Here is a 72,089-nt window from a genome sequence, read left to right as displayed (position 1 = left end):
ACACAAAAGGAAAAAGAGATTGGGAGGGAGGGGGAGAAGAACAAACTTGGGTGTTATTTCTTAGATACAGCTGGAATGGAATGACTTTAAGCAGAGGACCCAAAAGTTGTGTTTCAGTTCACATATTGTTTTGAAAAAAGTGAATCCAGTAAATTCGGCTTCGAAAGAGACTTGAATACAATCCGACTCTGAATCTGAATGAGACTTGAATCTGAATCTCTCCTTCCTTGGAGGTTTTTAAGCAGAGGTTGGGCAGCCATCTGTCATGGATGCTTTGGCTGAGACTCCTGCATTGCAGGGGGTTGGACTAGATGACCCTAGGTGCCCCTTCCAACTCTGCGATTCTGTGGTTCTATGGTTGTCCTCCATCTTGAGTCCACACGGCCTGGCAGACGCTCTCTCTGACAAGGATTCTCTCTCAGCCCTGTTTGGACATGGCAGAGACTGAACCTTTCACATGCAAAGTGGATGCTCTGTCACTGAGCTATGGCCCATCTTTAGCAAAGAGCAAAGGAGAAGGAGCACAGGAGGGACATGCAGCAAAGTGCAGGCAACTCCACTCCTCCCAGAGTCTTTGGGAAGAGGGTGGGGTGGAGGGGGTGCAACCTGCCATCATGACCAGCGGCAAAATTTCCCCTGTGTGGGATTGGCCCCTAGCGCAGCTCCTGAGGAATGTGCCTTCCAGCAGAGGAGCAGGTGCTTGAAGGAAGGTTACGGTGGTCCAGCCCTCCAAGAAAAACAGCAGTCCTACTTGACGAGGAAACAAAGCAGGGAACAGCCTTTGCACCGTCAGATTTATAGGCCCCGGCAGACGTGGAGGGGGTGTGGATCGAGGGAACCATTGCGGCAAAGGGTTTGGAGAGAGGCGTCGGCAAGCGGCTCTCCACCCTGCCAGGGTTACAACTCCGTCCACCTTGTCGTTCAAATAGACCTGGTGATGACTCAGAGTGCCATCAGGTTTGCGCCTCATGGGTTGAGGGGAAGAAGGAGTGTGTGTGTGTGTGTGTGTGTGTGTGTGTGTGTGTGTCCAAGCTGCAGAGCGCAGCAATCAACACACTTGCGTTCGAGGCTGCTGGGAAAGAACGATTGCACCCCAGAGGTGGCTGCCTTTCAGAGGCGGGTAACGTGAGCCAAGCACGAGGATCATTGGAGAGAATGAGAGAGTGTGAAACAGCTCTTACGAGCCCCGGAGCGCCCCACAGATGGGTCAGCTGCTCAAAAGGAAAGTGGGGGCCGGCGGAATCTGGGGATAAGACTAGTTTATAATCACACGTGCCAGAACTGGCGGTGAGGATGCTGGGGTGTAAGGTAAGGGAGCAGCTCAAGGAGAAACCAGCCTGCTGAGAAGCTGCATTTCATGCAAAGTATTTCACCCCTTAGGGATGTGGGTGGCGCTGTGGGTTAAACCACAAAGCCTAGGACTTGCCGATCAGAAGGTCGGCGGTTCGAATCCCCGCGACGGGGTGAGCTCCCGTTGCTCGGTCCCTGCTCCTTCCAACCTAGCAGTTCAAAAGCACGTCAAAGTGCAAGTAGATAAATAGGTACCACTCCGGCGGGAAGGTAAACGGCGTTTCCGTGCGCTGCTCTGGTTCACCAGAAGCAGCTTAGTCATGCTGGCCACACAACTTGGAAGCTGTTGCTGACTCGCCAGATGCCGCTTAGTCACGCTGGCCACGTGACCTGGAAGTGTCTTTGGACAGCGCCGGCTCCCGGCCTCTTGAGCGAGATGAGCGCGCAACCCTAGAGTCGGTCACGACTGGCCCGTACGGGCAGGGGTACCTTTTTAGTTGAATATTGTCTACACGGACTGGCAGCAACTTTCTAAGGTTTCAGAAAGGAGAGTTCTGATCCCTACCTAGATATGCCAGGAATAGAATTTGTTTAGCGTTGTAGTCAATATTAATTCTACCTAGAGTAAACCTATTGAAATGACAGGCAGTGGCTCTCCATAGTTTCAGACAGGGCTTGAATCTGAGACTGATACATTTGTCACTCTTTTTACCTCTGGGCAAGGCTGGATGGATCTATCTATTTCTCTTCTCTTCATTTCTCATTTTTATGATCTTGAATTCAGTTCTCCACATTTTTGCAGCAATTCACGATTCATTCATTTTTAAAGTGAAAATTCATGAGCATTGTATTGCTAATAATGATCTATAATATAAGTGTAAGGGAAGATAGGAAGTCGTTTGGGGGCGACAGTAGAGACTAAGGGTGGAGGAGAAATTAGATTCAGTACAGTACACATTTAAAGCCAAATCAATCAAATCCACCTTATCCGAATTTTGCACTTATCCGAATGTAGATTTCAAAACAATGCTTCCAAAAATGCGCATATGGGGGAGATATATTGGGGATAAAAAGGAAGCTATTCATGAAAACAGCATATAAAAAGGCATATTCTTAGGAACCAATTATTTCGAAACATTCAGGTTAGTCAAAACTGCTTATAAAATTAAAAGAAAGCCACACTAAGATGCTGGTAAATTTTCATGAGGAAATCTTTCTTAAAAATAAAATAAAAATCACAAATTGCTGCAGCAATGTGGAGAACTGAATTTAAGATTTGAAACATGAGAAACTGGGAGAACTCAAATCCACATATCCTTTTGCCCCCAATAGAGGTGGTTTGGGGGATGGAGAAGTTGAGATGGAAACCCCAGACACCCACCGGCATGAAGCTGTGGGAGAAAGCCACTGGCTACTGGCAAAAGATCTGCATCATACATCTGCAAAAGCGCAGATTTTTCCTTCCTGGGAAAGGGGGCGTCTGCCTGGAGACAGCGCCTAGCCCGGCAGGCTTCTTTCTCAAAGCATAAAGCACAGGCCAAATAAATCAGTCAGCTCCCCGCCCGTGCCTGCCTTGCAGACAATTTATGGACCTGGTGTGAGGCCCAGCTCAGTTCTGTGATAGATTTCTTTGGGGGATTACAGATACCGTGTCGGGCTTTCCTGGGAGAGAGAGGCAGAGCAGCGTGTGGTGATGCCATCACCAGACTCTGCTGGATTTATGGGAAACTCCTGAGTGCAGCCACAAGATAAGTCCTTTGTTTCAGTCCCATTCAACCAAACCAAACCTACCCAAGGGTGGCTCCAGGTTTTGAAAGTCCCTTGGGAAAGATGCTCTCATGGGACAGAGGGAAGCCTCCTTGAATAACCCCACCTTCCTATAAAACATAGGAAGCTGGATTATACTGGGTGAGGCGATTGGTCCATCTAGCTGTCTATACTTACTGGTTCTCCAGGATTTCAGACAGGAAACATTCCCATCCCTTCTTGGAGGAATTGAAAGTGGGGCCAACTGCTCCACAGCTGAGCTACGGCCTTCCTCAAATATTTGGAGCTAACCTGCTTTATACCAAGTCAGATCACTGGTCTATCTAGTTCAGTATTGTCTACATTGACTAGCTGTGGCTCTCTGTAAAGTTTCTGGTGAGGGACGTTTCCAGCCCTGCCTAGAGCATGGGAATTCAATCTGCAACCTTCTGCCTGCTCCGACTGACTTGAGCGATGGTCTTTCCCCTAGATATGAAATATGATTCCAGTTCTCATGCTTCTCAATAAAGCGCTGGTTCAAACAGAGCCTACTTGAATGGCTTTCAGAGATGATCTGACAAATTCACAGAGGAGAAGGCTATCCATTGCTACTAGTCCTTATGAATCTGTTCTTTCTCTGCTTTCTCCCTCTCTCGTGACACCAGAACTCATGGACGTCCAACAAAGCTGAATGTTGGAAGATTCGGGACAAGGAAGTACTTATGTACTCAGTGCGTGGTTGAAGTATGGAACTCACTCCCACAGGAGGTAGTGATGGTCACAAACATCAAAAGAAGATTAAATGAAATCACAAAGGGTAAGGCTATCAGTGGCTACCAGATATGGTTCTCTGTTCTACCTTGGCAACATGCCTTTGAATACCAGATGCTGGGAATCAGAAGTTGTGCTGTTGCACTCAAGTCCTGTTTCTGGGCTTCCAATAGGCCAGTGTGGTGTAGTGGTTCAGAGCGGTAGACTCGTAATCTGGTGAACCGGGTTCACGTCTCCGCTCCTCCACATGCAGCTGCTGGGTGATGTTGGGCTAGTCACACTTCTCTGAAGTCTCTCAGCCTCACTCACCTCACAGAGTGTTTGTTGTGGGGGAGGAAGGGAAAGGAGAATGTTAGCCGCTTTGAGACTCCTTTGGGTAGTGATAAAGCGGGATATCAAATCCAAACTCTTCATCATCATCATCATCATCATCATCATCATCATCATCTAGTTGGCTATTGCAAAAACAGGATGCTGAATTTTGATGGACCATTGGCTTGATCCAGCAGGTCCATCTTATGTTCTTCCTGGGAGGATTTTCACTGTAAATCTCTGCTTGGTTGACAGCTGGCCATCTGTCAAGGATGCTTTAGCTGAAATTCCTGGATTGCAGGGGGTTGGACTAGATGACCCATGGGTCCCTTGCTACTCTGTGATTCTGTGACCTCTCAATTGAAATTTGCAGCCCTAGCTTCAAGTTGGAATCATCCATGTAACAACCGGGTTTCAAGGTTGCAATCTGATGCCAAGTTAGAAACATGCAAGCTAACCGGTTTCCTCAAGCAAATGTTCCCAGTATCTGTTGCCTAGGTTACATCTATAGCCAAGCTGTCATCTTCCATAGAACCTGGGGCAGATTTAAAGAAGTTATGGCTTCTGTTTTTGTTAAGCTCTTTGTCCCACCAGCAGCAGCATCACTCCCTACCTCCCTCTGTAATATGCAAGGATTACAGTATCATATGGAAATGATTAAGTGATTTGTCTGGTTGGCCCTAATGCTGCCACAATAATCTGTCCTGACTGCCTTCATGAGACTCTGCTGGAGCCAAGCCCCTATCTCTGAAAAGGCCACATGTCATTGCCAACTAAGTCCTACTCAGAGTAGACCTATGGAAAATAATGAATCTAAATTTTTGTTGTTTAGTCGTTTAGTCGTGTCCGACTCTTCGTGACCCCATGGACCAGAGCACGCCAGGCACTCCTGTCTTCCACTGCCTCCCACAGTTTGGTCAAACTCATGCTGGTAGCCATGCCCATTAATTTCAATGGGTCTACTCTGAGGATTCGTAACATTAGGTACAGCTTCGGGAACTGACCATCTTCACATTGGATCCCACAAGTTAATTACTGATTGCCGGAGGAAATCCTTTCTGTTTGGATTACTGGTGAGTCAAAATGTCTCCAAAAATTCCCCATTTTTCTGGGGAATTTTCTGGGATCTCTATCTCGTCTGCACCCTGCCCCACTCCCCATTTCCTTAATCCCAAATCAAAAGAAGACAGCAGATGCACCCAATGCCAACGCTAATGGCAGTCCCTACTCTTGAGAAACCATTGGCACATTTCTCTTGCCTTTTTTTAAAAAATTAATGCACTTTTTACAACTTTTATACACACATCATACAATATCCGTCATGTATCCCTTTTCCTAGGACTTCCCAGTCCATTTTCCCATGGCATTCTAAGTGAACCTTGGTCAGCTGCATAGCCTAATGTTCCACCCATATTCCTCTCAAATCTTCCTTTATTTTATATTATCTGCTGCTCATATGTTAACTCCTACATGCAGGTTAAACTGAATATTGTACTCTCTATGATATGCTCCAAAACACTTCCACTCTTCTCTTGCACATGTCAGCAGCAAAGAAGAGATAGTTTGAAAGAATCCTGGTTGTCCCAGCATTCTACCCAGAAGGTGGTAGTTTTGTGAGGTCCCTAGAACAGGCATAGGCAAACTTGGCCCTCCAGATGTTTTGGGACTACAATTCCCATCATCCCTGACCACTGGTCCTATTAGCTAGGGATCATAGGAGTTGTAGTCCCAAAACAACTAGAGGGCCGAGTTTGCCTATGCCTGCCCTAGACGTTCTCTCTCCCTTACTCTCCACCACAGACTGCAGTTCTCATGGCCCTGCTTCCTTGGCTGCTGTTACCATTAAACTGGATTGAAAGTGGTTGAGGAGCCGGTCCTGCCACTGGTAAAGCAAGGAAACCATTTCCATGCACCTGGCTCTCCATGCCATGGGAAAGGAACAGATTTATATTTATTTTATTATTTCTACGGCTTGGGAGAAGGAGCATTGGTTATGGGATTTTCTGCCTCGTGTTCTAAAATAATTTTGATTTGCCGAGGGAGTCTGAAGGCATCATTTGCTCTTCCGCCTCAGGCAGCGAAAGGCCTCGGGTCAGCCCCCTTTCCCGTTCCCTCATCTTACCATTTAATTCTGAGGTCCAAGACCACATCCCAAGCAGCAACCTGTACATTTCTGCCTTCCAAGGCTAGATGGCGCTATGTGCTCGAGACAGTTCCATGAACTTAACCACAATTTCCCAAATATTTCACCTCTATCTCAGTTCCTCCTTCCCACAATCTGACCTCCAAAATGCTTTCAGTACTACCAGAGTCTGTGCCCCTGGGGCCTCCCTCCTGACCACCAAAATTTGAAGAGGGTTTCTGCCGAATCGGCAGACAATGCATAAAATGTTGCCTTGGTCTGCATAAGGCTACCACCCATCTAGAATGTTTACTGGCTGGTCATATTTTTGGAAACTTTATCCCATGTTAACATTTCCCCCCCCAAAAAAAAAGTTGCTATCATTTCAGAGAATAGTGTGAGTGAATAGTCACTTACAACAACAGGGATTGACAACTTTCTTTGGCCCATGGGCATATTTGGATCTTTGAAGAAGTGTCATGGACACCACTTCTTCTTGTCACCTCTCTAGCCCAGATCAGCCCATTCCCCACAAAAGGAGAAAGAGGGAGCATACACATAAACATTTTGTTTTTCCAAGCAATGTAGGTAAAAGTTTGGTCCGCTAGACCAGTGTTTCCCAACCTTGGGCCTCCAGCTGTTTTTGGACTACAACTCCCATCATCCCTAGCTAGCAAGACCAGTGGTCAGGGATGATGGGAATTGTAGTTCAAAAACAGCTGGAGGCCCAAGGTTGGGAAACACTGCGCTAGACCTCATCAGATCCTTGAAAACCATAGAGCTGAAAGAGGAAGTGGGAAAGAGTGTCACACTTCCAACTTCCTCCTTTGGCACTATGGGCATTTCAAGGCAGAAAAACGTAATTACACTCATAGTCAAGGGGTCAATGAGGTGGGAGGGAGTGCTCAGAGGTTTTAGGGTCTCCAAGGAAAGACTTTAGGAGTGCCATTGGTCCCACAGAGGCCACAACCCCTGTCATAAGAAGTAAAATCCCAATGGATAACTTTTCATTAAGTCAAGGATGGGAAACCCATGAACCTTCAGACATTGCCAGACTACAATTCACATCATCCCTAACTATCATCAATCCTGGCCAGGGCTTAGGGAAGCCCAACATCAGCTTGAAGGCAACAAGTTTCCCAACACAATTTTCTTGCTTAATTGATCTTGGACAGTTCCTTGAGTACATTAATGCCCTCCTACAACTAACAAACAAATGCAGGGATACCCTTTGCTATTAAAAGCTGCAGAATATATGCTCCATTCAGTTACAAGCATTATCCGCTAGTTCTGTCCATACAAGTTGTGACTGATTTGATTAATTTTCTCCCCACCCCCCACCCCATAATGAAACCAAACAGGAGCAAATTGGAAGAATGCCCATTTGTGGCATTCCTGGCTTACCTCTCAACAGCACTGAGAGCTGAGGTCTCATGAGCAACAGCAGTGTGATGGAGTGGTTAGGATGCCGGATTAGGACCTGGGATACCATGGTTCAAATCCCCACTCAGCCATCAATACAGTATATAGGGTAGATGCACTCAAAACCCTGAGAAAACAATAGGAGTAGACAGTGCTTGTTTTGAAATCAGAGGCACACCATGCATTAAAACCATTCCTATACCAGGTAGGGTTAGGAACATCCCTGTCTGAAAACCTGGAGAGCACCTATCACACCAGATAAAGGGACACATGTGGCGCTGTGGTCTAAACCACTAAGCCTCTTGGGCTTGCCAATTAGAAGGTTTGAATCCCCTCGATGGGGTAAGCTCCCGTTGCTCAATCCCAGCTCCTGTCAACCTAGCAGTTCAAAAGTACACAGTGCAAGTAAATAAATAGGTACTGCTCCAGCAGGAAGGTAAACGGTGTTTCCATGCACTGCTCTGGTTTCGGTGTTCCGTTGCACCAGAAGAGACTTAGTCATGCTGGCCACATGACCAGGAAAAACTGTCTGTGGACAAACACCAGCTCCCTCGGCCTGTAAAGCGAGATGAGCCCCGCAACCCCAGAGTCGTCTGCGACTGGACTTAACTGTCAGGGGTCCTTTACCTTTACCTTTTTTATACCAGGTAGATATGAAAACCTGGAGAGCCTCTGTCAGTCAGTGTAGACCAATGTTTCAGCTGCTGCTGGACCGCAAATCCCATCACCCCTAGCTAGCAGGACCAGTGGTCAGGGATGATGGGAACTGTAGTTCAAAAACAGCTGGAGACCCGCTGGTGTAGACAATGCTAAGGAATGTGAACCAATTGGTGGACCAATGGGTTTGACTCAGTGTAGGGCATCTTCTTGTGCTCTGATGTTCACCAACACGCTAGCAAGAAAAGCAAATCAGCAAATGTCTGCCACGGTTTCAGAGTGCGATTAATAAGGCAAAGCCCTGGCGATGGTGGCGGTGGTGGGAACGAGCCCTCCGATTCCAGAAATGCCACGTGCCGGGGCCACTGGGGGTTAGTTTGCTTTCAAAATGTCTAATTCTGTTTAGGTTCATGCTCAAACACTCTCAAGTGCTGTCGCATGGTGTGTTTTCGAGAGGGAGGGAAAAAAACACTTATTTTTACAAATGCTCAAACTTTCCTGCCACAAATTATTCTTGGCTGGTTTACAAGCAGAACGGCTGCCTGTAATCCTCTCTCTCTCTCTCTCTCTCTCTCTCTCTCTCCACCCCCCCCCCCTTTTTAAGGAATTAAAAAAAAAAACAGAGAGAGAGGTGGCTTAAGAGGTATTTCATTTGCCTGAGGTTCTCCCTTCCATCATAACGATGCAACAAGAGTTCAAGAGTTCTTGCCTGCCTCCCTCCATATAAGGCAAAATGGCTTCCAGTCACTTGGAGTCAAAAGCAAGGGATGGGCACAGAATTCAAACAAATACGCAAAGCAAATCAAGCCAAGTCATAACAACCTGTAGATAATTTGTAGACCCATGCAATGAACAAGTAGTACCCATTTCTAATCAATAACCAAACGGAGTGGAGTCCTTTTTCTCCACTATTCAAAAGACACCCTGGTCCATTATTTGTCCAGTGGAAAGGAATATTAAGCAGACTCAAAGAAGCCACATGAACGAATGAATGGCAATTATGAATGAGTATTTCTCACATAAAAAGGAGTTTCTGCACTATTCCCCCCATTAGGTAAAGGGAAAGGTACCCCTGACCGTTAGGTCCAATAGCGGACGACTCAGGGGTTGCGCGCTCATCTCACTCTATAGGTCGAGGGGGCCGGCGTTTGTCCACAGACAACTTCTGGGTCATGTGGCCAGCATGACTAAGCCGCTTCTGGCAAACCAGAGCAGCGCACAGAAATGTTGTTTACCTTCCTGCTGGAGTGCTACCTATTTATCTACTTGCACTTTGACATGCTTTCAAACTGCTAGGTGGGTAGGAGCTGGGACCGAGCAACAGGAGCTTACCCCGTCGTGGGGATTCAAACCACCGACCTTCTGTTCGGCAAGCCCTAGGCTCTATGGTTTAGACCACAGCACCAACCGCGTCCCACTAGTCCAATTAAAGAAAACCGAAACAAAAGTTTTAATGAAAATTCCATTGGTATTTTAGTGCACCTTTCTCCGAATAACATACACAGTTTTGCACGTAAACTTGCTTGATCTACACCCCAAACACAATGCGAGCCTGCACATTATATCACTGATCTAGACATTTCCATGCCTACTTTTCTTATGTATACATGCATTTCTTTACATTTTTTAGTTTTGCTGGAATTAATGAGTCACAAAATTCAGAGAAATGCGAATTTCTCAGTATGGTTGCTTTTTGGTGCACTTATTGTTTCAGGAAATGGAAATGAAGCAGAGTCACATCAAAACATTGAATGAACTGAATTTATCCCCCACCTCTATATTTTCTGACTCTTCTCTCTCTTCTGCCTTTCCCCTCTGCTCCTCTCGCCTTTGATTTCTTTGTCTTTTTCATTCAAAAGCCTGGCTTACTTTTTCATTACTAGGAGCCTCCACCCGTGCTGCTCCACTTGCCAACTCCTCACCCCTTTTCCCCCATCCCATTCGTTTATACCTGACCAACCCGCCCATCCCTCACTCACTCGATCTCCCCCAGCTTGTCCCTCACAGTTCACCCCCAAACACCCGCCCTTCACAGCTTGCTACAGGCTTAATGGAGGGGTGAATCATAGAATTGTAGAGTTGGAAGGGACCCAAATAGTCACCTAGTCCAACTCCCTGTATTGCAGGAATCCCTGATAGGTGGCTATCCAACCTCTGCTTCAATGAAAGAGTCCACAACCTTCTGAGGCTGTCCGCTCCATTGCCCAACAGCTCTTATTGTCAGAACATTCTTCCTAAAGTTTAGCTGGTGGAGTTTAGTCACAGTTTCCCAAAATGCTCTCTGAAGGACCTCCCACTCTCCTTTAAATGTCACTTCAGTGTCACTCTATGCTCCTTTGAATGTCACTCCTTCCTCAGCAGCTCACCTGAGCTGCCCACAACCTGCACCGCTTACTCTCTTGCCTGCCAGCTGGCCTGTTATTGCACTGCAATTGGTATAGCCACCTACTGGCAGCCATGCAAACTGCAGCGTGGTGACAATTTTTCTTACTATTATATAGTAGAGATATATTGATGGGAGCCACTTGAAGACATAATATTTGTCTAAAAAACAGGATGGATGTAAGCAGTCATGGATGGACGGCAGCTTCCTACTGTATAGAAAAAGGTGTATTGCAGGGATGGAGAACCATTTTCAGCTTGAGGGCAGCATTACCTTCTAAGTCACTTTCTAGGGGCCATATCCCAGTTGTGTGCATGGCCAGGGGCAAAAGTAAGCCAAGCCATTAATGTAAATTTTACCATTGTACAACTGGCTAGTTTCTACAGACATTCCTCCCTGTTCACCATCCAGGCAAGCAAGGGGCATTATCAGAGTTTAAGGACATGTTCCAGCCAGGCAAAATCACCCAAGGTGGGTACAAAGCACAGGTAGTATGGGGTGTGTGACCTGGGGAGAGTTTCAAGGGCAAGATAGAGAAGCCTCTGTATATCAAATTTCCCCACTTGCAATGCATTGCATAATAAAGATGTGCCAAACCTGCATCAGTTATGTCTTTCCCTTGTGAAGCAGTAAGCCTGAATTTGTGTAGAGGAAGCGGGGAGGGGCAAGTGGAGAGGGAAGACTCTGCAGAATGTGCATAATTTGAGGGACTGGACTTGTAGACCACTGTGGGTGGTTTCACCTGGCCTGGCTTGTTTGGCTAACTTGTGATGGATTGCCTTGTGATGTCGAGAAACAGTGGGAGGCTCTGGAATTGTAACATTTCTTTAAAGAGCAGGTTAAAGCCAGGAGGAACTTCAAAAGAGACACAGGAAACAGACAGAGCCCAGAAGTTCAGCAAGCCCTGAAATAGATCCCATCCTCCCATTGACTTGCCTGGTTATGACGAGGCACTCCCAAAGACAAAGGAGTAATCGAGATCAAAAGAAGATGCTGAGCTATAAATTAGGAAGCTCGCCTTTCCCAGACTCAGGGATCCTCCCCCTCTCAGATACACAAACAGGAGATTTGGATCTCTAGGAGCCAGCTGCATGCCATATTGGAAACGTTGCTTTTTTTCAGCTGTGTCTTATGTAATTGCAACAACTGCACAATCTCTTACATTTAAGGTTCCCAGCTGGCCTCCCATGTAGACACTGACCAGTTATAGCAAGGACGGTCACATCACATGCCTCCCGTTCTTTGTAGGGAAGGGATGTTGCTCAGTGGCAGGGCACTTGCTTTGCATGCAGAAGTTCCTGGATTCAGATCCCGGTGTTTCCAGGTAGGTCAGGGAAAGATCCTTGGAGATGCCCTCCCAGATAACATAGACAATACCACACTAGGTGGACCAATGGTCTTGTTCAATATAAGGCAATTTCCTATGCTCTGATATGGAAAAGGTAGTGCATTTGCTTTGCATGCAGAAGATCCTGGGTTCAATCCCTGCCATCTCAAGAAGAGGCCAAGAAAGGCTTCTGTCTGAAACACTAATTTGCTCAGGGATCACGACTCACTAGGGCTGCTCTTTAGGAAGCTGTCAGCTGTGCATGAATGTGGTCATGTACCCCAAATGAGTGCTTGGACACTCGAGTGCACTACCACATCTGGCACCAGTGCTTGATGTCCTAAGGGCATTGCCAGGGCCACACCATCCTGGCAGGTCCACAGCTGATGCCTGCCTTAACCCCATCCTTAAGGTTTCCCCACCCACTCACCCCTGGTCCAGCACTCTGAACAATCTGGTTTCCAGCAATGCCCCACAATCTAGTGATGCTTTGAAGCACTGAGCTGTATCCAGCTAAGCTCTACTCAAAGTAGATGCATTGGAAGGGGGAGCACTTACATTAACCATATCCACTAATTCCAATGGATCTACTCTGAGTGGGACTGACATTGGCTACAACCCAATGGGTTGCTGAGGCTATTAATATCACCATCATTATATGCATGCTCTTTATAGAATAGTTGAATCCCTGCCATATAATTTTCAGACTCGGTAGATGCAGTTTTCTACACCTTACCTGGCCGAAGAACTGCATTGCAAAATTCAGGGTGGTGTGAATCGCAATGGCTAGCTGCATTTTGGTTTGTGCGGATTAGGTACGTTCATCTTTAAATGTGGTGCGAACCAAATTTCTAGAACGGGGCCTCAGCATGGGGTTACGTTTCCTCTCCCCTCATGCTGCGGTCCTGATCCTTAGCCTAGGCTTCCATGCCTGCTATTTAACAAAGAACAAAACCAAGTATGGCAATTGCTAATTATGTGTCATGTTAATATTAGTTTGGCCCCATGAGGGCCAGAAACATGACTCCATGTACATGTTTTAAATAAAAGTTGAGATGGTCAAAAGAAGCATTTGGTAGTATTACACCGGCTGCCTCTTTTCTGCTGCAACAGAACTACAGATTGCAGACATCTCCGGTGATGGGCTGGGCGCAGTGGCAGGGGATGTGGTATACGAGACAGCCGCAAAGTTATGTAGGCAGAACTCGAGCCTTTTTGACTGGAAATCCCTGCATCAGTTGTATGCAAGGGGGGTGAGCAGGGTTGGACTGACCTCTGCTTGTCTCCACTTGAGGAAGGGGAGGAGGGTTGGGCAGCTGAATTTTGGAGGTGTTTCCTGGGCATTCAGCCACCAAGACCCCCCTGGGGAGCTGTAACTCCAGCTCGGCCTGCGTCCTGCTGTCAGGCCCAGTGCCCGGAGCTTGTTATTACAGGTGCCGCGTCTGCTTTCACCCCCACCCTCTCACTTGTCCCTGTCCCTATGGTGGTGCCCCCTTTCTCTGCTCTCTGGCAGGCCCCTCTGCAAAACCCCACTCGGAGGGGAGGAACGCCCCTACTGCCACCACCATGGTTCTTGCAGCCGGCAACAGAGGCTTTCTCTTTCCCTCCAGGCGATACAGGGTGATGGCAAGGGGATCAAATCTGACCTCCTCTGGGGAGGCTACAAATCCCCCCTCACCATGCACACCAACAGTGACTCATGCAATTATTTTAGCTCTTTGCTCTGCCTTCCAAAGCCTTCAGATGTGACATTTGCCTTTCGTGGGTGCATGCACAACCTATTCCCATGGCGGTATAGATGATGTCAAAACTGACCATCCATATTTTTTTAAAAAACTAATGTTCCCAGGAAAATCCACAAGCTGGTTCAGGGAGCCAACAAGAGTTTTGGGGTCACTTCCTGACAAATTCACATGGACTGGACCACTTTGGGGTCTGTGAGTCACATGTATGCACCCATGGGTTGCACACTCCCATAGATGCACTCTCATAGATGCAAATGTCCAGTTCTTTTCAGGGGGAAAGCTGCAAACTTCTCCAATATGTAAGAATGTAAGTGGAGCCCAGTGGGAAGAAGCCAGTGGCCAACCAGATACATGTGGGAAACCTGAGCACAACCACAGCCTACAGTCTGGTACCCAGCAACTGGTACAGGTAAAACACAGTTATCATGGCTAGTAGCTTTTGGTAGCTGTATCCTCTGTGCATTTGTCAAACCATCTTTCCAAGCCTCTGAAAGAGACTACTGTGAATTAGAACGTAAGAGTTGTCCTGCTGGATTAGACCAATGCCCCAATGGTTAGGATTGTGCTGTTAGTCAATGAGCATTGGAATGAAGGAAGTGTCTCTCTTTGGATTGATAGAACCCACTGTATTGCTCTGAATTCTTGGATCCATCCCTTACACTTCCACCTGAAACAGCCTTGCCTACACCTGTCAATCTCGCTCCAGAAGAAGGAGGGTCACGACAACTTTTCTCTTTCCCCCCACCCAGCTATGCATCATTTGGAACTTGCTCCGTGGGTTTGTTTGGATCCTGTTGCCCGGCTGCAAGCTGCTTTGCTGTGAGCTCCTTCTCCATCACTCTCTGACACCTCCCAGTGAGATGCTTGTACCCAGCCTTCAGAGGGAGGGGAAGAGGCAGAGAGTCATCAGCTGCTTACAGCTTTGCAGAGAGCATCACAAGGCCAGGAAATAAGCAAACTCAGTGACAGCTATCTTTTCTTAAACAAATCAGGCATGGCCAGCTGGAGAGCTGTTGCCAATCATTGCGGACAGTAGTGAGCTAGATGGACCAACATCAGACTCATTGCACCCCTTCTTTTGCTTTATTTCTATATGGTAGAATATGCCATATGGTAGAGAAGGTCCCAGATTCAACTCCCAACATCTCCAGCTAGATGGACCAATGGTCTGACTCATGATGATGATGATTTACTTTTATATACCACCTTTATCTTCCAAGGAGCTCAAAGTGGTGTACATCCCCATTTCATCCTCTCAACAACCCTGTGAGGTAGCTTAGAAGAGTTTGGATTTTATATCCCGCTTTATCACTACCCGAAGGAGTCTCAAAGCGGCTAGCATTCTCCTTTCCCTTCCTCCCCCACGACAAACACTCTGTGAGGTGAGTGAGGCTGAGAGACTTCAAAGAAGTGTGACTAGCCCAAGGTCACCCAGCAGCTGCATGTGGAGGAGCGGGGACGCAAACCCGGTTCACCAGATTACGAGTCTGCCACTCTTAACCACTACACCACACTGACTAAGACATGGTGAGGTCACCCAGTGAGCTTCATGGCTGAGTGGGGATTCAAACCCTGGTCTCCCAGATCCTAGCCCAACACCAACCATTATGCCACACCTAATTCCTAGATTCCTAAGTGCCTTTTCCTTTGTCTTATTAGGAATTTGTGGGTGTAAAACAGGACTGGAGAACCTCAGGCCCAGGAGCCCTCCAGGACTCTTTGTCTGGCCCTCAAGACTTTCCCCAGCCACATCGCCTGCTCCCAGGCTGCACCATTTATGGATCCGTCCAAAGACTCATCTAGTCTAGTACCTGGTTCCCAGAGTGGCCAATCAGAGGAGTTTGTAGAGTTGATCGCCCTGTCCTACTGTTGCTCCCCACTGACATCCTGAATCTAAACATGGAGTTTCCATATAGCTACTATAGTCACAGATAAATAGTGGTGGTGAATTGTGAGGTTCAGGAACTCCACATGGCAGCCTACAAAACCATGCCCCCAAGGTGAATCCAACAATGCAGGCAATGATCCATTATTACACACACACACACATAAACAGTCACAATGGAAAGACAGCTATCCAGTAATCTAACCCCCATTCATAGAATCAAAGAATTGTAGTAATCTACCAACTGAGCTAGATTAATTAACTTTCTTTGGGTGGGGTAGGGGGGTGAATAAAGCAAATGTGATTTAGGCTACAGCCGTAAATAAACACTTACCTGGGAGTAACACCATTGAATTCAGTGAGCCTTGCCTCTGAATAGATGTGACGAGGATTGTGCCAGATAAAGAATAAAATAGAAGCCTTCCTTTGGAAGAGTGAATCATTCTCTCCCTCTCAATCTCCGTTGCAAGGGAGAGGCAAATGCTTATGTAATGTTAATGTCTGATTCCCATGCCCCGACCTTGGCCTTACCAAAGCCCCATGAGATGTGCCAGCATTCCCTCATATGAATCTGCCATTTCCTCTGCAGGGCTCCTGCAACTGAATGGTGTTTTGTCAACATATTCAGGTATTTTTCCCATGCAAAAAAAGAGAGAGAGAGGCTCCAGAGGATTCCCAAAGGCATCAACAACTGTGAGCTGGACCAAAGCATCGAAAAGGAAGAGGAAAAGTGAAGAAGAAAGAGATAGGGTAGCCAGAACTGGTGTGATGGGCCACTTCGTTTATGCCAAAGAGGCTACTGGAGCCACCGTGGAGAAAACCATGCCTCCAGAGGTGACCCCTCCAGAAGAGGGGTGGCCAGCCCAATTGGGAGATATGGATGCTTGAGTGAGACACAGTCAGATCTGTTCTCCTGTGCAGCCCTACGCTTAGTGGCAGAGAGACCCAGCTGTGCATGCAAGATTTGATCCCTGGCATCTCAGCTGCAGGATGGAAAGGACCCATCTGAAACCATGGACAGGAAACACTTTTATTCCAAGACAGAACATTGGTTTATCTGGCTCAATATTGACTAGCAGCAGCTCTCCAGGATTTCAGGGTAGGAGAGGGAGAGAAAGAATATAAAAGGAGAAAGAAAAGAGGGAGGGCGGGAGGGAGGGAGGGAGGGAAGAAGGAAAGAAGGAAGGAAGGAAGGAAGGAATGAAAGAAGGAGAGAGGAAGGAAGGAAGGAAGGAAGGAAGGAAGGAAGGAAGGAAGGAAGGAAGGAAGAAAGAAAGAAAGAAAGAAAGAAAGAAAGAAAGAAAGAAAGAAAGAAAGAAAGAAAGAAAGAAAGAAAGAAAGAAAGAGGCAGACATGAACTGCAGAAAATAGATAGCTTGGTAAATGGTTGCCCAACAAGGTTAGATCTCTGTTTCCACAATTCTGGTCAGTTACTGTCAAGGAATCCCACCACACCCCCTGCAAGATTTGTTATTAATCATTCCACCGCAATCGAGTGAGCATAACGTGGGAGGCAGAGCAGAGGGCCCTTTTGCAGCAGGGCAGTGCCGTTGTTTAGTCCCGAATCTCTTTCACAGATGATAAAGAGAAAGCTTCTTCCCAAACAGGAAGCCTGTTTTATCGCCATGAGCTGATAGCCAGGAGGGAGGCCGCAGCTGCCACAGCACCGCCTGCCTGGGAACTGAGGGAGAGCCCAGGCTACAACATCAGCTGGAAACCCCACCCAGGGAACTGCAGCCTGCGCTGCCTGATCCATCCCTCCCCAACATTTTGCAAGGGCATTACAGAGAACTTGAAGCATCTTTAGTCTCACGCCAAGGATCTTTCCCTGAAGCCCTTGCCACCACCCCTTCCCAAAAACACTGGTTCAAAACTGCTCCAGCTTTTTCCGAGGGAGAAACTGAGTCGGGTGTGTTCCCTCTATTTCCAATGTTCAGAGGTGAGGGACAATGGCTTATGCAGCCAAAATGGTATCACCCACCGCAGTAGGGAAGTAGCAGCATCAGCATCAGGGGAACACCAAGGTTTGCAGGTAGGTAGGTAGAGAGAGAATTGGGAGGATCCTAAGACATGAACACCACAAAAAGCAAGACTCATTGTGTTCAGTGGCCATGAGACAAGGGTGCCAGCTTGAATAAAATATTGTGGGGCAGATAAGCCCCCATTACAAGATGTGACAGACACACCATTTGAATGGCAATGCCTATCAACTTTTGGGGGGCCCAGCCCCCTCAAATAATTTATTGGGGGCAAAGGGATCTCAGCTCCTAGGAATTGGCTCCTAACTTTGGGGGCAAAGGGTTAGGCAAACAGGTCAGGATGGAGATGGAATGGAGTTTTGTGGTGGAAGGCAAGGCTGGCTGGCTGACTGGCTGGCTGGCTGAATCACTGAGCTGCAGCATTTTCCTGCTGGTCCCATTTGCTGGTTTGCTTCAACCTGTATCCTCAGATGACGTTGGTCCCTAGTCTTGTGTAGATGTTAAATGGGGTGGGGGTGGGGGGCTGTGATGGAATCCTCAAACACACCTGCCACCAGGCAGAGCAATAGTCCCCCAGCATCGGCTTCTGGAAATGGCAACCCAGCGAAGAACACAGTCTCTTGTTCCTGCCTCACAAATGAATCCAGAAGGATACAGCAGCTGATGGTATTGGAAAGCTGCTGAGAAATCCAGGAGAATTAACAGGATCACACTCCCACCCCCAGAATAGCGACAGGCTATTCAGGGGGAGGACGCGGGTGGCACTGTGGGTTAAACCACAGAGCCTAGGACTTGCTGATCAGAAGGTGGGCGGTTCGAATCCCCGTGACGGGGTGAGCTCCCGTTGCTCAGTCGCTGCTCCTGCCAACCTAGCAGTTCGAAAGCATGTCAAAGTGCAAGTAGATAAATAGGTACCGCTCCGGCGGGCAGGTAAACGGCGTTTCCGTGCGCTGCTCTGGTTCGCCAGAAAGTGGCTTAGTCATGCTGGCCACATGACCCGAAAGCTGTACACCGGCTCCCTCGGCCAATAAAGCGAGATGAGCGCCGCAACCCCAGAGTCGGTCACGACTAGACCTAATGGTCAGGGGTCCCTTTACCTTTACTAGAGGCACTCTCTTTCTTTCTTTCTTTCTTTCTTTCTTTCTTTCTTTCTTTCTTTCTTTCTTTCTTTCTCTCCCTCCCTCCCTCTCTCTCTCTCCCCACACACACACAAACAGTGGAAGGTGGTCAATTGGGGGAAATGTGGCACTTGCCCATCGACTTCAAACTTCCCCCACCTACTGGCTTACATTCAGACCAGAGGGTGGTACTGGCTGCCAGAGTCCACCTCCTTAGTCTCAGTGAACAACTCAGCAGGGAAATGGATGAGGACAAAAGTAGAATAGTTTGGCCCTACCTGTCATTGGCTCTGTTTCCACCTCCTGTTGGACTCCCTGCCTTCTGACCTACCATTCTCAGTGAGCACCGGCCACCACTGTATCCAGACACACAGCTGATCAACACCTAGACAGAGCTGTCGCCAAAGACTCCTGAGCAAGATGAACAATCATGGAACAAGAGGAGCGGTCCTCTTGCAGTTAAGAAACAAGAAGCAGAAAGCAGGAATGAACGGACTGTTCTCCTAATGGAAGGCTGCAGAAAGTGGAATCTCCTACTGATCACTTTGGGACCTGTGCTTTTTAACATGTTCATAAGAATTAGGGGTGAGCTGCGAGGAAGACATGTTTGCTGATATATATCCAATTCTTCAGGGTGGTTTAAACAAAAATGGGATTGCAAGCTGCTGCAAAAGGATTTCTCCAGTCTGGGGCAGTGGGCAGAAAAAAAATGGCAAATGCAATTCAATGTAAGCAATGTAAACAAGTGTAAAGTGATGCATATTGGAGCAATCTCTCTCTCTCTCTCTCTCTCTCCTCGTAATTTCATGTATACTTTCATGGGGGTCTAAAACATGGGTAGGCAAACTAAGGCCCGGGGGCTGGATCTGGCCCAATCGCCTTCTAAATCCAGCCCGCGGACAGTCCAGGAATCAGCATGTTTTTACATAAGTAGAAAGTGTTCTTTTATTTAAAATGCATCTCTGGGTTATTTGTGGGGCATAGGAATTTGTTCATTATTTTCCCCCCAAAATATAGTCCGGCCGCCCACAAGGTCTGAGAGACAGTGGACCAGCCCCCTGCTGAAAAAGTTTGCTGACCCCTGGTCTAAAACAATGGTGACTGAGCAGGAATGGGTCCTTGGGACCTTAGCCGAGAGCTCAATAAAGTTGTCGACCTGGTGTGTGGCAGCAGCTGTGGAAAAGGTGAACACCATCCTGGGATTCTTAGGAACCCACTGGTATCATAATGCTGTTGTATATTCCTGCATTTCAGGAATGACCCTTGGGGTCCCTTCCAACTTCACAGTTCCATGATTCTAAGATCTCTACAATGCATTCAACTCAGCAAATTATGACTGTGCCAGGGATTTCTCCATATTCTGGGTTGTGTGCTTTAACTGGGTGCCCTGAAAGGTTAGACTAGATAGATAGTAGAGAGCAAGAGAGTCTCCTTTGGAACCTTTTTCTTCCCATCTCATGGTTCCTCAATGTCTTGCTTGATTGCCACACCCTCCTTTGGGCCAGCCTCTGAGCGCAGATGCCCACAGATATACTCTGCTCTTCTTCCTTTCCTCTTCCCTTCCCTTCCCAGCCTCTTAGCACATCCTGCGTGATTAAAGATCCTCCATCCTGGTCCCCCATCTTTTCATTTCCAAGAGCAGTTTATGAAGGCTTTCCACATCAAAGAAAAACAAGCCAAGAAACAATAAAGACAACAGATCGCAGAGTGCCTTTGCCTCCCCCACCCCCCATGTGTGTGTGTCTATAGGGGTGCCCTCCCTGGAAAGGAAAGATACAGACCTCACCCACCCTCCCAGCGACAGGGAGGGTCCGGACAGGCTTTCTATTTTATCCCAAAGAAAACAAGTAGCTGTGTTCCAGATCTATAAATAGGCAGCTCAACAGGGCGAGGCGAGTCTTGGAAGAGCAATCAGGGACTTGTACCAGGATTCCTGATAAGCTTCAGCCCTGTGCATTGTCTGCAACAAAAAGTTGCAGTGTGGAGTGCTTCTGTTTAAAGTTCGAGCCAGCCCTTTTCCAGAATACTCCATTCCGCAATGTCTTCAAATTCACATCCACGCCATCAGGGACAACCCAGGATCTTTTGCCACCTGAGGCAAAACTGATGCCCTCGCAGCTCTCCTTTTCCATAGCCCCCTCCCCCCCCCACCTGAGGTGGCCTAGGGGGTGAAAACGAGGCCAGAGAGGAGCAGGTGGTGGCCAGGCAGGTGGGCATCGTCATCAGAGGCAGCCGACAACCACAAGAGGTGGTGAAGGGTGCGCTTCTCAGAGGCTGGATCCGCCACCCCTCCTAGCTGTTCAGAGCCTGGAGCCACTGTCTCAATGTGCCTCCTTGGCAGGCCAGTCCTGTGCACCATTCATTTAAAACACTCTTCTGTCGCTCTAGCAGTCAAGGCTTCTCTCAAGGAATCATTGGCACCGTCATTTGTGAAGGGTGCTGAGAGTTTGCATCAGAGGAAGGGTGCAAGTAGAACAGGTGCTTGTAAATGGCAAGGGCGGATGAACGATGCCATGTGTCCCCTTCAATGAGGCCAGAGGATGGGCAAAGCTTTCGATTTTGGTTGCTCATTTTTTCCCGATCTTAAATTCCATTCTCCACATTTCCACATTGGAGAGACAGAGGAAGAGAGAGGGAAAGAAGGGTCCGGTCGGTGCCAGCGCTTAATGGCGGTCCTACCTCCGAGCTCCGGAGAAGGACTGCTCCGCAAGTTCGGGTCTTACCCGCTACGGCGAGCGGGGGACCCCTAAAATCTCAGGCGCGGAAGCCTGAGAGCAAGGAGACTCGGTGGGCACCTTTGCGCCCCCCGGTACTGTGAAAGAGCCTTTTTAAAGGCTCCGGAGCGGCATCGGGAGTGAGCGCGGTGCTGAGAGTCGCTACCCAGCCTGCGGAGTGAAGCCGCGTCGCCATTAGCGGAGAGTGCCGATTCCTTCCTGAAAAGAAAATCTGGACTGGATTCCCGTGAGTAAGAAGGGAAAAAATTAGGAACCTTAAAAAATTGAAAATTTGGCTGAAAACGGGAGGGCAAAAAATAAGGAAGTCTGCCCCCCCTGGACTGCAGGAATTTAAAGCAACGAAAGACCTCGCTGCAGTTATTAGAGACTTAGTTGCGAACTGTCAAACCTGAGCTGTCAAAAGTATCTCTCCCCTCCAGATTGGCAGGAGAAGGGGGAAAAAAAGACAGTCTTGCGAAGATACTTTTAACTTAAAGGGAAACAAAGTTTTTCACTGCTCTGATCCCCGGGACGACCTGCCAGGACTTAACACCGGGAAAACTGTTCTTTAAAACAACTTTGAAGTGGATATAGACTACACCTTAAATGGTGGAAAAATTTTAAGACATTTAAGATTTAAATGGGACTTTGTTACTGATATTGGACTAACCAAATTTAAATTGGAGAAGAAGTTTTATAACTTTAATGGCAGACTTGAGATTTTCTACATCCGGCTTTCTGTCTCTTTGTTGTTTCTAACTTGGAAACTTTTAACTGCTCCCTCTTGAGGGCTAAGAGGGAAAAATTGTAAAGTAACTGACTAATACTGGGATTTTCCATTGCAAGTTTTTCCTGTGAGAACGGCCTTGGGATATGAGTGGCACGGCAGAGGAGATAAGAACCAGATCTAAAGTTAAACAAACACAAAAGAAAAGAGGCTCAATCTCTGGCAACACAGTGCCTGCACCAGACACTGGGACAGCAGCATCAATGGAACCTATGACACAGGCACTGCTTAAAATAAATCAATCCCTTGAGGCCTTAACAAAGCAATCAGCAGAAAATTCAAAGAAATTGACAGAACTTACAGCAAGATTGGATTTGAATACCACATCAGTGGCAACAAATACAGAATCTATAAATAGACTGATTCAGGAATCTTCAGAAACAAGGAAAATTGCAGAGAGTGCAAAATCTGTCGCAGGTGAGACACAGGAAAGACTTGTGCCGATTGAGAAAAAGGTGAATGAGCATGAAGCGGCCCTCTCCTTACTGGAATTACAACGGAAAGAACGAAATCTGAAATTTAGACAGGTTCCAGAGAAAGAAGAGGACAATCTGGCGGAATTTCTCACAGAGGCAATTCTGGAAAATTGGCAAGAAGATCTGGAGGAAGATGAAGTGGGGATAACAACTGCTTTCAGACTTGGTAGAAAGCAAAGCAAGAAGTCAAGGGATTGTCTGATCACCTTTAGAACCAAAGAGGAAAGAGACAAGATACTGAACCTTCATTATCAAAAAGCTTTGGTGATTGGAAACATTCAAGTCCAAATCTTTAAAGACATCCCTAAATACATCTTGGAAGTGAGGACCTTTTATAGAGATCTTGCCAATTTGCTGAGGAAGAATTTCATACCCTTCAGGTGGGAATTCCCACAGGGGTTGTCCTTCAACTACAAAGGGAAGAAAGTAAGAATAAGAACAGTACAGGAGAAAGAGTACTTTTTGGAGAGAAACCTAGAGGACCTACAGAAAGGTACGGTGGATCCGGCAAAAGAAGGGCAAGGATTAACACCAGAAGGAGGAGGGCTAACAGACATTGCAAATCTATCATTTGGACTACCACAACTGCCAACTGAAGAGGAAGAAAAACTTGGAGCAGTCGGAGGATCAAACATCTAACAAACAAAATGTCTCTGCAACTTCTAAGCTGGAATTGCAACGGTTTGAACCATCCCAGAAAAAAACGACAGGTTTTCCACATTTTGAAAAGGGAACAACTGGATCTGATATGTCTACAGGAAACTCACATAACTAGAGCACACAGGAAATTGTTGGTGAACAAAAGACTGGGACAAGAATTTATATCTTCTGATAAAGTAAAAAAGAGAGGAGTAGTGATTTATGCAAAGGAAAAATTGGACCCAAAGTTAAAATTTAAGGATGAAGAAGGAAGATACCTGGCAATTGAAGTACAGATCCAGGGGGAAAAATATTTGATAATTGGAGTATATGCACCAAATGATGGGAAGGCAGAATTTTTTAAGAAGTTGCATGAGACCTTACTAGATTATCTCGACTGCAAAATAATAATGATGGGGGACATGAATGGAGTGGTTTCTACAAACATGGACAAGGCACAAAGACAGACAATATCTAAAGAAGGAAGATTACCAAAGACTTTCTTCGAGATGACGGAAAATATGGACTTGATTGATATTTGGAGAACAAAGAATCCTCTCGAGAGAGAGGGAACTTTTTTCTCGGAATCTAAAATGACATGGACGAGAATCGACCAAATCTGGGTATCTAGTGTGATGGCTACAAAGATTAAAAAAGTAGAAATCTGCCCAAAAACCTGCTCCGACCATAATGCCGTAAAGATGGAAATGAAAATGACAACAACTGGATCCTTTAGATGGAGAATGAATGACTCCCTATTTAGAGATGAACAATTTTGTATAAAGGCCCTAAAGACATTGAAAGATTACTTCGAGATAAATTTGAGAACAGATGTGGAAAAAAGAACAATTTGGGACGCAAGTAGACAAAAATTGAACACAGTTACTTGTTTGGAGATAGAGGGAAAGAATGTTCATAAGCCAAATGAGATAAGTAACTGTTTCCAAAGTTTTTTTAGGAAATTATACACACAAGGGCCAGTAAATGAACAAGAAATAGAAGAATTTCTTAAAAATTATGGACTACCGAAAATTCCAGAACAGGGCAAGTTGATTTTGAATGAGAAAATAACAGAACAGGAAATAGAGGAGGCCATACAAAAGGCACAACTGGGAAAGTCTCCAGGACCAGACGGACTGACGGCTAGATATTATAAAGCTTTGAGAGAAGGTCTAGTGCAACCACTAAAAGAAGTTTGCAATGAAATATTGGAGGGGAAAAAGGCACCTGAAACGTGGAAAGAGGCTTTTATCTCACTTATACCAAAGACCGAGACTGAAAAGAACCAGGTTAAGAACTACCGCCCGATATCATTATTAAATGTGGATTACAAAATTTTTGCAGACATTTTAGCAAAAAGACTGAAGAAAGTATTGACAGGTGAGATTCATAAGGATCAATCTGGCTTTCTCCCGGGTAGACACATGTCTGACAATGTGAGGAACATAATAGACATTGTGGAACTGTTGGAAATGAACATTAACAGAAAAGCGGTTCTGATTTTTGTGGACGCGGAGAAAGCCTTTGACAATATTTGTTGGAGTTTTATGAAAAAGAATCTCCAAGGGATGGGGGTAGGCCAAGGTTTTGAAAATGGTATAGGTGCAATTTACTCTGAGCAGAAGGCAAAGCTAATTGTGAACAATGTGGTAACGGAAGAGATAGCCATAGAGAAAGGAACACGACAGGGATGTCCTATTTCCCCCCTACTTTTCATACTAGTTCTGGAGGTTTTGTTAAATATGATTAGAAAGGACCAGTTGGTTAAAGGAATTCAGGTCGGAGTGAAAGAGTATAAATTAAGGGCATTTGCAGATGACCTAGTTTTGACTTTGCAACAGCCAATCACTAGTACAAAAAGAGTTTTAGAACTGATCGAGATATTTGGTCAAGTTGCAGGATTTAAGCTGAACAAACAAAAAACTAAAGTATTGGAAAAAAACCTAACAAATGAAGAAAAAGAGACATTCCAGAATGAAACAGGTTTGGAGATAGCAAAAAAAGTGAAGTACCTGGGGGTGAATTTGACATCGAAAAATGTGAATCTTTTTAAAGACAATTATGATAAATGTTGGACAGAAGTTAAGAAAGATTTAGACATATGGTCAAGGCTGAAACTTTCCTTGTTAGGCAGAATTGCTGTTATCAAAATGAATGTATTGCCTAGAATGTTATTTCTGTTTCAGACATTACAAATAATAGACAAGATGGACTGTTTCAAGAGGTGGCAGAAAGACATATCGAAATTTGTTTGGCAGGGCAAAAAGCCAAGAATAAAATTTAAGACATTAACAGATGCGAAAGATAGAGGGGGTTTTGCCCTGCCGGACTTAAGACTCTACTATGAATCAGCAGCGTTTTGCTGGTTGAAAGATTGGCTGCTCCTCGAGAATACAGACATTTTGGACCTTGAAGGATTTGACAACAGATTTGGTTGGCATGCATATATATGGTATGACAAGGTAAAATTGCATAAAGGTTTTAAGAACCATATGGTAAGGAAAGCTCTGTATAATGTTTGGATTAAGTATAAAGACCTGTTTGAAAGTAAAACCCCCAGGTGGTTGTCACCAATGGAAGCAAAAGAGGTGAAAAAATTGAATATGGGTTCTAATTGGCCTAAATATTGTGAAATTATAGAACAAGATGGTGAAAATGTAAAATTGCAGAGTTTTGAGAAACTGAAATTTAAGGTGAGAGATTGGTTACATTATCGACAGATAAATGAAGTATTTAAACAGGACAGAAAGAAAGGCTTCCAGGTGGAGAAGTCAAAATTAGAAACAGAACTGTTAGAACCCAATACTAAAAATTTGTCAAGAATGTACAACTTGCTGTTGAAATGGAATACTCAAGATGAAATGGTGAAATCTAATATGATTAAATGGGCACAGGACATTGGGCATGACATTGAATTTGCAGACTGGGAGCAGTTATGGACCACTGGTGTTAAATTTACGGCATGCAATGCCTTAAAAGAAAACATTATGAAAATGATCTACAGGTGGTACATGACTCCTGCTAAGTTAGCAAAGATCTATCATTTGCCCAATAACAAGTGTTGGAAGTGCAGTGAAACGGAGGGAACCTTCTATCACCTTTGGTGGACCTGCCCGAAGATTAAGGCTTTCTGGGAAATGATCTATAATGAAATAAAAAAAGTTCTGAAGAGAACGTTTGTTAAAAAACCAGAGGCCTTTCTCTTGGGTATGGTGGGCCAAATGGTGCCAAAGAAGGATAGGACATTTTTTATGTACGCCACCACAGCAGCAAGAATTCTTTTAGCAAAGTATTGGAAGACGCAAGATTTACCCACGTTGGAAGAATGGCAGACGAAGGTGATCGACTATATGGGACTGGCAGAGATGACTGGCAGAATTCGAGACCGGGGGAAAGAGGCGGTGGATGAAGATTGGAACAAATTTAAAGTTTATCTTAAAAACTGTTCTAATTTGGAAAACTAGGGGCTCAGAGTTATAAGAGATAAAGAACTACAGTTGTATTAATAACTAACTGAAGTTAAATACATGAAATATATTTAAGTTATGATCAGAGGGTTGCTGAAAAATCTTGAAACAAGAATGCAGAAAAGGGGTGGTATGGGGAAGTCATGTTTTTGTTTGTTTATGTCTATGTTTTTGTTTTGTTTATTCTTTATTTATGGAAAACTAATAAAAATTTATTATAAAAAAAAAAAAAGAAGGGTCCGCTCATGTTTAGCTGGAGCACCCGAAATGTGGGCTTTGCAAAAGGATTGGGAAGGAAATAAGAATAATAAAAATAATATTAATAATAATAATAATAAAATTATTCATACTCCGCCCTCCCTGGCCAGAGCTGGGCTCAGGGCGGTTAACACAAGTAAAATTACAGTAAAAACATAATAGAAAAAAACAAACAAGTTAAAATACAAGTTAAAATGCAATTTAAAATGCAGCCTCATTTTAAAAGTAGCCCATAGATCAAAACCATAAAGGGAGGGAAACATAAAGGTCAGACTGAGTCCAAACCAAAGGCCAGGTGGGACAGCTCTGTCTTGCAGGCCCTATGGAAAGATGTCAAGTCCGGCAGGGTCCTAGTCTCTTGTGACAGAGTGTTCCACCAAGTCGGGGCCAGTACTGAAAAGGCCCTGGCCCCAGTTGAGTGGTGTCCTGCAAGAATTTCAGGAGGGCTTTCCTGGCCAGCAGGGGAGACTAGTGGAAACTGTTTAACAGACCGAGATACTTGAGCTTATCCATGGATGGACAAATCCACAAGAGTCCCTGCGTGCAGAAGGTCCCAAGTCCAAATACCAGCATTCCCAGGTATGGCTGAGAAATCCTGCTGCTGCTGCTGCCGGCCAGTGTAGACAGTACTGAGCTAGGTGGAGCAACGGCCTGACTCGGTTATCAGGCAGCTCCCTCTGATTCCCATTCCTTGCTTCCCAAGCCACATGCATCTGTGCAGGACTCTGGGGCAGCGGCATCAGCCAACAGCTTCTCTCTGGCTTCACCTGTTGCCAAGTGATGAAAAGCCAGAAGGAACGCCTCGTTCTTGGGAACAGAGAAAGGCACGCTAGGCTGCCAGACTGGGAGTTTCCACCCAAAGCCACCACCTCAGGCATATCCTGTCTCCTGCTGGGGTTCCAGGGCTGCTTCTAAGTGTATGGGGGGCTCCCCCCTCCCAAATTAAGGGCAGTTAATTCTATGGCTGTGCACCAATAGTGGGTTCAATAGGCAGTTTGTGCACATGCTGCTTTGTGGGACATCTTTGGGAGAAGAGGCTAAGGACACCAATCCGGATTGGACTCCCTAAGACGGTTGGATGGCGCCTTGTACGCCTCCTTCTAGAAACTCCTGCAGCCAAGCTGGTGCTAAACATATTGTTCTGCTTTCCTTTGATCCATATCAGCAAGGCTGAGAGGGGGTTCTTGTCGTCTGGGCAACCCAGGACCTCCATACTCTGCCCAATCCCCAAAGAGATTGTTGCTTTCTCCCTCACTCAATCCCTGTATAATAATAATAATAATAATTTATTATTTATACCCCGCCCATCTGGCTGGGTTTCCCCAGCCACTCTGGGCGGCTTCCAACTGAATATTAAAAACAGTACAGCATCAAACATTAAAAACTTCCCTAAAGAGGGCTGCCTTCAGATGACTTTTAAAAGTAAAATAGTTGTTTATTGCTTTGACATCTGCTGGGAGGGCGTTCCACAGGGCAGGAGCCACTACCGAAAAGGCCCTCTGCCTGGTTCCCTGTAACCTTACTTCTCGCAATGAGGGAACCGCCAGAAGGCCCTCGGCGCTGGATCTCAGTGTCCGGGCTGAACGATGGGGGTGGAGACGCTCCTTCAGATATACTGGACCGAGGCCGTTTAGGGCTTTAAAGGACAGCACCAACACTTTGAATTGTGCTCGGAAACGTACTGGGAGCCAATGCAGATCTCTCAGAACTGGTGTTATGTGGTCCCGGCGGCCACTCCCAGTCACCAGTCTAGCGGCCGCATTCTGGATTAATTGCAGTTTCCGGGTCACCTTCAAAGGTAGCCCCACGTAGAGCGCGTTGCAGTAGTCCAAGCGGGAGATAACTAGAGCATGCACCACTCTGGCAAGACAGTCTGCGGGCAGGTAGGGTCTTAGCCTGCGTACCAGGTGGAGTTGGTAGACAGCTGCCCTGGACACAGAATTAACCTGTGCCTCCATGGACAGCTGTGAGTCCAAAATGACTCCCAGGTTGCGCACCTGGTCCTTCAGGGGCACAGTTACCCCATTCAGGACCAGGGAATCCCCCACACCTGCCCGCCCCCTGTCCCCCAAAAACAGTACTTCTGTCTTGTCAGGATTCAGCCTCAATCTGTTAGCCGCCATCCATCCTCCAACAGCCTCCAGGCACTCACACAGGACCTTCACCACCTTCACTGGTTCTGATTTAAAGGAGAGGTAGAGCTGGGTGACATCTGCATACTGATGAACACCCAGCCCAAACCCCCTGATGATCTCTCCCAGCGGCTTCATATAGATATTAAAAAGCATGTATGCTGATTGTGGTTCCAAAAACCAAAACAAAACATGAGCCCTTCCCTATGAATTCATATGGTTATGGATATGGGCTGGGCTGAAAGTTCCCTGGATCAGCCCAAGTTGAATTGAGCATAATGAATTCAATGTGGCTGACAAAGGGTTTCTGGAAAGCAGAAAGGTCCTTCTCTGTTTCATTTTCTAGGGATGGGAATGAAAGTGATGCAGAAACCAGTTGTGTGGCCCAAATGTGAGCAGGGAGGCATCTCCAGGAGAAAGCCCCTGCTTTGCATGCAGGAGAACCCGGGTTCAACTCATTGGGTAGTGCTTCAGAAAGCTGCCTGTTTGGTATTGTCTCCACCAATGTTGGGAAACATCTGGGTAGTGGGCGATCTGAAGCTCTCCAGGCCTCCCTAACTGGACACAAGGAGAGTCCGCTGGATCAGGCCAGTGGCCCATCTAGTCCAGCATCCTGTTCTCACAGCGGCCAACCTCTGAAAAGCCCACAAGCAGGGCCTCTCTCCATTTTTGATTCCTAGCAACTGGTATTCAGAAGCATTACTGACTCTCAATGTGTTGTCATGGGCAGCAACCATGGATAGCCTGGTCTTCCCTGAATTTGTCCGATCCTCTTTTTCAAGCCTTCAAAATTGTTGGCCATCCCCAATGCTTGTGGGAGTGAGTTCTATAGTTCTACACCCATCACAGTCCTTGCTCCACACGTCCTCAAGCCGTTTTGCCTGGGTGGGATGCCTCCTTGAAGTACAATAATATGGATGAAGGGTGGAGAGGGAATTGTGTGTGTGTGTGTGTGTGTGTGTGTAATCTCCTGGATTTTGTTTGTTTAATTGCACTTATACCTTTCGTCTAAGGAACTCAAGGTGGCATAAGCAGTCCTTCCCTTTCCCTTCCTTCCTTAAACTTCACAACAACCCTGTGAGGTAGGTTAGGCAGAGAGGCAGTGATGGGCCGAAGTGTCACCCAATGCGCTGAGTGAGGATTTGAACTCCGGTCCCCCAGGTCCTAGCCCAACACTCTGACCACTACTCCACACTGGCTCTTTTGTCCTTCAATGTCGCATAGAGTGCAAGGGCAAGGGATGAATCAGCTGCTCCGCGCACTTTCCTTTCAGTCCCATCCCTCACTAAGATACACATACACCACAGAAAGTGACCTGTGCAGGACTGTGACCCTTACAATAAAAAGGGGGTCAATGCTGATTGTCAGTGTCTCTCCAGGGCTTTGGAGAGTAGTCTTCCTCAGCCCAAGCTGAAGGGAGTCTTCTGCAGGGCTGTCTTAAGCATATACAGCACCGGGGTGCAAAGATCTGCCCAGTGCTCCTTCCCCAGGTTGCCCAGTCCCAGGTGCCCAGGAGGGTGGAGCCAGCTGCCCACCTCAGCATCTCGCTGGCTCGGTCACCCCCAAACTTGCAGTGCAGAGCCACCCGCAGCAGAAGAGCCCACTGTGGCGTTCTGACCGACTGGCGGGCTCTTCCCCGGACTCAACTCTTGGGCCCTGGACTCTCGGTTTGGTGCCCCTGAGACCCGGGCGCCCGGGTGCCCCGCACCCCTAGCACCTATGGGTAAGACGGCCCTGGTCTTCTGCATGAAAGAGAGTTCAACCTTTGTTTTGGATGATGAATCGATATGTTCTCCTGCCTGATCCATACAGGGCAACCCCCACGGCTTGCATCTGGGCACAGCTGTCTGTGACCCTGAGAGACACAGGAGCACAGCGGATGTTCTCTGGTTCTGTGTCCCTTGTTATCTCAGCCAACTTTGGGAGCGATGTAGAAGGGTGTTGACTCATGTTTTGGAAATATTTGAGGTTGGCAACTTTGAGGAATGCTCCAGCTGTGGTGGCAGACTGGGTGGAAGTTCTCGTCAAGGATTGTCAAGGGGTATTTGCGGTTGTTAATGTACAGTTAGCTTTTATTTCCCAAGATCTTGGAATTCTTGTTAGGAAATAAAGAAAATACCAGAGAGGGCTTGTTGTCGGGGAACGGAACATTCAACACCAGGGCCTTTCCCGCCTCTGTTGATCCAGAATCTGTTGTTTATCACCACTTGCGACATGTCGTATGGTGGGAATTGCGAGCACAGTGACCACAATACCCTCCTGCCCACTTTTTAGAGGCAGGTGTGTGTGTGTGTGTGTGTGTGTGTGTGTGTGTGTGTGTGTGTGATTCAGTATGTCCACAACTGTACTGTGCAAGCATTTTGTGCTTGGGGAAGAGACGGTGGGTTGCATCTAATGTTAGTCCTACTCAGAGTAGGCTCACTGACTTTGATGAATATGGCTAACCTGATACCACTAATTTCAGTGGGTCTACTCCAAGTAGGCCTTAGTGCAGGAATGTCCAAAGTCCATTTCGGGGGCTGAATATGGCCCGCCGGTCGGTTTAATTTCTGGGGTAATGTATTTCCTGAAGTAAAATCCTAAAAAAAACCTCAACAACTTCAACCCTTAAAAAAAAAAAGGTTAACAACTTTGGTTGGCCCTTTGGTCGGCCCTCACAGCCCTTCACTTCCTCAAATCTGGCCCTCTTTGAAATTTTTTTGGACACCACTGGCTTAGTGGGAAGCTTAGCTGATGACTAGCCTGGGAAGGCAAGGCAAGCCACCATCAAATTTATGAAGGCCTATCAAGGAGGAAATGGAGCAGATTTGACCTCTGTTGCCCCAGAGGGCAGGACTAGCACTCCTGGATAGAACTTGCAAGGGAAGCAGAATTTGGCTAAGCATTAGGAGGAATTTCCTAATGGCAAGAGCTATTTGAGTGTGGAATAGCCAGTCTCCGGAGGCAGTGGGATCTCCCTTGCCAGAGATATTTAAGCAGAAGCAAGGTGGGCATCTCTCAGGGATGCTGCGCTGGCAACTAATCCAGAATGCAGCAGCTAGACTGGTGACTGGGGGCGGCCGCCGAGACCACATAACACCGGTCTTGAAAGACCTACATTGGCTCCCAGTACGTTTCCGAGCACAATTCAAAGTGCTGGTGCTGACCTTTAAAGCCCTAAACAGCCTCGGCCCAGTATACCTGAAGGAGCGTCTCCACCCCCATCATTCTGCCCGGACGCTGAGGTCCAGCGCCAAGGGCCTTCTGGCGGTTCCCTCATTGCGAGAAGCAAAGCTACAGGGAACCAGGCAGAGGGCCTTCTCGGTAGTGGCGCCCGCCCTGTGGAACGCCCTCCCATCAGATGTCAAAGCGATAAATAACTACCTGACATTCAGAAGACATCTTAAGGCAGCCCTGTTCAGGGAAGTTTTTAATCTGTGATATTTTACTGTATCTTTGGTTTCTATGGAAGCCGCCCAGAGTGGCTGGGGAAACCCAGCCAGATGGGCGGGGTACAAATAATAAATTATTATTGTTGTTGTTGTTGTTGTTGTTGTTGTTGTTGTTGTTCTTGTTGTTGTTGTTGTCCCTTGCAGAACCTTCACCGAAGGGCGTCATGTTGGTGACCTCAAATGTGCATCACAACTTTTAAGATTCTATGAGATCAAGTCCTCTGGCCGCAGAGGTTGCATTGTGGTCAATCCTAAACCTGAAATTTAGGCCACATTTACACCACTGTGATGCAACTTTAAACAGTCATGGCTGTTTAATCCTGGGCACTGAGAGTTGTGAGGAGATCTCTATTTCCTTCCATTGCCAAAGCTCCCTATGAAGAGGGATTGAACGTCAAACCACTCTAGGAAACTATAGCTGTGTGAGAGGCATCAGAAACACCTAACAACTCTCAGCACCGTCAACAACCTACAGTTTCCAGAATTCCTTGGGGGAAGCCATGACTGTTTAATGTGGCATCATTGTGCTTTAAATGTACGGTGTGAATGTGACTTTAGGGTTATCTCTGATTAAGCTCAACTCAGCATAGACGCATTGAAATGAGGGGACCTTAGTCAGTCTTGTTCGCTAACTTGAAAGGCAGTGTGGTGTAGCAGATAGAGCATTGGACTAGGAATTGGCAGAGACGAGGGCTCGAATCCCCAATCAGCCATGAAACTCACTGGGTGACCTTGGGACAGTCACTGCCTCTTGACCTAACCTTCCTTACAGGGTTGTTTGCAGGGATTAAATGAGGAGGGGAGATGATGGTGTACACCATCATGAACTCCTTGGAAGAAAAGGGTGGGCTATAAATGCAATCAATCAATCAATCAATCAATCAATCAATCAATAATATCTTTAGTGGGTCTGCTTGGAGTTGGACTAGCCTACAAACCCATGTTCTCTTCAGAAACTGGTACTGAGGTTCACACAGGCCAGTAAAACTCAGATTCTGTCAGGCCCCAGCCATGAGCTGTCTGATTCCTGCAGGCTCTGTTACTGACCTACACTGGTTCTACTTGTCATTTAAATAAAAATAATGAATGAATGAATGAATTTTGGAAACTGAGTGGGATGTAGGGATGACCAAAACTGGACCATTTCAGTTTCTCATCCCCCGCATCCCCCAGTCTTTTTCCAGTTCACCACATTTCTTCATCAGTTTGCATATTTATTTTAAACATTCATCATCATCATTTTAGACCGCCTTTCTCATCCTGTCGCCATTTTTGCAGGTAAATTTCATTTTTGCAACCTAGTAGGCACCTTTTGATGTTACAGTGTGGGATAATGATTAGAGCAGCCTGTGGGTCCCCAGATATTGAACTACAACTCCCATCACCCCCAGCTAGCAAGGCCAGAGCTTAGGGATGATGGGAGTTGTAGTCCAACAACATCTGGGGACCCACAGGTTGAGAACTGCTGGATTAGAGGGTTGGACTAGGACCTGGGAGTACAGGGTTCAAATTCCCCAGTTGGCCATGGTTCTCCCCTTAAATGAAGAGGGGGAGAACCATGTTTGCCACTTGGAGCTCCTTCAAGAAAAGGGTGGGATAAATGCAATAAATGAAATTGAAAAATAAATGCTATGTGTGTTTATGTGTGTATTGCATTGTGAACTGAATCAAACTTTCCCCAGCTTTATAGCTGGAGGTAGCAAGTGACATTTACCGGTATATTGGCGGTGGGGTGGGGTGCATTTTGCCATTTTCCCAGTCTCTACTGCTCAGTATTGGGCTGGCTTTTTTACAAAAGGACCAGCCATCCATTTGATCACTCCAGGAGGGGCTCAGATGCTGTTGCTATGGTTACCGCCTTCAATAGAGGCTGTGGGCTGGTGTCTCTCCCCTTGCCCGATTCTTTGGGATGTGACTTCAAAAGCATCAAAACTTAAACGAAAGCCTTTGAACACCTAAGGAATTAAACCGAGGAGCTGAACAAGGGAGTTTAAAACTTAGGAGAGAAAGTAAGGTCGTGGAAAGGAATTTAATCTTTGAAAGTCTGGGCTGAAGATTTAAATTTGAAGGATTTAATTACAATGCAAGGAAACCAGCAAAGAGAATCTGAGCTCGGGAGCTTTAAGACCAGCGCTTTTGTAGAAGCCACAAACGGTGATAGCCAGAGATGTCCACAGGGGTATAACTTAACCATTCTAGCTTATGTGAACCTGAATACTTGCACAATTGGAGCTTTAAGTAGAAAAGGAAATATAAATGTTAAGGAATAATCAATCTAACAGAAGAAGAACTTTTTCTTTCCACCCACATTGTGTCTCACATTCAGGGCTTCTGAAATAATATTTGCCCCATCAGGATGACTTGAAAACATTTGATACATGACATGCAATGGCACTGAGCATTTAATAATCGAGAAGCACCACCCAACCTGAAGTGCTCAACTGTCAAATTCTGGGTTAACATGGGGGGGGGGGAGATTTTCAGTGCATCTCTAGCGGGAGCCACATGCCAGTGGGGGGTGAGGCCAGAGCCAGCAGTTGGTGGGACAACAGATTCTCATTTTGCTTTTGTCCAATAGGCTAGTTTCTATGAATGGTCTCTCACACACCCTTCTCTACCCTCCATCCAGGTAAACAAGAGGCATTCTAAGAATTCAAGGACACATCCTGGCCAGGCTGAAGCTCTCAATGAGGCTGTGAAGATGTTGTTGTTGTTTAGTTGTTTAGTCATATCCGACTCTTTGTGACCCCGTGGACCAGAGCACGCCAGGCACTCCTGTCTTCCACTGCCTCCCGCAGTTTAGTCAAACTCATGCTGGTAGCTTTGAGAACCCTGTCCAACCATCTTGTCCTCTGTCGTCCCCTTCTCCTTGTGCCCTCCATCTTTCCCAACATCAGGGTCTTTTCCAGGGAGTTTTCTCTTCTCATAAGGTGGCCAAAGTATTGGAGCCTCAGCTTCAGGATCTGTCCTTCCAGTGAGCACTCAGGGCTGATTTCCTTAAGAATGGAGAGGTTTGATCTTGTTGCAGTCCATGGGACTCTCAAGAGTCTCCCCCAGCACCATAATTCAAAAGCATCAATTCTTCGGCGATCAGCCTTCTTTATGGTCCAGCTCTCACTTCCATACATCACTATTGGGGAAACCATAGCTTTAACTATACGGGCCTTTGTTGGCAAGGTGAGGTCTCTGCTTTTTAAGATGCTGCCTAGGTTGGTGAAATAGGTGGCCTGGTGAGAGGAGGTGGAGCTGGGGAGAGTCCTAAGGACTAGACATAGAGGCTTGTGTGTGGCAGGATTTGGCCTGCAGTTTCTCACTCCTGTTTCACATCGTGCACTCGGGATTTGAGTGGTGAAAGGATTTTTGAGGCTTCTCCTTTCATTGCCACACGAAAACAAGTCAAACTTAATTTGAGCCCATGGGATGGCGCACTGCCCATCTTTGACATTTGCAAAAGCTTCTTAGCTTTGCTTGCCTCTTCCATGGTTGAAATGAGGCAACAAGAAACAAGCTCCAAGGTTAGAACTTTGGCTCAAATTGGGCATAGGAAGTTGTTTTGTAGCAAGGCAGACCATCTAGCTTAGCACTCTCTGCACTGACCGCCAGCGGCTCTCCAGGATTTCAGACCAGAAGTCAGTCTCAGCTCTACCAAGACTGAACCTGAGACCTTCTGCATGCAAGCAGATGCTCAACCACTGAGAAATAGCCTTAGGATGGTGTTTCCGAAACTTGGGTCTCCAGAGGTTTTTGGACTACAACTCCCATCACTGGTCTTGCTAGCTAGGGATGATGGGAGTTGTAGTCCAAAAACCACTGGAGACCCAAGTTTCGGAAACACTGCATTGGGTCATAGGAAGCTGCCTTCTCCCGTGTCTGACCACTGGTCCATCTAGTTCAGTACTGTTTACACTGACCAGCAGCAGCTCTCCAGCTTTCCAGATAAGGGGCAATCCCAGTCTTCCCTGGAGATACTGGGGATTGAACCTGGGACCTTTTGCATGCAGAACAGAGGCTCCACCATTGAGTCATAGCCCCTTTGGGGCACCTGCTGCATGCCCCCTCCCTCGAAGGGTGCCAGACCAAGCTACCTACTCCTCAATGTGTGGAATAACCTACAGCAGCAGGCAGAGGCTGGTCTCGTTCCAAGCAGGCGGTGTGAGTAACCGGAGCCACAGCAGGAGGGCTTTGGGCCTCTTAGATCAAATAGCGTCGCAGACAATAGCCTGGCTGCTCTCTTAGGCACTTGGCAGCCAGAGGCAGGTGTCTGACCAGCGCTCCGCTGCCTTCCAAAGGCGCCTGCGGTAATCGCATCCCACAAGCCAGCCAATGGGGCTTGGGGCTGAGGGAGAGGGGGAAAGCACCTCTGAATTGTCTTGTGTCTAATCCCGTCTCTGCAAAAGGCAGGGGGTGGAGAGAGAGAGAGAGAGAGAGAGAGAGAGAGAGAGAGAGAGAGGAGGTCATTTCTGGCTTGACAGGGAATTCCCTCTCTCACTGAGGAATTAGTGCCTCCAGGGTCTGGTCAGGAGGCCACCCACCTTCCCAGGACCAACCTGGGATGGAGGAGCTAAAAGAAGGAGTCTGTAGGGCAGTATTTTCCAGATGCCTTAAACTACAGTTCCCATCAGTCCCAGCTCAGCACAGCCATTGGGGAAGGGTGATTAATTTATGTATTCATTTTCTTTCACGGGGTTTATATACAGCTTGATTACAAGAAAACCTCAAAGCAGTTTACAATAAGAATAAAACAATAAAACGATCACTTAAAAACAGTTAAGAACAAGAAGTGCTTTTTCTCTGGGGGGGGGGGGACAGGGGTACGCATACCCCTAAATGTTTTGTGAATCTTTGTACTTTGGTCCATTTACTGTGTTTAGTTTTCCTGATCTGAACTATAAAATGGTGATTTTCTTTGGGAGTACCCCTAAACATTTTTTTAGAAAAGAAAAAAAAGCACCAAGAACAACTATTTAGAACATTTTGGGGGGAAATAATTAAAATCATCAATAAACTAAAAACCAGATTTAAAACACATATCTAGGGTTTAGAAGTAAGAACAGAAGAACAGCCCTGCTGGATGAAGCTAGAGTCTCCAGTTTTTACAGGGGCCAAACAGACGCCCATTATGAGGCGCCCCAAAGCAGGACCTGTGTGCTACAGCAATTCTTCCCAGATTCTCCCCAGCTTCTGGTATCTTGAGGCATAATGCCTCTGACAGGGGAGGTAGGCTCTCACCACAGCATGTTCAAGCTTCCTCTGGATCAAAGGGATGCTGCCAGGTGAAACTTGATGTAGGGAGGGGAACCTGCAGAGTTCAATGATGCATTGCAGCCAGGCAAACAACAACAACCCACCCCTCAAGAAAGGTCAAAAGCATTGCCAGGGAGAGCTACAGCCGGGGAAGAGTCCCAGAGGCCAGATTGTCCTGAGCACACCCAGTCCAAGGAGGACAAATCATTGGCAGGTGACTCAGAAATGACAACTAGTCCAGACTGGTGACAGGGGGTGGCCACCAGGACCGTATAAAACCAGTCCTAAAGGATTTTCACTGGCTCCCAGTAGGTTTCCAAGCACAATTCAAAGTGTTGGTGCTGACCTTTAAAGCCCTAAATGGCCTCGGCCCAGTATATCTGAGCGAGCATCTCCACTCCCATCATTCAGCCCAGACACTGAGGTCCAGCTCCGAGGGCCTTTTGGCGGTTCCCTCACTGCAAGAAGTGAGGTTACAGGGAACCAGGCAGAGGGCCTTCTCAGTAGTGGTGCCCTCCCTCCCTTCAGATATCAAGGTAATAAAGTACTAGCCAACTTTTAGAAGACATCTGAAGGCATCCCTGTGTCGGGAGGTTTTGAAAGTTTGATGTTTTATTATGTTTTTATATGTGCTGGAAGCTGCCCAGAGTGGCTGGATGGGCGGGGTATAAATATGATGATGATGATGATGATGATGATGATGATGCTTAATTCCTTATTGAAAAAGTAGTTCCTAAGTTGCACCAAACACACTTCCGGGGGCACGTAGTTGGCATCCCCTCCGCAAACTTGCAGGCTCTCCAAGTGTCCCTATTTTCCAGAGACATCCCTGATTTAAAGAAGCCGTCCCGATTTCTGATTTGATCCTGGAATGCACTGCTTTTCTTTAGGATGTCCCTATTTTCATTGGAGAAGGGACACGGGTGGCGCTGTGGGTTAAACCACAGAGCCTAGGGCTTACCGATCAGAAGGTCAGCAGTTCGAATCCCCGCGACGAGGTGAGCTCCAGTTGCTCGGTCCCTGCTCCTGCCAACCTAGCAGTTCAAAAGCACATCAAAGTGCAAGTAGATAAATAGGTACCACTCCAGTGGGAAGGTAAACGGCGTTTCCGTGAGCGGCTCTGGTTCGCCAGAAGCAGCTTAGTCATGCTGGCCACATGACTGGAAGCTGTATGCCGGCTCCCTCGACCAGTAAAGCGAGATGAGCACCGCAACCCCAGAGTCGTCCGCGACTGGACCTAACAGTCAGGGGTCATCTTTACCTTTATTATTTTCATTGGAGAAATGCTGGAGGGTATGGAGTTCTCTGACCCCTGAGTCATCTGAAGGCAATTCTGTGTAGGGAATGTTTTTTGAATGATAAATGTTTTATTGTGTTTTTATATATGTTGGAAGCCACCTAGAGTGGTTGGGGCAACCCTGTAAGATGTATGGGGTATAAGTAGTAAAATTACGGACATTCCTATTTTCATCAGAGAAATGTTGGTGGGTATGGACTTGTGCTCCAAGTTGGAATGTTGGAGCAACAGCGTGACCACTCCTCCACCCAGACTTAAGTGCCCTCATCTGACGGGCTGCACACAAGCATACATCACACCCAGTGGCGTAGCGTGGGTTGTCAGCACCCGGGGCAAGGCAAGTAATTTGCACCCCCTAACCTGCGGATTTGCGCCCCCTAACCCGTGGATTTGCGCCCCCTAACCCCCAGATGTTGCGCCCGGTGCGGCCGGCCCCCCCTGCACCCCCCACGCTACACCACTGATCACACCTCACCAGTGGAGGATGCCCCACCAACCTCAGGCTGTCGCCAGCCAGCATACCTCCTTACTTATAAATATTCCAGTCCCTGCCTTCCACCGTCCTCCTCCTCTGCCGCAGTGTTACCCTTGCAGAACTCAGTAGGGGGAGGATGGGACACAACGAGAATGACTTATTGGCTCTACTTGTTACTGGCTCTGGTGCTACCTACACTTTTTTAAAAAAACAAAACAAAACCAACAACAACACTTATTTATTAATTTTTTTTGCAAAGAAAAAAACGTTACGGCTCTTAACATAAACCATGATTTATTTTGTCCATTGTCTTCCTGCCCTCCCCTTCCATGGTTTCCATATTTACCTCTAAATACTGCATATTTCGCCTGTACTATTCAATGCATTCAATTTAATCGGTTTATCTTAATAATTCAGGCGGTTGCTCATATTTCAAGTCCTGCTCGCATTTTCGTATTACTATAATAGTTATTTAAATACTCAATAAAAGTTTCCAGTCCTCAAGGAATTTCTCGTCATTTTGGTCTCTAATTTTTGCTGTTAATCCTGTGGGTTCCGCACCCTCCATCAAAAGCCAATCTTCCTTTGTTGGAACTTCTCCTTCTTTCCATCATTGGGCATATGATATTTGTCCTGCTTTTGTTGTGTAGATAAATAAGTTGACCAGCTCTTTTGGAACATCATTATCTATCATTCCTAAAAGAAAAGATTTGAGTTTCTTGGAAATCATCAATTTAAACATCTTTTCAATCTCATTATATATCATTCCCCAATAGCCCCTTTTCCATGTCCACCACATATGAAAAAATGTTACTTCTGACACTTTGCACTTCCAACTTGACTTAGTTTTATACATTTTGGCTAGCTCATTTGGTGTTAAATACCATCTATAAATCATCACCCACCTACTCCCTGCTTTCTGTCATCCTAGTCCCAACAGCCACCATCAACTACTTCTTCCATTCATGGGTGAGACTTTGATCCAAACTGAGTGTCCAATTGGAGAAGAAGTGGGGAGGGTGATTTTTGCTGATTCCCTGTTTGCCATCCAGTCCCCAGTGACACCACTTCCAGTGTTGCTCCAGAAGTTCCCACGGCCCTCCAGAAATGCTTTCCAGGAGTCTGAAAGTGGGGGGGAATGAGGAATTGACAAAAATTGTGCCTCCCCTTTGGTGAATGTGGCCTGTCTCTTTATGAGACATGCCTGGTCTGTAACAGAGACTCCCTTCCCAGGGTGTGGTTCCTTCCAAGCTCAGTGGGAACTAATTGGAGCCTATATAGCTTCTCCTAGCTGCTGAGTTGTTGATCTGTTGTTCACAAACAAATGCAGCTATTGACGTTTTCCTAACCCCTGCTGCTTCCTGCTATGAGGGCAGACCCATCCCAAGGTTTTCACACACAGTGAGTACTCTTCCCAGATGCCGCAGGATATGCTACATGGTGTCAGAAGTAAGCCTGTACCTTTGATAATCCAGAAACACTTCTAGCAAATAGAGAGAAACTGCCACTGTTGTCGGACCCTGCGAGAATTTCAAATTTTCTTCTGATCTGTGCTTGACTGGGAATTTGGGGGAGAACTGGAGAAGGTGGGGACAAAAGCTCCTTCTCTGCCATGCTGTATCATCCCCTCCATCTACCAGAGCACGTCAGAATCCAGTGGCTGCATAACACAACCCTCAGACTATTCAAGGAAATGGGTCCATCTGGTCCAGCCGTGTCTCCTCTGAATGACACTGGTTCTCCAGGGAACAAACCCTGCTACCAGGAAATGAACCTGCACAGGCTCCAGCACTGAATGATGGCCAGTTTGGCTCTGGAAACACCATGACAGCCCCAGAGTGTGTCCTTTACTTGCTGCCGGTTCGTCCTTCTAATCTACAATCCTGTTCCCACCGAAACCAACCAGGTGCCACTTTGAGAAGCAAGATCTGAGCAGAACATTCTCCCCAAATACAATCCCTAGGAACTGGTGTTCAGGGCCTACCACTCTGATCCTGAAGGTCAGACTGCATGACTAGAGCCTGCTCCAATTTGGGCCATCCCTTTTCACAGGAGTGGGGAATATTTTTCAGCCTGAGTAACCTTTTCAGGAGCCCTGTGTCAGTGATGTGGATGGAGCAATTAATGTCAATTAATCACCCCATCCACAACATTGACACGTGGCAAGCAAGTTCCTGTACGTGCTCACACAGCCCTCTTGGCCTCCTCCATCCAGACAAACAAGAGTTATTACCAGTGTTCAAAGCTATATTCCAGCCAGGCAAAATCGCTAGAGGATGGAGAAGGGGTGTGTCCTAGAAAGAGTCCCAAGGACCAAAGAGAGGGGAACCCCTGTTTTACATACTTAGGTCAGCTCTATCCACCACCACCACCCAGAATCCTTTGCACTGAACACACAACAGATGGCCTTAATGTTAACATGACATTTGGCAGGATTAGAACTTTTGCAGAATTTGTTTTAATTTTTTTTTAAAAAAAAAGCCTGGATAGCTCAGTTAGTAAGAGCATGGTGCTGATAATGCCAAGGTTGCAGGTTCGATCCCCGTATGGGACAGCTGCATTGAACTCGATTGATCCTCAGGGTCCCTTCCAACTCTACAGTTCTACAATTCTGTGACTAAGGCTGCTATAATCTTCACAATGCCACAAAGAACCAGGACCCTGAAGAGAATGCGGACGACACAAGGGAGAATTAGTTCTCTCTTGGACACAGAGGGTTGTCATTTCAAGTCAGGATAGTCACCTCCAATTAAGGATGAGTGAATCTGTCCATTTCTATCCCCTCAGTTCCTTGTTTTTTCCTCCTGATCTTAAATTCAGTTCTCTGCAATATTGCAATGATTTGCAATTCATTTGCTTTGAAATCCTGATGAAAATCTGTCAACATTGCAATGTGGATTTCTCCAGATCGGCCCCCTTTTTGCAAGCAGTTCTGACAAATATACACAATATCTCCATTTATAGTTGTGTTTTACCCTGCTGGGTGTGTTTTTTCTCTCTGTACACATTACTTGCCTGAAGACCTGTGTTGCAAAATTCAGAGAAGTGTGGGTTGTGAAAGGCGGCGGGTGTTTCGGTTTGTGGATTTCTTTTGGAAAGCATGAATCAGGCAAGTTTGCCTTTAAATGCGAACTGGATCAAATGTCTCCTCCATCCCTGCATCTGACGCCCCAGTACGACCCCCCACCTCCCACTGCAATCAGGCTAGACGTTCCTGCCAGGGCCCACTCGGTTGCCTGGGTGCAGGCAAGCTGACATTCCTCTCTCCAGGCCCGAGCAAGCGGGGAGCTTGGCACCGTCCCCTGGTTGCCCTGCTGCTCCAGAGCCGCATTGCTGAGATTCAGCCCCCTGTAAGAGGAGCCCGCTCCTGACACCCGACCCCACTGGGCTCCCTAGGGGGTCTGGGCAGAGCAGGGAATCTCTCCTCTGTCGCCCGGGGAGCTGGAAGGTGCCTTGTCATTTTGCTGGCTCAGGTTTCTCGTCTGTGGCACCGGTGGCCCTACAGGTGCACGGGGGGGAGCCAGAAATAGCCCCTCGAGGGCCTGAGCAGAGAGGGAGGGGAGGCACCCTTGGGAGTGACTTGGAGCTGAGCGGACAAGCATGTCAGTTTCAGCTAGCTGCAGATGTGTGTGGCATAGTGGGGGGGGGAGGAACTGGCACAGGGAGGGTTCGTGCATGATAGAAAGTGACCCTCCAATGCGGGAAGAAGGGGGGAGTCTACATGTGACATCAGCATTTCATGCTTTCAATTACAGTGGTACCTCGGGTTACAGACGCTTCAGGTTACAGACGCTTCAGGTTACAGATTCTGCTAACCCAGAAATAATACCTCGGGTTAAGAACTTTGCTTCAGGATGAGAACAGAAATCACGCCGCAGCGGTGCAGCAGCAGTGGGAGGCCCCATTAGCTAAAGTGGTGTTTCAGGTTAAGAACAGTTTCAGGTTAAGAACAGTTTCAGGTTAAGAACAGTTTCAGGTTAAGAACAGACCTCCAGAACGAATTGTTAACCCAAGGTACCACTGTATAGCTGACTGAAAAGACATATTTACACTGTGTCACGCACACACACATCTCCATGCTGTAAAGCATTCTCAAAGCAAAAAAGGAACGACGCAACGGAAACAAAGATACCAATAAGAACAACAACGTGAGAAATTGCTGCTTTGAGACAGTTTCATGCAGGTGTTTCTCAAACTTGGGTCCCCAGCCGTCATTGGACTACAACTCCCATCATCCTGAACACTGGTCCTGCCAGCTAAGGGTGATGGGAGTTGTAGTCCAACAACAGCTGGGGACCCAAGTTTGAGAAAAACTGGTCTAGATGGGGATGCTGTTTGGTTAACACTGTTCAGGGTCGGTCTATGGAATTCCTGCTGCTCTGTGACACAGCTTAGCTGGCAGTGAGGTTTAGAGTGGATCTACTTACAAGTAGGGTTGGCTCCTGGTTTGGAAGGTCCCTCACAGGTGTGCCCTCCTATGTCAATTCCCCTACTCCCCAAAAAAGAACCCTAGCTTCTTTACCTGGTGGCAGGTGGCAGCAACTCTGTAAGTACCCAGTGACTTGGAGTTACAATTGGGGGTTTCTTCCATAGAACTGTTTATTCAGTTTTCAGCTTCTTCTCATTTCTTTTTTTTTTTGGGGGGGGGGATATTTCAATTGAACAAAATAAAATAAAAATAAAAGTGCATAAAGAGAAAAAAGGAAGGAAAAGTATATGATATCACTATACGTACAAACAACTACAATTTCATATATGCTTGTCTAATACATAGGTGTATGTCCTATTATTATCCAAATACATACCGTATTTTTCGCACGATTGGACGCACCGGACCATAGGACGCACCTAGTTTTTTGGGGGGGAAATAAAGGAAAAAAAATTTCCCTTTATTTCCCCCCCAAAAGCAGGTCAGGGAAACCGAACCAGGTCGAGGAACAGCGGGATAGTGGCGCTGCGCCTCCCTGCTGTCCCCCGAGCTTGTGGGGCTGGCTGATGTCTGCCTAGCGCGCAGGGCGCTCTGCTTCAGGGCGCCCCACCCGCCGGGCGGCAGGCTGCTATCCGCAGCGTGGGGAGCCTTGCGGGGAACTCCTGCAAGGCTCTCCACACAGCGGATGTGTTCCCGAAGCGCCGGGCGCTCTGCTTTCAGGGCGCCCGACGCTCCGGGAAGCAGGCTGCTATCCGCAGCTTGGGGAGCCTTGCGGGGAACTGCCGCAGGGCTCCCCAAGCTGCGGGTGTATGCCTGGCGCGAGGGGCGCTCTGCTTCAGGGCGCCCCACCCGCCGGGCGGCAGGCTGCTATCCGCAGCGTGGGGAGCCTTGCGGGGAACTCCTGCAAGGCTCTCCACGCAGCGGATGTGTTCCCGAAGCGCCGGGCGCTCTGCTTTCAGGGCGCCCGACGCTCCGGGAAGCAGGCTGCTATCCGCAGCTTGGGGAGCCTTGCGGGGAACTGCCGCAGGGCTCCCCAAGCTGCGGGTGTATGCCTGGCGCGAGGGGCGCTCTGCTTCAGGGCGCCCCACCCGCCGGGCGGCAGGCTGCTATCCGCAGCATGGGGAGCCTTGCGGGGAACTCCTGCAAGGGTCCCCACACTGCGGATGTGTTCCCGAAGCGCCGGGAGCTCTGCTTTCAGGGCGCCCGACGCTCCGGGAAGCAGGCTGCTATCCGCAGCCTAGACACGGCTAGCAGAGCGCTAATCCCGAAGCTTGGGGCGTGCGGAGCTCAGCGCGCCCCAAGCTTCTGGGCGCCGGCAAGGTCTCCGCTAGCCGTCTAGCGGAGACCTTGCCGGCACCCAGAAGCTTGGGGCGCGCTGAGCTCCGCACGCCCCAAGCTTCGGGATTAGCGCAGTGGTCCGCTAGCCCTGGGAGAGCCGCGCGACGTCGCGGGGCTCTCCCAGGGCTAGCGGAGACCTTGCCGGCACCCAGAAGCTTGGGGCGCGCTGAGCTCCGCACGCCCCAAGCTTCGGGATTAATGCAGCGCTCCGCTAGCGGTGGGAGAGCTGGGTCTCCCACTGCTAGCGGATAGCTTCCTGAAGCCTGGACAGCGAGAGGGGTCGGTGCGCACCGACCCCTCTCGCTCTCCAGGCTTCAGCGAAAGCCTGCATTCGCTCCATAGGACACACACACATTTTCCCTTGCTTTTTAGGAGGGAAAAAGTGCGTCCTATGGTGCGAAAAATACGGTATATGGTTATTTAGAACCTACTAATTTTATATATATATATCTACGAAAGCAAATATATATATATATATATATATATATATATATATATATATATATATCACATTCCAAATATCATCGCACTTGTCCAAACAAGGTCTACATCTGCAAGCAATCCATTCATAAGTTGAAAGCTTTGTCGTATCTTCCATCCATTGACTAAAGAGGGCCATAGATTTCTCTTTCCAGCGCGTCAGCATCAGCCTTCTGGCCATAGTAAGAGCACAAAGAATCCATTTACATTGTCCAGTTGTCAAATTCCATATAGTAGGTACATAATTCAAAATAATATTTCCCTTTAACTTTTTCCCCACAGTCATGTTTCTACAATCCAATATTTAGCTTTCATCTTGATTTGCTTGCCAAAGTAAGGGGAAGGGGAGAAGCTCCTTCTTCACCTATTTTTAATTTTATAAACCTTTCCCTCTCTGCCAGTCCATTTCCCCACCCCACCCCATAAACTAAGGCTGTGTGCACATTACCAGCTTAAAAGGCAGCTAAGTCGTTCTTTTTCCTCAGTTCTCATTTGAGCTTTGGGGGGCAAAATGCATCTAAATGCAGAATTTTGCAAGAAATGGCAAGAAAGATCTTGATTGCAGCTAGCATCGTGCTTACACTGTTTCCCAAACCAGCAGTGGGAGTGCACTGAAGAATGCTTCAAATGTTGCACCATTTCTTCTTAGGGAATGTGCTGCCATCCTGAGCATCGGCCGAGGCAGAAATCCTCCCCACACATTGAGCCAAAAAGGCTTTCTCTTCTTCCCCTACCAGCTTGGATGTCCTGGTTTTTGTTGCCCACCCACTATTGACCTCTGTTGGCCAATGGCTGGCAGCAAAAGCAGCCAAGCACCCTGGCTTCTAATTTGCCCATGCACCAATTTTATGCTCTCTCTCTCTCTCTTCCACTCCCTGTCTCTTGTTTCTTTTCATGCCCACAATGCCTCACAGCTCTCCCAAGCCAGCCCAACTGCTGTGGTTCCTGTTATGCAGAACGTAACACCGCCACCCCCGCAACACACCCCCCCAAAACCAGCTGGAGATTTCGGTGGCCAGCTGTTCTCTGATCCCGGCTGGGCATGAGTGTCTGGAACATGACTTCTCCCTTCAGGCATGGGGAGAGACAGGCAACGTCACACAGTCACGGCCGTCAGACTCGCACCTTCCCGCAGAGGGCACCGAAAATGTCTTTCTGCCACAGCAGGGGCTGGTGAATCCGGCGCACAGCAGAGATCGTGCAAGGCCGCTGGGTGGCCAATCCGTGGATTTGCACAACTGCCAAACAGCCTGGGCCCATCAGATGTGTGCACAGAGCGGTCCCCCGCCTCCCACCTCTTGGTGTCGGTTCAAGATTCTTAGCTTTTCGATGGTGAACGGTTTCAGTTTCAGGGATCGACCATTGCGCTCCATTCTGGATGGACCAGCCAGAGGGAAATGCGGGGGGAGAACATTCCTCGGCTAGGGAATCATGGCTCCTTCCCCCTTTTATTTATTGGTCATGCTTCTGCCTCTCTGTGAATTATCCCATTGGATCACAACAGCCCTGTGAGGCAGGCTAGGGCAAATTGTGGCTCAAATCTGGTTCTTGGGCTCCCTGTTCTAAGTCAAGGATTCCATCTTTTGGTGGCTAACCTGCAGCCCAGCAAGCCACACGCAGTTCTCTGAGACGTTCCATGCAACTCACATTGGTGGCCCACCCCACAACCTCACCAAACTCTTTGGCGAGGTTTTTGGAGAGGTGCAAATGTGATCGTACCGGGGGCGGGGGCCACAGGGGCAGTTGCAAAATTCTTGTTGTTGTTGTTAGTTGATTAGTCGTGTCCAACTCTTCGTGACTCCATGGACCAGAGAACACTAGGCATTCCTATCCTTTTATATGCCTGTTATTGTCCATGGAGTTTTCTTGGCAGGGATACTGGAGTGGATCGCCGGTTCCTAAACTCTCAGCTATGACCTGTCCGTCTTGGGTGGACCTGCACAGCATAGCTGATAAGGTTCTCTGAGTTATCCAAGCCCCTTCGCTGCAACAAGGCAGTGATCCATGAAGGGTGCAAAATTTCAAAAGGATAAAAAAGTAGTAATAATAAATATAAAACAGTGTGCCCTTCCCCTCACACGGGAAAACTCCCAATGTTCACATGGGCAGACTAAGGAGTGGATTTGTGCGATGACAGGTTGCTAGGGCACCCTTGGCACAGGCTTTAGAAAGATACCTGTTCCCAACCAATTCCGCATCCTACTCTCCACCATGCTTGGCGGTCACAGGGCACTGCAGCTGCCGCTCAGGTAGGTTGCTGAGCTATTGCCCCTTCATTCCAGCCTAGTGGGCAGTGTCAAGTGTACTTGCCTTGCCCCGGGCACTGGCAACCCACGCTACACCACTGAATGTGATGGAGAGGGCAATGCCCAAGATGCGGGTGTGTGTGTGTTCCCCAGGCACCACCCTACCCACCCTGCCCTGCCCTGCTGTGATTGGATTGGATTGGATGACCCTTTGGATCCCTTCCCACTCTAAAAGTCTGAGATTCTATGGAAGTTGCACTCCCCTCGGCCCACAAAACAGCTGCTTGTGGGGCTGTCGCTGGGGGTGAAATTTACATGAGCAGGGTGGTGACAGGAAGGGGACGGCTAAATGTGTGTGATTCCTCCCACCAGCTCTAGCTGCACTCCGGCATGCAGCTTACAACCCTCCACCCGACATCGCTTGCAGTGCTTGGCAGCAATGAGATTGTCCCATCACCACCACCTCCCACAGGGCTGATCCTTAAAACAAAGTTGGTGGACGTGACAAGGGAACTGCCTTATAGCTCATGCTCTATTTGGAGATGCCAAGGGTTGAAGCTGTGACCTTTCACACACAGAACAGATGCTCTCCCATGGGGCCACAACCCATCCCCTAACTTAGGAACAGAATCCATTTCAGAAGTCCATTCGACTCCCAAAACCGTTCGAAAACCAAGGCGCAGCTTCCGATTGGCTGCAGGAGCTTCCTGCACTCAACTGGAAGCCACGAAAGCCCATCGGACGTTTGGGTCCCAAATAACTTTTGCAAACCGGAACACTTACTTCCGAGTTCATGGCATTCAGGAGCCAAAACATTTGAGTCGCATGGCGTTCGTCAACCAACCAAGGTACGATTATACGGGTGGTTCTTTGACTCAGGCATCCGTTTCCTCCCCAAAAACAAAAACAAAAATAAATCAATAATTTAATTTTTTAAGGTAAGGGAACTCAGTCCCCCTCAAAAAAACCACACCTCTAGGTCAGCTCTGAGTAGGACATGCTTGTAGAATTTTCTCGCAGAGTTGGGACCCCAAGGGTCACCTAGTCCAACCCCCTGCAATGCAGGAATTAGCTGGGCGCCACCACAGACGGAATAGCCCTCTCCTGCTATTGTTCCCCAGCAACTGGTATTCAGGGGTAGACTCCCTCTAAACATGGAGGTTCTACCAAGATACGAAGCATCCTCTGCTTGATCTCACCTCCCCCTTTTCTTCAAGGTTCCGCTTTTGTCCTCGGTTACCCTCAGCCGACGGGCACCCCCATTTGCAGCTGAGCTCCGCTCCATCCGAGGGGCTGAATTGCTCTCTCCTTCCGGCCCTGTGTGGCATCCTCCTCTCTCTGCTTTGACAGCTGCGGGCGGCTTCCCCGAAGCCCCACGGGGCTGCTGGTGGTTGGGGGAATAGAGAGAAGAGGTGGGGGGATGAACTTCTGCAGCACACAACAGGTTAACGCTCCGAGCTGCCGGCTGGCACGACGCCAGGGTTATAAAGCAGGCCGGGCTCTGACCAGAAGGCTCGTCCTGTCGCCAGCACCTGTGCCTTGGCCGAAGACCAGGAAGGTTCCTGCTGTCAGTGCCCCCGGGCAGCCCCCCCCCCTCCAGGGCCAAGCTGGGCACAGAGTCCCTCTCCAAAGAGCTATTGTTCCATGGGAATCTGGCTCTCTCCCTGCTCTTCATCTGTCAGCGGGATTTTGAGAGAAAATGCTCCGAAATATGAAGTGAATGCAGGCAGGAGCTGGGCCGGAATTCTCTCATGGGAGGAAGAGGTAAAGAAAGCAAGGAGAGGAGGAAGGGGGTGGGGTGGAACCAACAACAACAAAAACAACAACACCACAAGAGCGTGTCCGAGCTAATACAGCACTCAGCGAGCGACCCATTTCGAGTGAACTTTTACCCCGGTAGCGGCAGGGATTACCTCTTGCCCAGCCCCGGGTTCCTTGGCTGGAGCGCTCGCCCTCCCTTGTCCCCTGTGGTGCCCAAAATAGCTGTGGACAGCCCGACGGCAGCTGTTCCTGGAGCACGTCTGGGGCAGCAAAGGCTTGGTTAGAGCGTCGGACTAGGACAGGGGGGGAGATCTGGGTTCAAATCCTCAGTTCAGCCACAAAACACATTGGGGCAACCCAGTGTCAGTTGCCTGCGAGATCTCAGCCTGACCTACCCGATGGGGTTGTTGTTGGGGGGTAAAATGGAAGGGATTGGAGAACCAATCATAGAACTGACAGTGGAAAGGGCTCAAAAAGTCGTCTAGTCCAACCCTCTGTGATGCATTTATGTCATTTCCAGCTTCTCTGGGATGTGCATGAACAATCAGTTTCCCATGTTGGAGTCTTTTGGGCTAGTGCAGTTTATATCCCACCTTTTCTCCAGGGAGTTTGAGGTGGCGTACGGGCTTCTCCCCCTCCTCCTTTGATCCCCACAGCAACCCTGTAAAGTAGGTTAAGCTGAGAGACAGGGACTGGCCCAAGGCCACCCAGTGACCTTCATGGCCGAGTGGGTTTTTGAACCCTGGTCTCCCAGGTCCTAGCCCGACAATCAAACCACTACACCACAATACATTGGTACCTCGGGGTACAGACGTTTCAGGTCACAGACACTTCAGGTTACAGACTCCACTAACCCAGAAATAGTACCTCGGGTTAAGAACTTTGCTTCAGGATGAGAACAGAAGTCACGTGGCAGTGGCGTGGCAGCAGTGGGAGTCTCCATTAGCTAAAGTTGGTACCTCAGGTTAAGAACAGTTTCTTTTTTTTCTTTTTTTAAAGATATTTATTAAGATTTTCAAAATATTACAAAATGAAAAAAGAAAAAAGAAAAATACAAAATAAAAATAGTTAAAAACAATTCCATCTTTCCATTACTTATCTTTCATTTGCTTGTTTCCCGGACCTCCTCACACCTCCCTTTTTTGTATTCCAGTTCAATTTGTTAGTTCAGCAAATCCTTTCCCTCTTTGTTTATCCTAGTCTTTAATCTTAAAGTATTATAACATTAAGTTTTTACCTGTTAATAATCCATTTTTTCATATTCCTTATAGCATTATAGCTAAAAACCACTTAACTTCTTATCCAACATCATTCTAACATTCATTAATTTTACAGTATTTCTGTAAGTAGACTTTAAACTTTTTCCAATCTTCTTCCACCAACTCTTCTCCCTGGTCTCGGATTCTGCCAGTCATTTCCGCCAGTTCCATATAGTCCATCACCTTCATCTGCCATTCTTCCCGGGTGGGTAGATCTTGTGTCTTCCAATACTTTGCGATAAGTATTCTTGCTGCTGTTGTGGCATACATAAAGAAAGTTCTATCCTTCTTTGGCACCAATTGGCCGACCATGCCCTGGGTTACAGACTCTACTAACCCAGAAATAGTACCTCGGGTTAAGAACTTTGCTTCAGGATGAGAACAGAACTCACGTGGCAGTGGTGTGGCAGCAGTGGGAGTCTCCATTAGCTAAAGTTGGTACCTCAGGTTAAGAACAGTTTCAGGTTAAGAACGGACCTCCAGAACGAATTAAGTTCTTAACCCGAGGTACCACTGTAGCTCCTTTGAAAGGAGAGAGTTGCTCTTCCACTCAGGTCCTACTTGCTGGTTTCCCCCTGAGACATCTGGTTGGCCACTGTGAGAAGAGGATGCTGGTCTATACAGGCCACTGGACTGATCCTGCAAGCTCTCCTCCTGTTCTCATGAAGCTCTGGTCCAGGGAGGGCCAGCAGTTCCGTCACATTTAGGAAAAGGGAAAGGACTGTCAAGGGCTAGAGTCATCACATCTTCACCCTAAGAACATAAGAACAGCCCTGTTGAATCAGACCATCCTGTTCTCACCGTGGCCACCCAGATGCTTCCAGGAGCCCCCTTAGCAGATGTGCCATCTGTCTAAACTTAAAAGGCATGTTTGGATTTTCCAGATTTAAATTCCCAAACCTAAGTTGCTATGGTCCACATCCTGTCTTCTCTGTTTCTCAAGGTCACCAGGGGGAAGAGCTCTTTCCTGCCATACATTGTCTGATCCTTTTAATTGGTGGTGCAGGGGGAATGGGGCCTTCTGTATGCCAAGCAGATGTTCTGCCGCTGAGCTGCAGCCAAGCACCTGGCCACCCAACTGAGCAGAGATATAAGTCATCTTGTGTCTTGTCCCCTACATATGAGTTCCTCTTTTATGGTGACGTGTAGCCAGCCTTCCTGGTTTTGCAGTTTTGAGGAAGAGGTTGCCAGGAGGCTCTGAGTTCGAGTTCTAATTGTGGGCTTGATCATTGGGCTCCTGCTACTTCGATAAGGCTGCCCCTTCGCATTCAATTGAAAGGTTGGTCTGTGAACTAGTGTAGGCAGGTCTCTTGCACCTTTAACAGCTGGCTTCTTGTTCCACTTTGTTAGAACTCATTCCCATTTTTGTCAGAATGCTTATCAAGTTGATCTCTAGAAACGCAATATTTTTACCAATAGCAACATTTGTTGTCACTGTGTCCAGTCTTTATTTGGCATCTATATTCGTTTTAAACCCCAAAAATCCATTTCCCCCTATTTGTTTTATTAGGATTATACACTTATATAATATGTTTCAATTAATAAGATCTCATTTATTTATTTATTCTGAGTAATTTTGTTGCCCTCCTTGTACGTTGCTCTTTTTTTGTAAATTGCTTTCAAAAGTGCTAGCAAAGACTTGGGAAGAATGCTGGGATTTCAGAAAGAGGCAAAAGGTTTCCATTGTCAGTGCCTGCTGCAACTCAGAGGGGAGCTGGTTCCATAGAGAAGAAGCCACCACAGAAAAGGCCCTCGCCTTATCTGTCACAGGGTGGACCTCTGTGGCACAGCCAGGAAGTCCTCACACACCGACCTCATTGACTGAGTGGGATGGTGTAGAATAAGTTGCTTTCTAATATAGGAGTGAGGACCGTTTTTCAGCCTGGAGGCCACATTCTATTTCAGGCAAGTGTGCATATTAGAGCAAAGCACGCATTAAAAGTACCTAGATTAGTAAAAAAAAACAACACATTATTTTGGGAGAATTTTTGCCCACATTGGGCAAAATCGCACATTTTGGCACATTAGGAGAATTTTGCACCAAAATGCTGGTGGTTTTTTTGTGATGACTTAAAAAAAAAAAGATACACACAGAAGTGTGTAGAATTGAATTTAACATTGGGATTTCTGAAACTGATTTGCCTTTCCTGGATCAATCTAGAATGCCTTGGTTGCAAAGACGATCAATACAGGTGATGTTCAAACACTTGGATACTTTCTCCTATGTAAACCTCAACATCCATTAGATTATCACCAGAGACCCTACTCTGAATGCAGGTATTAAGCAGCAGGTGCCTTTTTTGTTGTTAGTCATTGGAACATATACACAAAAACATAAGAGGGGCCCTTGCTGGATCAGGTTCGTGGCATATCTAGTTCAGCATCCTTGTCTCACATTGGGCAACCAGGTGCCCATGGAAAGCCTGCAGGCAGGATCCGAGCACAAAAATGCTCTCCCCACTTGTGATTCCCGGCAACTGGGATTCAGAGGCTTCTTCTTCTTCTTCTTCTTCTTCTTCTTCTTCTTCGGTGAGCACTCATAGCCAAGTAAGATTGTCTTCCATAAACACGGTTTTAACAATGAGTCCGTTTGACTGTGGAGGCCAATTCTGGATCCACATGTCCTTCCACAGTGGGGACATTGGTTTCCGGGCTGGAGTTGATCACAGAATCTTAGCACATTTCTTCCTTGCGTCCTGAGTTTGAGTGTCTTCAAAGCCCATGGCACCTTTGGTAAAGGCTGTTCTCCAACTGGAGCGCTTGCAGGCAAGTGTTTCCGAATTGGTGGTGTTTATACTACATTTTTTTAGATTTGCTTTGAGAGAGTCTTTGAGAGAGTCTTTTGTTGACCACCAATACTGTGCTTTCCATTCTTAAGTTGGGAATAGAGTAGTTGCTTTGGAAGACAATAATCAGGCATCCAAAGAACATGACCAGTCCAATGAAGCTGATGTTGAAGAATCATTGCTTCAACACTGGTGATCTTTGCTTCTTCCTGTACACTGGCATTAGTTCGCCTGTCTTCCCAAGTGATGTGTAAAATTTTTCAGAGACACCGTTGATGGAATCTTTCGAGGATTTGGAGATGGTGTTTATAAGTGATCCATGTTTCACAAGCATACAGTAAGGTTGGTATTACAATAGCTTTGTAAACAAGCATTTAGGTTTCCCTGCCAATGTCCTGGTCCTCAAACACTCTTCATTTCAATTGGGAGAAAGCCGCATTCACAGAGCTCAGGCAATGCTGGATTTCAGCATCAATATCAGCCCTTGTGGGAAGATAACTGCTACAGTTTGGTCCAAATTGCCCATGGATTGTCCAATATACATATCAGGATCTGTTTTTACAATCTGATTTCTGGGCCGCCCTGTTTATTTATTTTTTGATTTACCAAACTATTTATTTGTAGAGCCTTGGTTTTCAAACATTTCAAAAGTCAAATGGACTTCCAGAACGGATTAAGTTTGGAGCTTTTGTTTTTGCTATTTATTTTGCATTTTTGTTTTTGAGGCTTTTTCAGTTAATTTGTTTTTGTGGCTGTGTGGAACCCAGTTCAGCTAGTGATTGATTGATTGATTGATTGATTGTGCAACTGCGGAAATGGATAAAAGCCCCCCATCCAAACAGTGACTAACATCAGTGCAGTAAGAATTTTTTTTTTTAATTTTTATCATCTACAATACTGTCTTATCTATTTTATAGTACAGCACATTGATTATTGCTTTCATTTTATGGATCAATGGTCTCATTGGATAGTAAAATTCATTTTAAATTGATGTTTTAAAAGTCTGGAATGGATTAATCTGTTTTGCATTACTTTCTACGAAAAAGAGCACTTTGGTTTTGGAACGGACTTCCGGAACGGATTAAGTTTGAGAACCAAGGTACCACTGTAAATGTTACCTTCCTACAGTAGGCTAATTTCTACAAACTTCTCTCCATCTAGGCAAGCGAGAAGCATCATCAGAGTTCAAGGACTCTTTCAAGCCAGGCAGAAAGACTCAAGAAAGATGTGAAACAGGACCTGTGATTTAGAGAGAAATGCAGTGAGCAGGCTCATTATTTTGTATGTAGAGAGGGGTGAGGCCCTCCGTCAATGGTTTCTGCATCTTGCACACCTGTTCAACCATAAGTCCATTCCATACTGTTTCCACATGAATGAAAGAAAGAAAGAAAAAGAAAAAATATAGATGATATATAGATATAGATAATATAGATTAGATATAGGTATGCCCAACATTTCACATTCAGTTATGCATTTAAGACACATATTAAAATGCATATTCCTCTCCCCAAAAAATAAATGTTTTTATTGCATTTTGACAATGTATTTTTGAGCCAAGAACCGTGATGGAACATTCAGGAAATGCAAAAAGGCCAAATTTCAATCCCTTCATTAATCTGGGAGGTGCAGATCCAGTGACTTCACACTGGAATGTCTCGAAGATCAAATTCCTCAAGCATCTCTGTGCACAGAGTAGTAGTTGTGTCGGGGTGGGGGACATTTTCCAGCCAAAAGATTGTATTTCCATGTGGGGCCACCTTCTGAGGAGGCGTGGCTGGGGCAAATGTGGGTGTGGCCAAAGGGGGGAGTGGGTGGGGCGATGGAGGAGGCATCTTACCTGCATGCTGTGGGCTTCATTTGAGCTCATCATAGCCCAGTGTCTCATTCCAGACAGGCAAAGGTGCTTGACGAGACTCAGAGCAGGGCCTGGGAGAGTTGTGGCCCGGGGAGAGTCCTGAGGGCTAGATAAGGAGCCCTCAAACACCACATTCCAGCTGTGAGCCTGAGCATCTGTCTTAGGCCTTTGTCACAGAAGGCTCTGGGAATCACCCTCCCAGATCATGGGAAATAACAAATGCTTTGACTTTGCAATTCCTGGCTGGATAATAAATAAATAAATAAATAAATAAATAATAATAATAATAATAATAATAATAATAATAATAATAATAATAATTTCTATCCCACCCATCTGGCTGGATTTCCCCAGCCACTCTGGGAGGCTTTCAACAGAACATTAAAAACAGAATGGAACTTCAAACATTAAAAACTTCCCTAAACAGGAATATTAGTGATGTATGCAAGTGAGAGCTGGACCGTAAAGAAGGCTGATCGTCGAAGAATTGATGTTTTTGAATTATGGTGCTGGAGGAGACTCTTGAGAGCCCCATGGACTGAAATCAGCTCTGAGTGCTCACTGGAAGGACAGATCGTGAAGCTGGGGCTCCAATACTTTGGCCACCTCACAAGAAGAGAAGGCTCCCTGGATAAGACCCTGATGTTGGGAAAGATGGAGGGCACAAGGAGAAGGGGACGACAGAGGACGAGATGGTTGGATAGTGTTCTCGAAGCTACCAGCATGAGTTTGACCAAACTGCGGGAGGCAGTGGAAGACAGGAGTGCCTGGCGTGCTCTGGTCCATGGGGTCACGAAGAGTCGGACACGACTAAACGACTAAACAACAACAACAGCTTTATATGTTTTATATGATACACATAAACAAAGCTGCTTTTCAGCAAACTGTTGCTTGCATTTTGTAGCCTTATGTACCGGAAACTCAGAAAAGGTATTAGGGAGCACCTCAACTTTCAAACACCCTGTGTGAAGAAAACCTGTCCATATTCTTAAAAAACCTGTAAAGAAATGTCCACCCAAACATCTGTAGGCTGTAAAGTCAGGGTTTCGAATGTCATAGGCTACTGAGTTAATTTGTATTTTTAAAATAAATTTATAGGCTGATTTTTACACTACCTGGAAGAAGAGCCCCTCCCTCCCCCTTCTTCCTCGCTCTGCCCTTTTGCCACATGTCAGCTCTACAATCTGACATGTGTCTCGCTGGCTGGTCCAAGCCTCTGTGCTCTTCTGCTCATTTCCAGAGGCTGGAATCTCCTTGGTATGGAATGGGCTGGGGCTGGTATTTCGTCTCTCCACGAGTGTTATCGATCCAGCTCGGCTTCGGATTTCTCTAGGGCTGGTCTCTTTCTAGGATAAGGAGTCTCCCTTAAGAGTCTGGGATCTCTGTGTGGGGAAGGAGATGAGTCTGTCAGACTGGATCACTTGTCTTCCCTCGGGGAAGACCATTTTAGCTCTTTTTGCCAGCTTGAGGGGGGGGGGATTGGAGCTGCCAGTTACAGGATCTCTCCGTTCCTCCTTTTAAGAATGACAGTTCTCCAAATTCCACAGCAATTTGTGTTTATCGTTCTTTTTTTTTAAAAAAAAAATCCTCATGAAAATTCGCCAGCCTTTTAGTGATAATATTGCCAAATATACATATTTTTGCAAGCAGCTTCACCTATTACCATGCACCTTTGTATGCCAAAGGTATACTTTTATGCATACCTTCCCCATAGATTTGTGTTTTTGTTTCCTACACATTGGAACTGTGTTGGAGAACTTGGCATCACAAAATTCAGAGACGCGCGAATTTCACACGGCGGCTGTGTTTTCAGTTTACATATTGGTTCTTGAAGTGAAAAATTGTTTGGTGCATTTATATCACAGCCTTTTCTCCAAAGATCTAGGGTGGTACACATGATTCTCTTCATTTAATCCCAACAAGAACCCAGTCAGGAAAGTTAGTCTGGGAGGCAGTGACTAGCTTCTCACTTTTTCATAGGTAAAGGTAAAGGGACCCCTGAACATTAGGTCCAGTTGCGGACGACTCTGGGGTTACGGTACTCATCTCGCTTTACTGGCCGAGGGAGCTGGCGTACAGCTTCCGGGTCATTTGGCCAGCATGACTGTAATGGGAATTGGGGTTGCTTGTGCGTAAATTCCAAACTGCTCCAAGCTGGTTGTATAGCTAAAACTTTCCCTGGTTTGACAGCCCTTACAACGCGACTGTCTCAGTCACTGGCAGAATCCATCAGTGGGCGTTTCCTAAACTTCTTCCAACATAAGAATTCCTTGACTCCAAGTCTCTTCCTAGATTCTCTGCGCGGAAGCTTTCTGCGCAGCGTGGGCGTGCCAAGCGGAGGTCCTGTGCTCTCCCCGCTGATCTCACTGGAAGAGTCTCGGAGCCTTCCCTCCGAAGTACTCTCAGCCTCCCCTTTCTTCCTGGTGTCACCTTGATTCCCTTCCCCAGCGGAAGCTCTCTCCCTCTCCTTGCTAGTTCCCTCCCCTGCCTCATTGGGGAGCCTTACCTGTCCTCTTGTCTCTGATGGCAGTTCCCTGACAATGACTAAGCCACTTCTGGCGAACCAGAGCAGCGCACGGAAACGCTGTTTACCTTCCCGCCGGAGAAGCACTTCATGCTTTCGAACTGCTAGGTTGGCAGGAGCTGGAACAGAACAACGGGAGCTCACCCCATCATGGGGATTCAAACCACCGACCTTCTGATCGGCAAGCCCTAGGGGGCCTTTCCTTCAGTACAGCATTTCAGCGTGTTAATGGAAGTCCAGATCTGTGTGTCCCTCTAAAACATTCCTTAGATCTATGTCTCCCACTCCCTTTCCCTCCACACACATTCAATGTGATGTCACTTCCTGTTTTTATGCAAATAAATGGCCATTTTTATGCAAAGTCAGACCACTGGTCCATCTAGCCCAGTTCTTGTCTCCCTTAACTGGCAGTGGCTCTCCATCATCTGAGACAGCAAGAACCATTCCTGCCCTCCTACTTGCCATGTCAAGAGAAAGTGTGGACCATCAATAAATAAAATTTTAAAAAAGGAAAAGGTCCCCACTCTGCCATGAAGCTTGCTGGGTGGCCTTTGAGTCAATCGCTGTCTCTCAGGACTACAGGAAGCTCCCTCATACTGAGTCAGGCTGTTGGTCCATCTAGCCCATTTTTCTACCATGGTTGGCCACAATTCTCCAGGATTTCAGAGAATTCCAGCCCTACCGGGAGATGCTGAGGACGGAATCCCAAACCACTACTTCGCATGCTCTAGCATGTGCTTCCCAAGCTGCATTCCTTCCAGGGCCTATCACAGCCTAACCTACCTAACAGGGTTGTTGTGAGAATAAAATGGAGAGGTGGGGGAGAACCATGGAGGCTGCTTCGAGCTGCTTGGAGGAAAGGCAGGTTATACGATGAATAATTGTATTTATTCATTCATTAGAACACACAAATTCTTGCAAACCCCAATTTCATTAAAAATAAATAAACACGGCACGCAATCATTATTTCTTTGCAACAAACACAGCTTAAAATTTTAAAATCACAGGTTGTCAGCTATCTCTTACAACAACAAAACAAAACCCACAATTATTTGCAAAAGGGTAACCCCAGGCCACCACTTATGTATGGGGAGGAAATTGGATTCATTTGAAGATGAACCTACCTAATTTTGCTCTTCATAAAACAGCTTGCAAACCAAACCACAGCCACCCTTCGGAATTCGTGTTTCTCCAAATTTTGCAAGGCAGACTTCCAGCTTTGTGTAATGTGTACAAAAAGCTGTGTATGAAATAATGCACATAGCGAAAACAGCATATGGCAATGCATTATATTAGAGGAAATCACATTGCAAAAAAAACCTGAGCATATAAGGCAAACTCACATGCAAAAACGTGTTAGGAGAAATTTCCTCTAAAATATATAACACTAGAATTCATGGACATTCAACAAAGCTGAATGTTAGAAGATTCAAGATGGGGATATATAAATATATACAGTGGTACCTCGGGTTACATATGCTTCAGGTTACATATGCTTCAGGTTACACACTCCGCTAACCCAGAAATAATGCTTCAGGTTAAGAACTTTGCTTCAGGATAAGAACAGAAATTGGGCTCTGGCGGTGCGGCAGCAGCAGGAGGCCCCATTAGCTAAAGTGGTGCTTCAGGTTAAGAACAGTTTCAGGTTAAGAACGGACCTCCGGAACGAATGAAGTACTTAACCCAAGGTACCACTGTGTGTGTGTGTGAATCCCTTCTCCCCTCCACCTCTTTTCTTCCCGACTTTACACTGCATAGAACACTAATGTCTCACAACAAATGTAACTGATCTGTAGAAAACACAACCTGAAAAAAGAGACAATGCATGTGCTTTTGCAAACAAAAAACAAAAATCTTCAATAAAAAATATTTTAAAAGAAAAAAGAAAGTTCTTTTTCAGCGTTAAACTGTGGAACTCTCTCCCACAGAAGGCAGTGATGGACACCAAGCTGGATGCCTTTAGAAGAGGATTGGACAAATTCTTGGAGGAGAGGTCTATCAAGCGCTACTGGCCATGTTGGCTTTGCTGTGCCTCCACGTTTCGAGTCAATAGTGCTTCTGAATCCCAGTTGCTGGGAACCACAAGAATGGAGAGGGGCTCTTATACTTGGGTCCTGGTTGTTGGCTTCCCAGAAGTATCTGGTTGGCCACTGTGAGAACAGCATGCTGGGCGAGATGGCCCATTGGCCTGATCCAGCGACACTCTTCTTATGTAAAACGCTGCCTAATTTTCACGAGGCCTTTCCCCCTCCCAAATTGCCAGCTGGAAATGTTTAGAACGGAACTGAAGTCTGAAAGAATGAGAACCCAAAAGGAACAGGTTTGCTCATCCATAGCCTCAACTGCTACTTTAAAAAGCCAATACAGTGGTACCTCGGGTTAAGTACTTAATTCGTTCCGGAGGTCCGTTCTTAACCTGAAACTGTTCTTAACCTGAAGCACCACTTTAGCTAATGGGGCCTCCTGCTGCCGCCGCACTGCCAGAGCACAATTTCTGTTCTCATCCTGAAGCAAAGTTCTTAACCTGAAGCACTATTTCTGGGTTAGCGGAGTCTGTAACCTGAAGCGTATGTAACCTGAGGTACCACTGTATTTATCTGGCAGGGGAAGAAGGGCAAATGAATGTTGGTGGCAACTGGGACGAGGATAGTGCTGCCACCACACAACTTATCAGGGGGCTCGCCCTTCCGCAGGTGTGCCTGCTGCCTCTACCCATGTCGGCATCCGCACTCGCTCCACCTCGCTTCTCCCTCGCCCAGCCAGCCGCGTTCAGGGGGAGAGCGGCCCACCGGCTCTTCCGCAAGCCGGGCGAGGCAGGTGAAGCTAAACTACTTTTGCTAATCCCGGCTGGCTCCAGGGCTGGCTCTCAGGTTACAGAAACCGTGAATGAGATCTATGTTTTAAAAATGTTCAGGCTTCCTGGAATTTCGGCCCCACCAGTTATCTCTTCAGCAGCTTAGGAGCGCCTGCAAGAAGAATAAGCTGGTCATGGAGCAGGTCCAGGATCTCCCAGCCTCCTCAGCTGCCAGCACACATCTTTGGGAGGTGGGTATCCAGCAGCAAGAAAGCCATAGGACTTCTTCTTCTCCAGACATCATTTTTTATCATGCGTTTGCAATTATCTGCGCTCTTCGTGATGGTACCAGGGGTGACTAAAAGATAACTGGCTTTCAATACTGTTTGCACCTGCAAAAGGTTCAGGCAGTGCTATTTTCCTAGAAAAAAGAGGTACCAGATCTCACCTCACTTGTTCTCTTATAATGGCAATGGCGCCCACCTGAGAAGTGCCAAAGTGGGTTCCGGTAATTTCCGGCTTAAAAAAAAAAAGCCCTGGGTTCAGGGCAGACGTACTGCTTCGTTTCCAACTGGTGTTTGCCCTTTCTGAAATCCAGTAACTTTTAATACCACAAATTTTCCTTTGGGGAGTGGGTTATTGTGCTAAAGTGTGTTTCCGAGTGGCAATGTCGCCACAATATTGGGGAAGCATCACCAAAGAACCAACAAAATGGAACGATGGCCACATTTGCACCACACATTTAAAGTCCCTTGATGCCACTTAAACCAGTCATGGCACCCCCTAAAGAATTCCGGGAGCTGTAGCTTGTTAAGGGTGCGAGGGTCACCAATCCAACCTCCTGCAATGCAGAAATCTTTTGCCCAACTTGGGGCTTGAACCCACAACCTTAAGATCAATAGTCTCATGATCTACAGACCAACCTATCCCAAGAGGGGTTGACTATTAAGCAACTCTGGGAATTGCAGCTCTGGGAGGGGAATAGGGGTCTCCTAGCAACTCTCAGCACCCTTCACAAACTACAGCTCCCAGAATTCTGTGGGGAAAGCCCTGAGTTTTTGAAGGGATAGCATAGTGCTTTAAACATATGGTTTGGCATGGAACTGAGGGGATGTAGGAATCTTGGAACAAAAACTGCTCATAGATGTTCAAGACAGGGGAGTGTGCAAATTTCAGGTGGGCTTAAATGCTTCGTTTAGAGTTGGCCCACTGAAATTGACGGGCTTAAGTTAGTCGCCGCACTAATAAATTTCAACAGGGCTACTTTGAGTAAGGCTAGCAATAGATACAATCTTTTGAACCACATGGTATTGAACAAATCCTTATTAGCATGGATCCATCAGCACCAAATTAAGTCAATATCCATGGTGGATACAGTTTTTCTTTGGGGCATGCCACCATGTCACAGATGGCTTGCCATTTGCTTACCATTTGCTTGCCATTTGCCTGGCTAAATCAATCTCAAATCAGAGATTTGAGGGCTCATCCACATTTGCCCTGTACTTTCCAGGCACAGGTCCACATTTTCCCAGTCCGCGTCTGAGCATTTTCCCCGCCACTGCTTTCCCCAGGAAAACCCACTCTTGAACTGGACCAAATGGCAATTCAGATTTTCCGTGGATGGCTGTTTGCTCCAATTCAATGGTAAAGAGCAGGTTTTCATGGAGGAAGCAGAAGGGACCTTTAAAGAGTGGACCTATGCCTAGAAATGCGGAGCAAAGTTAAGTGTGGGTGAGAATCTCTTTTCTGCATTACTGTGAAAACTCACCAGTAGAGGGAGCTACTGACCTGTCATCCACCTTGATTGGGTGCCATCAAAGCACTTAGGAGGCATTACTGCAATGTGTGGCTCTGGGGATGTCAGGTGGCACAAAGGGCCAATAGGGTTGGCTCCTGTCGGTATAAAACTGGAGACTCCAGCTCAGCTCCTCAGTCTAAGCTGGGGTGGCATTCCCTTTTGGATGTGCCAGTCAGTGGTGGGCGGGGTCAGAGGCCAAAAGTGGGTGGAGCAATGGATGGAATTTTTTATTCTGTACAGTAGGTTGGTTTCTACAAACCCCCGACCTCATCCTCCACCCAGGCAAACAAGGGGTATTATCCCAGTTCAAGGGAACGCTCCAGCCAAGCCAAAATACTCAGGTAAGGTGCAAGGCAGGGACAGTAGGGGGTATGGCTTGAGACCTGAGACAGAAAAATCCCACAAGCCTCTCTTCTTGGCAGTAAACATAAGTCAGTAACAAATGAAATCGCTAACAATTGGCTGCCCTTCCATAACATCCAAAATCAGCTCCTCACTCTGCCCAATGGTAGAGCTGGCCGTGAGTTGCACAACATCTGGAAGGTCACAGTTTTGCCCCATCCCTGCACTAAACCACAGGGCAAAATGCTGCTACAGATCAATAGTAGCTGGTATCCCCGTTGCGACTGGTAGGGCAGAAGGCAAGGAGCCCAGCAGTAGGTGGCGCCAGAGCGAATGACAGGCAGAGCCGACTAATGTTGATTTTGTCCCATCCTCCTCTTCTCTGCTGAGTTCCACAAGGGCAACACTGATACTAAGGGGAAGGAAGGAGAGAGGCAAAGAAGTGGTTGTAACTAAGAAGGCAGGCAGGTGGGGCAAACAGAAATTGGTAGGGCAATGCCCGTTTGCCCTAATAGAACACTGCCTGCAAATTTTTGTCTCAAAGATCTACAAAAGCTTGAGAGCCTTGAAATCCAGGCCACCTCATGTCCCAGATGGCCCCAGGGTTGTTGTTGTTTTTTATAACCCAGAATCCAGGGGGAAACCCAGCTAACAGGGTTCATTGTTGCCTTGTCATTAAGTTGAGTCCATTGCTAATGGATAAAGGGGCAGATAAAAAAGTCGCTTTCCACTAAATTTCAGAGGTATCTTTACAGCCCTAAGCACCACATTGAATACTCTAGTGACAAATATTAAACTGAGTGTGGGTCATTTAAAGAGGCACAGCTGCTGGGGTCTAAGTTAGGGGTGGGGAACTGGACCCATGCACACCGTGGGTCAAATCTGGCAAATGGGCAGGGCTCCCCACTTGCCATTCAACCATCCTCACAATGGCACCAGATGTTTTGCAGGGCGCTGTGCCCTGAAGCTCTGGCTATCTGGACTTGTATGGTGGCAGAGGCAGGAGAGACGTCTGTAGTTCACCTGAATAGTCTCATGGCAGATGTAAGCCTACAGACCCAATGTTCTTCACCGCAGGTCTATTTGACTTGGATTTGCCTTGTCCCATGCTTTCTAAACAGGGGTGCAAACCTTGGGAAAGCTCCTCTTTGCAACCTCGCTGTTTCCGGGGGCATTTTGGAAGTGCTGCTCACCTCCCTCCCAGGACTCCCTGCACCTGATCACCTTTTGCAGCTTACCTGCAAGTTTGCAGCCTGCCTGTCCAAAGTGGAACAGACATTCCGATAGCCGCTGTGTGGTTTTTTTACCCTCTGTTCATATAATAGCATTCCTTAGCATATTAGCCTATTTGTACGGAATTAGTCAGAGAGGTATTTCTCTCCCCCCACCCCACCCCCCAATACTCTTCCTCCACCCACAGCTATGTTACACAAATATTTGAAGCCAGGAATGTTACCTGCAGCATTTCTGCTCCCTTCACCTGAACAAGTCGCAGCAAAGGAGGCCCAGGAATAGAAAGGGTGAGGCGCAGGGCGTGGGGACGAGGAAAGCTGTGGGGAGGGCCCCGCCTGCAGCTGTTTCCATTTGGAGCTCAAAGAGATGGAACACGGGGCTGGCAGAATCGAGGAGTGCCTTGGAATGAGTCAGGCCACTGGGCCATCTCGCTCAGTACTGCCAGCACTGACCGGCAGAGGCCTTCCAGGGTTTTGAGCAGGGTGTCTCCCCCCAGCCCTATCTGGAGAATACCATTGGGGATTACGTTCCCACTCTGACAGCAGGCTCTTCCAGCATCATGACGTAAGAGTTATGCTGCTGGGCTATGACCTTGGGCCAGCCACCATCTCTCAGCCAAGCCAACCTCACAGGGTTGTTTGTCAGGATGAACTGGGGAGGAAGAGATCCATGTAAGCCACCTTGAGCGGTGTATATAAATGCAATGCAGTGGTACCTCAGGTTAAGAACTTAATTCATTCCGGAGGTCCGTGATTAACCTGAAACTGTTCTTAACCTGAAGCACCACTTTAGCTAATGGGGCCTCCCGCTGCCACCATGCCGCCCGAGCACGATTTCTGTTCTCATCCTGAAGCAAAGTTCTTAACCCGAGGTACTATTTCTGGGTTAGCGGAGTCTGTGACCTGAAGCGTATGTAACCCGAGGTACCACTGTAAATAAAGAAACAAACAAACAAACTACATAGTACCTCGGGTTACAGATGCTTTTGGTTACAGATGCTTCAGGTTACAGACTCCGCTAACCCAGAAATAGTAGCTCGGTTTAAGAACTTTGCTTCAGGATGAGAACAGAAATCGCACAGCGACAGCAGGAGGCCCCATTAGCTAAAGTGGTACCTCAGGTTAAGAACAGTTTCAGGTTAAGTACGGACCTCCAGAACGAATTACGTTCTTAACCCGAGGTACCACTGTATTGCTCTATGCCTTTCATCATCTGCCACCTAAGGCTTTCGCCTCATTCTACCTAACGGTAGGGCCAGTCCTGGGTCGATGTGGCTCAAGCTGGCCAGATGCAAAGGAAGACAGGGCTGCTGCGAATTGGATTATAGTGCATGGGGGAGTCCTTCCAACACGTGGGTCTTTCCTCCTGGAGAACCTGTCCCCGAAGCCCTTTTCTACGCTGCCTTTTTGGTCTACATCTCCTTTGAGGGAGAGGCTTTGCAACTGAACCAGCAACTCTTGCCCACAGATGCCACACATGTGACTCCTCAGGCCGAGCAGACCAGCAACCTGACCTCTGCTGGACTCCAGCACCATCCTGAAGACGACCAGCGGGTGTACCGCAGTTTCAGGCCCATCGGGGTCAGGTGACATGAGGAGCCAATAAGGTCCTCTCTGGCCCTAAAGCAATGCAGGTTCAAATGGCTTGAGGCAAGAGGTTTGGCGTGGGAGAGTAAGTTCGTTTGTTAAAAATTATGCACGGCTTTGATTGTAAGAAACCTCAAGGCAGTTTGCAGAAGATAAAACAGCAAAACTGAGGGAGAATTGCAAGCCTGCTTTAAAACATGCAAAAGCTAAAATACTAAAGCAGATAGAAAATTACCTCAGGGCCATGAGTACAGTGTGCTCATGCTGTTGCCAGTAGGTGGTGGTAACAGGACCATTGCAAGAGAGGAAGAAGGCTAGGAAGAAGAAGATGCTTCAGAGAAGCATCTTCTAGGTCCTAGGTGAATACAGCCACACTCTCTGGCCCATGAGAAAGCACAAGACAAGCAAACCCAAGAGATATAGCAAGCCCCTAATAGCTCACCATACACCACGAGATAGTTGCCTCATCACAGATTGTGTAGGTGTCATGAGAACTAGAAACCTTCTTTTCTTAAAAAAAGGGGGGGGGATAATTTTCTGCTTCAAAACTATGATGTTAAGCAGTTTATAAACGGTTGGAAAAAGCTAAATAATTTGAGGTATTGTCCACTTTTGCCCACTTGTGACTGAGAAGGAGTCTGTGTATCAGTTGCAGTTTCTCTCAGTTTCGCATTTTTTCCAATCTTCAATTCAGTTCTCCACATTTTCACATTAGTGAAATGATATTAAATTAGTCAGTGATATTAAAAGAATTAGTCAGTGATATTAAAAGAAAAGAAAAGAAACCCTCATGAATTCATCACTATTTTAGTGTGAGTTTCTCCAAATGTATTTATATATTTCATACAATTCATACACTACTTGAATGTAAAAAAACCCCTCAAAAGCAGTTTATGGGTTAAAACAGTTCAAAACAACCATTTAAAATGTTGAAATATATATATTAAATTAGAAATGAACCCCCCCCCCCAAAAAAAAAACACCCAGATTAAAACGCACACAGCATTCTCATGAATCTAGGTAGGCTTATCTAAACAAAGGCACCAAAAAGAGTACAGTAAAGGTGTTTGCATGACATCAATAGGCAGGGAGTTCCAAAGTGTAAGTGCTGCCACACTAAAAGATTGATTTCTTATTAATGCAGAACACGTATTATGTAGCACCTGTAACAGTGCAGTTTTGTGGATCCAAGCAGTTGAGTGGGCCTCTATGAGGTCAGGTGGTCTCACAGGTAAACTGCCCCCCCCCCAAGATGTTAAGGGCTCTATATACTCATAGTAGAACCTTGAACGTGGCCTGGTAGCAATTTGACAAGCTGTGCAAATAGACACAGCTTTGTATGCAATTTTGCCTCATTTGCGCTTCCTTGGAAAGCCATTTCCCCTGGTATACAGTCATACCTCTGGTTGCGAACGTGATCCGTGCGGGAGGCACGTTCGCAACCCACAACATTCACAGCCTGAAGCGCTGCGTCTGCGCACGTGCGTGGCGCTATTCGGCACTTCTGCGCATGCGTGTGATGTCCTTTTGTGCTTCTGCGCATGCACGAGTGCCAAAACCTGGAAGCGTTCATAACCCGAGGTATGACTGTAATGCAGTTTTGTATCCTGCCTTTACTATTTGCACTTGTGTGCATATGTCACTCTAGCAGATGCAACTTTGCACATGTGGCTTGGCAGGAGAAATGCCTTGCAACTTTCGCAGGATTGCGAAAGATGGCTGTTCGTCATTCCCTGGAGGTCTCTCCCCCCCCCCCGAAAGTGCAAATGAGGAAGGTCCGCTTTTAAAACATGAACCACATCGGACATCTCTTCCCATCCCCAGGTGAGAATGGCCACATTGCCTTTTGTATCACTCCAGGTTTCTTCTTTGAAAACAGCTCCCTCGAAGTGTCTTCCACAGCAAAGAAGCCAGCCGAGAGATAACAGAGGATGTTGGAAAACAAGCGACAGCTTTGATCAGCATTTCCTGTGACAACAGAGCCGAACCATCTCCCTGCCAGACTCTCTGCAGGGAGCCAAGAACCAGGTTTCGAAAACATTTCTGTGTGGGAGCAGAATTCCTCTCGCTTCGGCCGACTCTGGCAGCGGCAACCATAACAGGATGAGCAGCCTCATCCCCTCATAAATCTGGAGGCAGAAAGGGCCTGGTTCAGAGGGTGGGAGGAAGTCCTCTCAAGGAAAAGACCGGCCTTGAATGTACCAGAATGAACGTCCCCAGGAAAACACCGGAGGGAGCTGTAGTGTGAATGTGTGTCTGTGTTTGCTTAGATGCTGTCAAACACTCACACCCCACACACCTATTTTTTCTAAAAGGATTTTCGTTTCATACGTTAAGAATCTAGGGTTGTTTCCAGCTCAGAGCAGACCAACTGAAATTAATGGACCCGAGTTAGTTGTGTCCATGCACTTCAATAGGTCTACTCTGAGTAGCATGTGTGTTGGAGATAGCCCATGGATCCTAGCTAGGGATGGGGGGAGATAGGTTCAATTCACTTTGCATTTAAAGGCAAACCTCTCCGATTCAGACTTCCCCAAGAAATATGTGTACCAAAGCAGTCCTTCGAAATTTGCAGCTTTCTGAATTTTGCAAGGCCGCTATCCAGCCAAGTAAAATCCATATAAAGTTGCACATTCTGGAGTGAAATGTGCGTTCCAAATGCACGCCATAAGTGAATACAAAGAAGCATCCTATTAGGGGAAATTGATTTGCAAAATTGTATGTGCTAGGACAAATTCACACAAATACAGGGATGGATTTTCATGAGGACGTTAAAAAAGAAAGGAAAAGAAATGCAAACCAATGTGGAGATTGGAAGGTAAGGTTGGAAAAAATGAGCAACTGAGAGGGAATCTAAATGAACAGATTTTCCCCTTTCTTGGCTGTTGCCCCAGCTCTCTTTCAAAATAGATAAATACATTAAGTGGAAAATTATTGCAAAAAATAATATCCTACATTAAGACGATGAGAAGTCCCCAACTGAGATTTACCCAGAGTAGGCCCATTGAAACTAACATACCCTATTTAGTCATGCCCATTAATCAACACAATGTCATCTAACCTCCACCAAAATAAATAAATAAGAATGAATGCTCAATAAACAGGTTGTCTGGAAGCACCGCCTGCATAGTTATAAGTGTAGCACTTTGTATATAATCATATATAATAGTTGCCTAAGCACCATCTTTTGAATTATGGTGCTGGAGGAGACTCTTGAGAGTCCCATGGACTGCAAGAAGATCAAACCTCTCCATTCTGAAGGAAATCAGCCCTGAGTGCTCACTGGAAGGACAGATCGTGAAGCTGAGGCTCCAGTACTTTGGCCACCTCATGAGAAGAGAAGACTCCCTGGAGAAGACACTGATGCTGGGAAAGATAGAGGGCACAAGGAGAAGGGGGCGACAGAGGACGAGATGGTTGGATAGTGTTTTCGAGGTTACCAGCATGAGTTTGACCAAACTGCGGGAGGTAGTGGAGGACAGAGGTGTCTGGCGTGCTCTGGTCCATGGGGTCACAAAGAGTCGGACACGACTAAACGACTAAACAACAACAACAAGCACCATCTTAACATACCCTTTCCACCTTTAGTAGGCACGATTTTAGCCTTACTTCCAACCTCTGAACATTTGTCAGTTTATTTGCAATCCCCTGTAGTAGCCTTCTGCAAATGTGGAAAACTACACTGGACCTCATCCTGGACCATTGATCATAAGAGCCTGCTACTATGGGCTGAGTTCTGTTCACTCCCCCATAAAATATTTGAGGGGACCAGGACGCCCCCAAAGTTGACAGGCATTGCCATTCAAATGGCGTGTGTGTGCCACATCTTGTGATCAGTTATGTGGGATGGGGCTTACCTGGGTTTCCTCCTCCCCGTATTTTATTTAAGTTGGCACCCCTGACCAATGATCATGCTGGTTTGGGATTGTGGAATGGCATCTGAAGGGCACCAGGTTGGGGAAGGCTTTCCCAGCTGTGCAAGACTCCCAAGTAGGGACGTAAGGATTTGTCACTCTCAGTTCTCTCCGTTTCTTATTTTTCTAGTCTTAAATTCAGTCCCCCACATTTTGGAAGCAATTAAAAAAAGAAAAAATCCTGCTCAGCATATTCATGGGAAAATTTGTATGCAGATTTCATGGGTGTGTACATCTTTAAGACCCATTTCTTCTCATTTCATTTTTATGCACACTTTTACCTAATATATGCATGCATATATCATGTATCATGTCAGAAAGTGCAAATTTGACAGAGCTGCCTTTAAATGTGAACTGGATGTGAAATAAAGATACATGAGAAACAAGTCAGCCATGCAATAAGAAGTTGCAGCATAGGGTTCAGGATTCCATCACTCCACGAGGTTCCCCCTTCCCACCATTTCTCATTACCACCACACAACAATCAATCTGCATTCTGTGGCCATAATCACAGAGGCTATTTTGAAGGTCTTCCACCCTTTGGGATTTGTTTTCTCAATATATTTTTTAAAACAAAAACAAAAACCATGGATTTCCTCCCACCTATCCAAAGCTTCCTGACATCACCTTCTTGTTTTAACTACATATGGATTGGCACTTACAACATTCCAAAGGAACAGAAAAAACTCTTTATGTATGCGACCGCAGCAGCGCGGATGCTGCTAACCCAGAGGTGGAAAAAAGAAAGAGTCCCTACCAGAGAGGAATGGCAAACTAAGCTGTTAGATTATGCTGAAATGGCAAATCTGACTGGAAAACTCAGGGACCAAGAAGACAATAAATTTAAGAAAGAATGGGAAAGGTTTATAATTTATTTAGGAGACCACTGTAAGCAGATGAAAACAGCGGCAGGGTTTTCATCTCACTTGCAATGTAAGAAATACTATGGACAATATGGATAGACATAAAATGTAGATTATGAAATAATATGCAGTTGAAAATGTTGACAATAGGACCCGTGGAGGGGATGGGAAGGGGGGAGTCCCGAGATCCAGAGTAATCTCATTACATGGATGTGCATTTGGTATGGTTATAAATTCATATTTGTAAAATCAAATAAAAATGATTTTTGATTGGCGCTTACAATCTGAACATCACACACAGAAAGAATGATTCCAGCTAAAGAAATAATGATTTATTTAATTAAACAACAACAACAACAACCTCAAAGCTGGTTGTCCCTGAAAACCAAGAGGCATAAAAAGAGGAGAGATTTGGAAGAAAATCCGGACTCACCGGCCATTTCCGTGAAACACAAAAGCAACTGATACTTAGCCCACCGGCTGCTATCCAATGTTCTTGCTTCAGGCAGTGTCCTGCTCCAGTGGGGGTTCCCCGCAAGCCATTGTGGCCGTCGGGCTAGTAGGGATATCACCGTGAAGCCGCATTGCTCCCAGAAGACTCTGCCCTGGCTGACCTCGGAGGAACTCAGCTCCATTCTATGTCATGTAGCTCCTGGGTGAGCATCAAAAGCATTTGCAAGCCTTTTGCATTCCAAAGGACAGGGCCTGAAAGGAGGATGAGGGTCCCTGCTGGGTGGGTTGGATTAGGAGTGGTTTTAGAGAAGCCTTTTCTCAACAATATCATTGGTGCAGCGAAAGCAAAGTGCCAGATTAGCAGGTAATCCTGTTAGCCTGAATCAAAACCCGAGCATCGCCTTCCCCCACCCAACCCACTGTGAATACATGGATACGACGCATCCAGCCCACCCACCCAAGGATGCCACAGATCCCCTGATCCATTAAAAAGAGGGCAGATCAAGCTCCCTTGTCCTCTGCCGCTTCTAGGCAGGGTAGCGGGGGGCATAGGGCGGATCAAAGGGGAATGTTCCCCAGCTGCCATTGTCAATGCTTTCTCTCTAGAAGAGATATCGGAAGGGGGTAGGAGACCAGGCAAGGGAGCAGAGGGACGCCGGAAGCACTCTGCACAAATGCCATTCATCCAGTGCGAAATAATTATCCAAATTCGGATCCAGAAGGCAAGAGCTTAAGTGGCCTTGCTAAATTT

The 72,089-nt window shown here is 46.9% G+C and overlaps 1 long non-coding RNA gene across 2 annotated transcripts; it reads right to left on the bottom strand.

Moving 5' to 3' along the window:
* Positions 1-39,899: 39,899 nt before the first annotated feature.
* LOC114602589 (uncharacterized) lies at positions 39,900-71,786 on the bottom strand. 2 transcript variants are annotated; one of them, XR_003707946.2, is made up of 4 exons: positions 71,319-71,786; positions 49,370-49,554; positions 44,200-44,304; positions 39,900-40,373 (listed from the first exon to the last, which is right to left on the bottom strand). It is a non-coding gene; the product is annotated as an uncharacterized LOC114602589 (long non-coding RNA). The 2 variants fall into 2 exon arrangements; XR_013393572.1 differs by lacking the exon at positions 44,200-44,304.
* Between the last annotated feature and the right edge of the window lie 303 nt (positions 71,787-72,089).

Source organism: Podarcis muralis, chromosome 7, assembly GCF_964188315.1.
Source record: "Podarcis muralis chromosome 7, rPodMur119.hap1.1, whole genome shotgun sequence".
Lineage (NCBI taxonomy): Eukaryota > Metazoa > Chordata > Lepidosauria > Squamata > Lacertidae > Podarcis > Podarcis muralis.
The sequence above is the reverse complement of the archived record's forward strand: the minus strand, read 5'-3'. Positions and strand labels throughout refer to the sequence as shown.